Source organism: Pithys albifrons, chromosome 8 (assembly GCF_047495875.1).
Source record: "Pithys albifrons albifrons isolate INPA30051 chromosome 8, PitAlb_v1, whole genome shotgun sequence".
NCBI lineage: Eukaryota > Metazoa > Chordata > Aves > Passeriformes > Thamnophilidae > Pithys > Pithys albifrons.
Genome location: NC_092465.1, coordinates 9,453,829 through 9,516,278, shown reverse-complemented (window position 1 = coordinate 9,516,278; position 62,450 = coordinate 9,453,829). Strand labels below are relative to the sequence as shown.

Sequence of the window (62,450 nt, the reverse complement as noted above, 5' to 3'; positions counted from 1 at the left end):
TATTCAGGTTTAGATCCCAAGTGCGGCAGATTTCTTTTGTGAACCTACACAGACATGTGGCAGTGTCTCAGAATCCACCAGAGCCTAGGAGTCTGCTTCCAAGGAGGCTTGTTTGGAATTCTTGGATTTTCAGAGAAACATCATCTGTGTGACCAGTTGAGGTCACCACTGAGGACACATTCTCAGAACAGGATTATGGATGTCACTTGAAATCAGATCCATAATAGTAAAATTTTATTGATGAAAATACGTGGCAAGACATCTGTGATGTTACCTTTTCTGTCCAGCATGAACTAAAATAGATGGATTTAACATTTACTTCATCTACAGCTTTGTCTACAGCGCATAGTTACAAGTGCCAGCAGGCCTCAGACCTTTCACACAGAGTGGATGCTTCTGGCTCACAAAAGTCCATTAACTCACACCAGGCTTTTCTTCCACACCATGTAAGCTGTGGAGAATGGCTTGCAACCCTGCTGCCCTTGAAGGGAGGTGACCAACCATTCCTTCTGTCATTGCCTCTCCTTCTTCTGTGTCCCTGTGGTCTGCAATTGGCCCTTCTTGCTTAAGAAGAGATGGATGGAGGTGAGCACTTCAGGAGGGCTCTCCTCCTCCTTCCACCTGTTTTTCATTCCTTGACTCACTGGCTTTAAGCCGTAAGCAGTGACGTGACAGCTGAGTCACGGACGCACCACCTGGATGCTGTCAGCATCAATCTCTCTTATAAGGATCACAGAAGAACAAAATAGAGAAGACTGTTAGGGCTTCTCATTCGTCTTCCTGCCAGCAGGGCACCAAGCCCTGCAGTGCAGTCTCTGGCTTTGCCCAACCTCACTCTCAAAATCCCAAGCAATGGGTTTCCACTGCTCTTCCCCAGGAACCATTCTGTGATTCAATAAACATCATTTCCAAAGAGAGTGCTGCTTTTCTGTGGTTATTATTCAGCTTAACTTTAACTTGTATGAGCGAATAGCTCCTTACTAATATCTACACAAGAGTTTTTCCTTTTATTTTGTGGAGAAATTCTGCAAACTTGCAAAACTGAGGTTTACATGTTTTATTTGTGTTATATTTAACAGCTTTAAGAATGTCCCTGCTGCATGCATTGTTGTAGAGAGGAGATGAAAAAACCCAGAGATGCAGTCCTATGCCCTGAAGAGCTTACACTTTTCATTCAAGCAAGATACAGTGACTGAGAATGACAAGTAAAGAGAAGGCAGGACAAGAGTCATAAGAGAAAGGTCAAGATATTTCTAAATAAAACCTATTGTCATGCTTTTAATTTGATTTTATATTGGAGAGTCATCATAAATGGCTACATATTTTTGGGACAATTTCACTATGTTTTAATTAAACTTTTTTTTTAATCTCATAAGCCCATCTTACCTGCTTTGATTTGGTCATTATTTAAAGTTTCATTTTACAGAAATCTATGGTCATTCTTTCAGCTTAAAGAGGCTTTTGCAATAAGAAGTCACAGTTAGTCTGGTTCTTAATTCCTTGAGTATCCCAGAGGTACAGTAGCTTCTCTGGCTAACCCCTGCCACTGCAATGGGACTACTTCTCCTCGAACTTTATCTCCAGCTCTCTGTCTCTTCTCTGCAACACCCCAAATTGCTCTTACCCCAGAAATTGCATTCAATCCCCTTCATCTGGGGCTCTTTGTCTCTCTGAGCACAAAAAAGCAACTTGTCTCTGCACAGACCCTACATCTGCCTCTGCTCAGCAGAACAACTCCTCTCCACTGGGCACCAATAAACTGGAGTAAAGCCTCACAGAGCCAAACCTTATGCCCCACCTCCACCATATGCCTTCTCCAGCTTTTACACCCAGCTCACTGTGTGTTTCCTACACCCAATGGAGGTGTAAAGCCAATTCCTGACATCCTTAGCTTGGGTTTCCAATCCTCACATCTTCCTCCTCATGCTATGTGATTAGCAGAGGAGCACATTTAATAGGGCAAAGGTTTATCATGGTGACTCAGTGTTATTCCAACAGATGTCCATTGAATGCCATCTGTCCCACCTGTGGATTTGGCTATTATTTCTTACTAATTTTATTCTTGTCTTTACCTTAAGGGGACAAATTCTTTCTGGTACCTGACTGCAGGTTTAGCAAACTCCCAGAGGGAAGCCCAAATGCATTTCAAAAGCATTTTTAATGTGTGTCTTTCATCCTGGTGAAACCAGATGTCCCTGCACATCAATTCCCTGCAGCAATTTTTCCCTTCATGGACTAGAAATATTCAGCTTCATGGTTGGGTGTAGAAATTTTGCTAAACTAAGACAAGGGTTCTGCATAAATGGACTGACTTTAGTACTCTGACCTTTCAGCCTCTCTCTCACCTCTTCTGAAGGAAGTCATGAAGGCTTGAGAGTTGAGTCCTGCTGAGAATTTCAAAGGGTTTGGAAAGGAAGTGGGTGATTTTCATCTGGAGAACCTGCCAGGGGTTTGGTTTTGTACACACACACTTTGCTGAGCAACTTGGCCAAGTGCATACATATCGTACTCAGAAGACAAGGGGATGATCTCTTTCCTCTACTAGACCTCTAAATTCAGGTTACCATAAACGTGCTGATTTTTTTTTAATGGAGGCCTCCAGCTCAATTGAAAAAGCAGATGCTTGTTTGTATAGATAGTGCAGAGTTATTCCAGCAGTCACACCGGAAAAGCATTAGTTATCTGAGGAGACAAATCAAACAAGACAAATCTAGGGCCAACCTGTTTCTCCTCAAGCAGTTTGTAAACTCATACTGAGAAGCAGAGAATTAGGAAAGAAGAGTTGAATTTGCTCTCACTGTGATCCAAATTCAGGTGGTTAAAGGGAAGCACACTTGACCTCTTCATTTTAATTTACTGTTTTCAAGCAAGATGCCATTGAAACCTGATAGTTTGAGAGATGATGATGTTTGTAGCCTGTTTTCTTCTTAAGAACACTTTTGTTTCTCTTTAAAACTACTTTAGGTCCAACTGAAGACCTGCTCTGAGTGCAGGGAGCTCCCAAACAGCCATAAGTTCCTGATGTTTCCTCCACTAGCCCAGCTGCTGGGGTCAGGTATCAGCTGCTGTTCCCCTACAGTTCCAAACAGTTTCCTGGGCACATAAGCAGCTACATATGCTTGGACCAGTTATCTTCAGCATCAGCTTTAGTTATTTTCTGAGGGTGCTCTGTTCTCACAGAATTTATCTCCAGAGTGTGACCCTGCTCTGAGACAAAGCAAGGGCAAAAGTCCCACTGGGGCAAAAGTGGGAAGCAAGGTTCAGTTGCTCTGATTGATTTTTTTTCCAGGAAATACAGGCTGATTTCTCCTGAGTTTGGTGAACAGTACCTGTTTTGGGGATATGAAGGCATTTGGCTTTCATTGATCCTCTCCACACCTTTTGGTATTTCTCCAAATAGTGCTCTGAAGGCAGCTCTGGGGTTTGTGAACTGCTCTCTTGTAAACATCCAAACCTATTTGGCCAACCCCCTTGCACAGGGAGAGCCAGATTTTCTCTTCCCTGTACAGCAAGTGGGTATGGCAAAGTGCAAATAGCAGTGGTTCACAGTGATCGATACACACAATAAAGCCCATCCAATCACAGTGTCTGTTTGGATTGTATGCAATCTTCTCCTTGTGCAGGATCTCTAATAGATATTTTACCAGTACAGGGGGCTGATTCTGGATGTATGGACAGAATTTTATGTATTGTTACAGCAGCACAAGCAGCTGTGGGCTATTGCAACGCTGCCTTACAGACAGCCAGACAAGAACCAGCTCCTGTGCTTCTTTTATGTAATAAAATGCTTTTGCTGCTGTGCAGGACACCATGTACCCACTGGGTCCATCAAGTGGAGCTAAAATCAGCTTTGAGCTGTTAAGACAAGTCCTGATGGAAATCCCAGCTCAGGTCAAAAAGAAATGCACAGTAGTTGTGGGGAACGACAGCAGTTAATACAGTAAGACTAACAATTTCTAAACTTTTCCCTCCATTAAGCAAAAATAATCAGTATAATTATATTTTATATTTTGTGAATGGAAATAATATTATATGCATTCTGAACTTTAAAAGATTCAAATTTGCTTTCAGCAAGAAATGTGAACATTTTAGTGTAAGGACTATATGTATTATGTTTTACTAGCTGTTGTATACACAGAGTTCTGGATAGTTAATTCTGGCAATGAGAAATATCTTGTGATGTGATAAAGGCATTGGATGAGGGACTTCGGAGGATCACAGGATAATGTTATCCATAACTTCCATCCATCATGACAAAGGATAGCAAAACAAAACTACTCACTGGGATGGGTGAGGGTACTCATCCAAGGGTTTTGTGCCTTTACTCACAATAATCTTGATTTCAGCTTCTCAAAATTATTTTACCATGGCTCCAGAAATTCTTAAGCCATGGATTGCTGGAGATTGAGAGAAAAATACTAGGGAAGTATCAGCACAGACTTACTTTGATCTTGACATTTTTGCTAAATAAGGTGTCTGAGCTGGTATGGCTCTTACATTTTCAAATTAATGGCTAAATCCAAAAAAGGAGCCAATAAAATGAATTAAAGCAGAATTTAAACACCTAAATCTAGCACTGAAGTAAAAAGGTTCTCTTAGCTCTTGTCCAATCCTAGAGGCACCTAACTCAGGAGGTACCTACCTTCAACCTCCAAGAACCCCAAATGCATAACAGTCAACTTGCACGTGCCTAGAACCTCCACCTCCTCAGTGGGTCTGAGTCCTGATGGGTCCTGCCACGGCTATGAATTTGTTCGGGGGATGGTTCAGCTCTTGCTGGATGTGGAGCAAACTGCATGCTTCAGTTCATGAGCTCAGTTTGTGCTGAGGACGTGCAGCTGAGAAGGGGAAAAAAAAATAAACCTTCTGAGAGAAAAGAAAGGGAGACAGTGCAGAAGGGTCTTTAGTTCAACAGTTGGGATGGTTCTCCAGGAAGGGGAATTGTGTTTACCAGAGCTACTCACTTTTTCACACTGCATTTGTACCTAACCTTCCTGGCTGGAATTCACGAACAACTCTTGGAGGAAGATTGAAACTCCAGATCAGGCAGGTGCTCACACCACCAGACTAAAAATTATACTCACCTTTGGTCTTCCTCTTCTTATAGCTCAATGAATCTTTAATTCTTTTTATGCAAAGAGGAACAGATTCAGTATAAGGGCATGCAGGGCTCTCCTCCCTGCTCTCCCCATCTCTCCTGTGTATCTTGCGCCCTGGAAGATTTTGGTAGCCCCTCAAGGAACACAAGCTGGTATTTGTCAGATAGCAAATCAAGCTGAACTCTGATTTCCTCCTTGTCACTCTGCTGAAAACCTCCCTGTGAAATACAGATGGCCAGCCACAGCCTGGAGAAATGTCCGGTGTTTGCCTCCGGATGGACAGACTCTGCTCATGTCCTGTAAGGTGGCTCAGCCCTGAGGACAGATGTGGTTTGAAAGCTCATCCCTGAGCTCCTTCAGTCATTAGCTTATTTTCTTTGTGTCTCCTGGAAGGGGGCATAACCAGCCTGTGGAATTATTCTTCCTTCCTCTGCCCCTGTGAACACTTCACTATTTTTACAGCAGAATAAACCCTAGAGAACAGGCTGAATAAAATCACAACATCCCACACCTGGAAGACTGGAAAGATAACTTTAAAAATCTGCTTCAAATCTGGTAAACGGTGAAACACTGGAACAACCCTACAACATCCTAGGTTGGTGTCCTCCCCACTTCCTTGTATGTAAGCACCTGCAAGTGTCATGAGAGCCCCAATCCTGCAGATGCTCTGGAATGACTGTGGGAAACAAATCTGATGGAGAAAGTCATCTTTTGAAGTATATTAGCAACCTGAGGTGGGTTACTCTCCCTTAATGCAGAAATAAAGGAATGGAAAATAATGTGCCCCTGGAATTTTGGGGCTTCAGGGCAAAGTATCTGGGTCCTTGACTGTCTAAATTTGGGAACTGTGTCTGGCCTCTCAAGTACCTCCCTGAGCAGTCAGGTTCCTTAGTCCTGACACCACATCTGGAAACTGAATTTCAAATTCCACACAAGCTTTTATGTGCTTCGCCATTGCTTTGGCCAACAACAGTGATCACCAAAGCTCCTGCTCAGCCATCATCTAATGCCAAGGTCCAGACACCCTTTGTGTTTCACCAGGGATGCCCAACACTGTGGGTGCCCCTATCCCTCTCTGGGCACACTCAAGAGTCTTGCCAACCCTGAGCAGCCTGCAGTGAAGTGCCTAACTCTTAAGAAGGGCTCTAGCATTTGTCACCTCAATGAAGAAAGGTACCTACTTGCAAGACAGGCAGTACTTTCAACACTGCCTGATTAGCTGATTCGGTAACTCCTTGCTCCTTGTACTGCTGTGCTGCATCCCATTGCATATGGAAAGCAAGCTCCTAACAGCGTAGTAACAGCTTGTATCAAAATTGTAAACTGAGTGTTGTGAACTGAGTAGCTTTTTCCAACTATGCTCTTCCTAGTTAGTAGTATATGATCAGTAAGTGGTATCAGTTGCTTCAATGACCACAGTGCTACATCTTGGGGCACAAGACGCATTACATCAGTCAAGCAGTAATTCCAGGTCTCCAGGAATATAGATCCTACTGGAATTATACATTAAAGTCACACTGTGTTTACCTTAAAGCAATCTGATGAGGGATTAACTAGGTGATCAGTCCATCTCACCACACCACAGAGGACTGATTAAATTATTCCCAAACAAAACTGCTAGAATTTGACACCTAATCTAACTGCTGATATCTCTGTAATCTTCCCTGTCCGCTTGTTCAAATGCTCAACCCTCCTTATTAAGAACCGTGCCAATTTTGCCCTGCAGAAAGTTAGATTATATTTTTTGGTCATCTGTTGTTGCTGATCCATGGGAATAACAAATCTGCCCCATCACATGAAATTATTTTGGCTTTGTGGAAGGGGCTGGTGAGCCTCTATTTGGAATATAGTTCCCAGTACTGATCACCTCATAGAAGTGAGCCGGGGAAGTTGTAACAGAATCCAAATGATACAACTTAATTACTCAGCAAAGGGTTAGAAAAGCTACAGTGTGGCTGCTGCCTTTGGAAAACAGAAGATTAAAATGCCACTTCATGGGGGTTTGCAGAGCTCTGAGGGAATAGCTAAGATTCACATCCAGGGGGAGAGCCGAGCTAGAGACAAATACCAGAACAAAAGGAAATTAACAGAAGCTTAAGTAGGGATGATCAACAAAGCAGTGTAATTTATTTGGGAATTTATTTGTATTTATCACAGTTAATATATGGAAAATTATACTAAGGTTGGAATAGAATCAACTGCTAGAAATCATTTTACAAGGCTTTAGACAAGTGTGGGGGCTTAAAATAACTCTGCGGGATGCAACTCCTAATTCAATGGAGAGGAAAAGGACTTACATCTTCGTCACAATCTTGTCTCTTAAAACACTTAGCTCCATTGTGCCAAGTAACAGACCTGGTTCCTTTAATATGACTATCTATACAATTCTCAGGGAAAGGTTTTAATTTACAAGATTAATTTCTCTTTCAGTTTCAAATACATAGATGTGGGGAAAAATAATCAGAGAGACTTGGAAAGGCAGGGCTGAATCCTGATCTCAGCAGCAGCAGAGCAAAGCCGAATAACTCCAGGGGAAATGCTGGGTGCACGCAGGGATGTAACTGAGATGAGATCTGGTCCTGAAGTGAGATTTTCCTGCAGACAGGAAAATCTTGATGTCCCCTCCTTAAATTTCAAGGAAAGCTAACAAAAGAGTCCTAAATCCTTTCAGGGCATTTCTACAGTCCTTGGAAAAAGCCTGTATGTTTTCGTTTGCATATGATGCCTCCAGGCCATCAGCTCTAGCAGGCGTTGGATCAGACAGCGGGGCTCGCTCCCTTCGACCTGCAGCGCTGCCTGTTCTAAGAGCAAACAGACTGCCTTCAGCTCTGGCGAACCCGCTGGAAATTCACCTTTCTAACACACCAGGGGAGCGGGGGACACCGGAATGTTGCCCTGAGGCGATCTGTGTAATCACTGTAATGCTCCTTCCTTCCAGGACGGGTGCTTAACCCGCCGCTCGGAGACGCGTGGGTAAGATCCCAACTTTATCTCCAGGGGAGATCCCCGCAGGCACTTAACGATTCCAGAGCTCCCGCTGCGCTACCACCGTTTATTCGGAAAATCAAAGGCAATTAATCACAATTTTCTCGGGGGAAAAAACACTTGTTTTGGACCCGTCATTACTCAAGGAAACCTACAAAACTGTTCTGTAACCCAACCTGACCCCTGCTAAAGGTATTTCTTTCTAGGGCTCCCCGTCCACTTGGCCTGTCTTCGGGAAAGCGGGACGGGTGTAAGGGACTTTGGTTACACTTAAATAGGTTGAGGAGCAAGATGCATCCGCGATGTTGTTCCGCTGCTTTTTTGGCTGCCGATGCTGGACGAGGGGAGCCTGAGAAGCCTCCCGGGTAACCTGTTGCCTGCGCGGGGCTTTCCCCGACCCCCTCCCGCAGAGAGCGGTGCGGGTCGGCGGCGGCGGGCAGGGAGTTCATCCCGGCGGGAGCGGGGCTTTGGCCGCCGCCCGGGCAGTCGCGCAGGTGCCGTCCCGCCGCGGGCAGAGAGGGATGAAGGGACGCAGGGAAGAAGCCGTTTCAGGCGACAGGTGAAAGGGCCAATGCGATGCATTCCCGACCGTCCGGTTTCAGCGGGAGAGCAGTTTGGGCGGGACTCGCAGCGACTCCGCCGCTGACGGCGGGGTGGGCACGCTCCCTCCGCCTCTCCACAGTGTCAGTGGGGGGCCGGAGTGCCCGGGGACTTGCGGGACGCCCCGCCGTCTCTTCCCTCCCCTCCGCCCGCCCCTCCCGAGGGGCCGCGCTGCCACTGGCGCTCGGCGCTGCGGGCGGTCGGGCGGCCGCAGACGGGCGCATCACCGCGGACCGCAACGACGGCGGCGCCCCGGAGCCCCCCAGACGGCTCCGCCCCGGCCCCCCGCAGGTGGGTCCGCCCGCCCCGCCCCGCTTCGCCCGGCTCCGCGCCCCCCACGTCGGGGCGGCGACGGACGAGCCCGTCCCCCCCGCGGGGCCGAGGGGCAGAGCCGGCCGCCCGCTCGCCGCAGCGACGCCCCCCGCGCCCGCCCAGGCCCGCTGGGCGGACGGGGCGCCGCGACCCTCGGAGCGAGCGGGGCGGCTCTCGGCATGGCGGGTCTCCCGGCCGGCCGGCGGGCGGGCTGAGGCGGGGGCCGGGCGGGGAGGCGCCGGCGGCGGGGTCTCACCGCCTCTTCTTGCCGTCCCCCGCAGGGAGCGGCCGGCCCCCCGCGCCACCATTGCCTCGCACAGCAAGGAGGACCTGCTCGCTGCCGCCGCCCGGCTCTGGCAGCGGAGGAGGCGGCTGCTGGCCGCCGCCGGGCTCGCCCTGGCCATGGCCGTCGCGCTGCTGGTCGCCGTGCCCCTGCTGCTGCTGCAGGCGCCCGCCGACACCGGCGCCCACTACGAGATGATGGGCACCTGCCGCATGATCTGCGACCCGTACAGCGGCGGGCGGCCGCCCGGCCCCGGCAGCACCGCCGCCGTAGAGGCCCTGCAGGACCTGGGCGCCAACCCCCTGCCGCCCTTCGTCCAGGGACCCAAGGGAGAGCCGGGCCGGCCGGGCAAGCCGGGCCCCCGCGGGCCGCCCGGGGAGCCGGGGCCGCCGGGACCGCGGGGCCCGCCGGGGGAACGGGGCGACGCGGGGAAGCCGGGGCTGCCCGGGCTGGCGCTGGCGGGCGCGGGCGGCGGCGGGAGCGGCGGAGGGGCGGCGGCGGGCGCCGAGGCGGCGGGCGGGCTGAGCGCCGCCTTCAGCGGGCCGCGCATCGCCTTCTACGTGGGGCTGAAGAGCCCCCACGAGGGTTATGAGGTCCTCAAATTCGACGACGTGGTGACCAACCTGGGCAACCACTACGACCCGGCTAGCGGCAAGTTCACCTGCCAGGTGCGCGGCATCTACTTCTTCACCTACCACATTCTCATGCGCGGCGGCGACGGCACCAGCATGTGGGCCGACCTCTGCAAGAACGGCCAGGTGAGTTCTGCCGCTGCCCCGAGCCGGGGCCCCTTTCGTCCCGCTCCCGCCCCGGCCGCCGCTGGTGGTACCGGCCGCCGCCGCTCCCGGGAAAAGCGGCAGCTGGAGCATCCTCCGCGCCGTCGGGGCAGGGCTGCACCGCGGGAGCAGCTCTAGACCGCGACAGCTTCCAATTCCCTGTCTTGCAAACTTTCTTGCTGGGATGAAGAGAAGCAGAAGGGAGGAGAGGAGCGGGAGGGAGGACGTGAGTCTAGTGGAGAGACTGGGGAAGAGGTGCTTGAGGAACTGATGGAGGGATTGGAAAAGGGGTTCTCAGGGAACTGATGGGGGGGCTGGAAAAGGAGGGCTCGAGAGGCTGGTGGAGGAGCTTTGGAAGAGTGGCTCGGGGAGTTAATGGAGACATTGGGGAAGAGGGGCCAGGGGGCTGACGTGCCCAGCTGCTGTGTTGGCAGGTGCGGGCCAGTGCCATCGCCCAGGATGCAGACCAGAACTATGACTATGCCAGTAACAGCGTGGTGCTGCACCTGGACTCCGGGGACGAAGTGTATGTCAAGCTCGATGGAGGCAAAGCACACGGAGGCAACAACAATAAGTACAGCACTTTCTCTGGCTTTCTTTTATACCCTGATTAACACAGAACAAGCGACATGGCACAACTGGCTCTGCCACTGATGCATGTGGGGCTGTTTGGCATTTTCATACCCCATCATGCTGCTGTTCCTGCTGGTGTCCACTGTCTCCACAGGTCACTTTAGCTTCATCATCAGTTTGTGTACTTTTATTTTTACCCCTGTGGAAATGAAGTAGAAGTGAAACAAAGTGATCCCCTTCCTTACTCTCACACATTTCTTCTGACTGTCCTCTCTCCCTTTGTCAGCTTGAATGTTTTGTGTGTCACATGAGGGATTCAGCAGCTTGAAATTCTTTAGTGGTTCTTGGGATGTTTAAAAAAGCCCAGAGTTCAGACTGTGCCACACACAAAATTTGAACTGGTCACATGTTTTCATCAATAAGTATTAATTACGATGATGAATTTTCAGATCGACTATTCACGAAGTAGGACTGGATTGTAACTGTTCTTTCCTCTGCTGCTTTGTATGGGGTCAAGTGTAAACTTTTCTTTCTGTGCAATGCAATGCTTGTGTGAATGATGGTGTCATTAACGTCAGACCTGTTTCTGTCTGCAAAAGAATTTGGTCACTGGCCACAATCACCAAAATACCACATTAAATTATGTTTTTAGACAATGTCGTCTTGCCTTCTGTCTCTTCCAAAGGAGCGCTGTGGAGCTGCCTCAGGAGGGTGGGAGGTAAAGGAGGGGGTCATTTCAGTCCCTCAGGTTTGCAGCAAAATTTAAATTTTTTTTAAAGAGTTGGACACCTTGCCCAAGTCTTGATTATGACTCAATGGGACTGGGAAGAAGCATAGGGAGAGGGAATAAACCTTCCCCTTTGCACAGTTTTGTAAAAAGATAGCACACTGTCATCAAGAAGTGGGGATGTGGAGAAGATCTCCTGAACAGATTTACTGGGTTTGAACCTTATGCAGAGGTTAGCAAAGTACAGGAAAAGCAGTTTAATCAGTGATTATGGAAAGCTGTGTTTTTGTAACACGCTTGACAAATGTAAGAAGGCAGCATGGGAAAGAGTCTGTCTAAACCCTCACACTTGCAGTGTGTATATGGGTTAGAAACCACACCTGACTGTAGGTGGGTCTGCATAGTGCCTGAAATGGGCTAGGAGAGAAAGCTTTCTCAAGGCTGATGGATTCCAATCATTTAGAAAGGTTTTCTGCTGATGGTCCTCAGTAAACCCCAGCCACTCAGAATCTTTTTAAAAATGTGCAGATGTGTAACTAGTGCAAGGGGTCCTGAGCCTTTGGTGGAAGAAATGCATCTTTCATCATCATGCTAGCAGGTAACTCCCTTAATCTGGGTAAATTGGTGAAGCCAAAAGAGCTAAGTTTATTTACAAAAGCTCTTACTTACATTTAACTGTCTTGTCATTTTGTTTTTTCCTTCTGAAGGTCTTGCCTCCCTATGAGCTTTCTGTCCTTGACAGTGTTAGTGCAGTTTCACAAGTAAGAGAAATGGGAGCTGGACTGAAACTGCTTTGCCAAGGCTGGAGCTTTGCTCCTGCCCTGATGTTGCAGGAGGAAGGGGAACCCCGTCGGATGGACTTGGTCCAGCCCCACTTTGGGACAGCCCTATGATGACCAAGTTATTACAGTGACATCTGTCTCCTACCTAGTCCTTGGTGGGTGTTGTCTTCTCATTAGCTGGAAGAGGAGGGTCAAAGAAGGAAAGAGATTCCTCCATCCCATCCTCAAATGTCCCCCAGTTGAGGGAAACAGAGTTCATAACCAGGTACATGTGTTAGACACTTATCAATCTCTAATGTCTTGTTGATTTGTACTATTTAGAATACGATTAAAACTGGTGTCTGAGACCCAAATGAAGTATAATTGCTATGGATCCTCAATTCCCACTGGATCCGTAATCCTTTTTGACTATTCCTCCCCCCTCCTTCAATGAAATGGAGCTTAGACACAAAGCCCTTGGTTTAAATTTCAAAAAATTAAAATTGACATGCAGCAGCATTAGCAGGAGCCAGGAGGAATTCTAAGGAGGTGCCTGGGCTCTGCTTTATCCTTTGCATTAAGAAGCAATTTGTACTTCTAACAAAGACCCAACTGTTCCCCCTTGGCAAAAGGGCAATGAAGATGCCTTGCAAGGGAATTGCTGTTCACAATACTTAAACAAATTTGAATCTTAGATTTTTAAATCTGTATTCCCTAGTGGAGCCTGCTCCTCTCAATTCAAATGCAGGGCTGGTGGTGTGTGCCTGCCAAGGTGTCAGTAGCTAAGCGGATGATGGATTGATGAGGCAATGGGAAGACACAGGCTCACAGTGGCAGTTTGCCCCGACAGTGATCTATGTATCTGCACATTATCAATGTCATGAGGAGGCTTGAACCACCCTCGCTAGATGTCTCATTTTCCACTTATCTCTTATGTACTAATTATCAGCCTGGATTATTCCCCAGGATAGAAACAAAAAAAAAAGCTCATTGCCCCTCCACTGACAGTTTACACAATCGATAGAATGAACGTCTCCATCAGCTTCTCACAGGCTTTTTTTGTTTCCTCTCCTCATTGCAGGGTCTTCCGAGATTGCCTTTGTGGGGTATTGGTGGCTCTCATCCAGAATCTGCAGCAGTGGTACTTGGACAGGCTTCTCTGTCCCAGTCATCTTGGTAGTAGCTCAGTGTGTGGGTTGTGGGTTTTTTTCTGAAGTAACACAGAGAAAAGTAATTGGGAGATGAAAAACTTCAGTGCTCAGTGGTGCAGTTACCCAGAAAAGCAGAGGCAGTGCTGGAGATGGAGATGGTGGTGCCTGTGCTGTCAATGGCTGTGGGTGAGAGAAGGATCATTTACAGTACAGCAAGCAGCCTACAGTGGGCTTGTAGCCCTCTTGGGCTTCAGCTGAGTCTTCCCATGGGAATGGTCCATGGGTTCTACAGGTTTCATGTCACAAAGAGAAGGGGCTATCTGTAGGAGGGATACCCTGATCCCCTGGTTTAAATTGGAAGACGAGAAATAATGTGTACTTAGAGGCTGACTTCAGCCTTTTCTGGGACTCGCTTTCCTAAATGATACTGGCAGCTCAAATGGCTGTTAGCTGTATCTGCTCTGGAGGTCTGACCCATTGGAGATTTCATTTTACTTCATGAGTTAAGCAAATACTTTTTAGAATTGTGAGGGGATCGAGTGTGGTGTGAATAGGGAATCCCCCTTGAAAGGAGTGGAAGTTTGGAGTTTTAGACAAAAGGTGCTTCTCTTTTGTGCACAGCTGTGTCTTTGGGTTAAAATTAATAACGCCTAAGTTAAGATTTAAAAAAAAACCCTCAAATTCATGCAGTCAAAGTAATTTAGATACTGATCTTAGTGCTACCAGTGTGAAACCTTGACCCTTATCCTGTGCCTGGTCAGCACTGCTAGGGAAGGGAAAAGGGGGGAGTGAGGAAACAGTGAAGGACACAAAATACCATGGAGAGTGAAATAGGGATGCTGTTCAGAGCCCTGAGGGGGGTGCCAGTCACCCCTGGTCTGTGGTTGTTCCCTGGAGGAAGGTGTTCATTACTCTGCTCTCCTGCAAGTCAGTATTTGTGGCTGGGCACTTGTTTTCTTCTGTTTTGGCCTTCATTGGCTTTGGAAACTCCTGGCAAGTCTCTAGGGAGATGGGTGAGGAAATCCTTCTTTGGCTTAAGTGAAGCAAGTGAGCTGCTGGCACAAGTTTCTCCAGCCAGTGTACAGAGTTTTCTGAGGAACCTGTGCTGCAGGAGCACCTGGAGTCTGGTGTCCTATGCAAAGTTTGGTGTCTCTGTGTTTTCCAGAGTATCTGTTTGCAGATTTTCTCTTCGATGCTCATTCCCTTGCAAAGTAGTGTATGGGTTGGTGGGGCTCACAGGCCTGCAGCAGGACAGAGCAGCCCTGTGTCTGGGTTCTTCTAAAGTGAGCCCCTTTTGCTGTCAGTAAAGCAGAGTGCTACTTTTTTGCCTCATGGCTTTACACATGTGCATTGAACCATGCTTTGGTCTTTGTCTTGCTGCTTTTGAAACTCAGGCTGGACAATTTTCTTGGTGATTTAACGCTTGTTTATCTTTTTGCTTGACTTCTCCAAAGTCTTATGGTGCCCGGATGGCTTTTATTTGTGAACTCACAAAGTAGGGAACATGGGTTTTGGTGAATACTCCTGTGTCCTTTTTGTGTTTATGCCACAGACTAATTATATGAAGGGGTCTGTGACACAGAAATGGAAAATGGCATATAAATCTATTTTAAATCTGTTTGTGTTAAATACCTTTTTTTTGCTAACATTGTATTTTTATTTCCTTATTGTGATTGGACTGAACTCTAGGAAAAAATCCTGGTAAAATCCCATGTCTTACTATTGTCTCTGGGATAAAGGAGCCTGTCAGAGTAAAATAAAGACTAACTGAATCCTCACTGACTTTGACACTGCAAGGTGGTTTGGTCTTTTTTACTGTGAACATCTACATCATGCAGAGACTTGGAAGATTAATTACAGACAAGAGAGGTAAACTGTTACCATGTGGACACCCTGGTACTACATATGGGTAAAAGCCTGCTCTCAGCTGGTATCACATGTAACGGCAGAAAGAAGTTCGGGTTGTTTATAAACTGAAGGTAATATGCAAATAGGGGCCCATTTCACTAGACCAAGCCCATGCCAGTTCAGAAGTAAATCCCTTGGTCACATAGCAGGTGCCACAGCAGCAGTGGAGGAGACACCTCACTTCACTTGCCCTTGAATGAGCTTCATTTTTGAAGACTGCCGAGAAATTAAGGCAGGGGTTCCTGATTCCTCTAAGTTTAGGACTAGTTTGTTACTTGCCTTCATTGTAAGTTACAAAGAGGCCAGTAAAGGGCAAGGCTCATTCCCTGGGATAGCCTGGGGTACAGGGGCATTGCCCCCTGGGTAGGTGAGAAGCTGAGGCTAAGGTATGATTTGGTGTCCTAGGCTAGAACATACACTGGAATTCCCTTTCTTTCCCCCTGCCTTTTGGGCTGAAGCCCTGAGAGCTGGTGGTTTCAGGCCACAACCTGAAATGTGACAAGCCACTATTGTGTCCTGGCCACCACACAGAGTGCTTGGCAGGATCTCAAGGTTTTGCAGAGCATAATTCAGAGGGAGCTGTGAGTGATGACCCTCTTTCCTTGCAGAGGAAGCCACAAATGCCCATCTTCCTTGGGTCCTTGCAATTATAAAATAGCCTGGATTAACCACTAAGCTATGTGGCACAGCTCTATATTCTACTAAATGGGAGTAGATTTTTGTCACAGGGGGCTGATGGCATATCCCTCACTGTGCATTTGCTTCTGTTTTAGATTTTTTTTTAGCATGAACTAGGGTAGAAACAGAAAAGGCCTGTTTGATCTCTTGTGTTCTGCTGCCCTATTAATGCAGGATTATTTCCTCCAGTGCTCTGTGAGCACGGTGACACAGAGAGCATGGCTTGCCTGCAGCCTTTCACTGTGCTTCTCCCAGCGAGGGCACATTCACATGATCCTGGCTCTTCATTTGCTTGCAGCTGCCAGATCATGTCCAGAAAAACAAACAAAAAAAAAGTATCCAGCCCCAGTCTTAAATGCAGCTGAAATGTTTTCTTGCTGACATTTCTCTTTGTCAACAAATTGCTTATCACCTAAGTGTTGTGATGTGATCCCCATCCCAAGGAGGAGAGATCTGCTGTTGAAAATTGTGGGGAGGATGCCCAGGAGAATAACTTCTTTGAAGATGTGAGCACAGGCTTTATGAACATTGATTCTTTGTAAGCTATTAGCTTTAAGATGCAATTTTGGTGGGATGATAATGCAGAAAATGTTTTAAATCCTTGGGGAGGAAGCTGCTTTTCAGGTAGTGTCTTGCTCTTCCCCCATTATTGTAATGCTGTTCCTGAAACTTTGCATCAGTCATGGTGTGCTGCAGCATGTGAATGCACGAGGTGATGGAGAGCAGATCCAGGTGGATCTCTCTGTTTTGTTTTGGCATACAGTTGAATTCTTGACATTTGCTTCCTGTTCTGGCATCTTATTTTTCATGGAGTTGTGCTTCTTGAGAGCTTGGAGCCCAAGGGCCAAAGTTTGCTTCCAGGTACACTTTTCTAATTCTTCTTGAACTTAGGTTTTCCCAGTATCCATGGAGTCAGAATCAATCCTTAAGTACCTTACGTGTCCCTTAGATTGCCAGTGTGGTACTGTGGGGATGTATGGTAATGATTCTCAGTTTTTCTACCCTAGAGGTAATTTTTTTTGTCCTGCCCAGTAAGTGTCATTCTGTAAATCCTTTGCAGAGGAAACACCATGGGCATCTGTAGAGAGGGTAGGGCAGCTCCTTTTGCCAGCATCTAGAAACCTGCCTGGGAAAGAGAGGTGGCAAGTGTTTTTGAAGCTCAACTCCTCCAAGCTCCTGCTGAGTGCATCACTGAACTGAGAGAGCTTGGATAGTAAACCAGCATGCCCCCTCAAAAGGCAAGTATCCTTTAGGAGTAACACTGTTGCTATGAATCAATTTGTGTGCGAATGAAGCCTGAATGCTATTAGAACTGAAACACTAATTAAGCCAATAAATTCCTTTGTCTTTTTGGGTGTGTTTGCAATTAATATGCAAAATCCCATTGATTCCTGCAACTCCATAATTCACGATGCAGTGTTATTACATATTGACAGCTTACCCTGTGAAGCCTCCAAAAGACACTGCTGTGCATAGTAAGAATGCTGCTGTGATCCCAGTTAAACTGTTACAGACTGGGTGAGTCATGACACTCCACGAGGTTCTACAAAAAACTTGGCTGTCAACAGGGGGTAGTAGGAAGACCACACAGAAATGTGTCTCTTTTGAGCTTATGCTGTGTCTCAATGGCTATTTGCACTTTATATTGCTGTCAATATTGTGGTGGAAAAAAGGAAAGATGTTTCAGCTGATCCTAAAATAAAGGCTCAAACTGATGTAATTAGAAACAGATTGTAAAGGAAATATGTATTTGGATCAAAGCAAGACAGTTCATTAAAGCAGCCTTAGCTTTTATTTTGCATCTGATTTGGCAATCTAAATAACCTTTCCCAGAAGTTTGTTCAAAGCTATGAGAAGGAAGATGTGACAGAAAGGTTGCTGAGAGGTGTAACACATTTCTCTTCCAGGGGAACATTGTTTTGGCAACCTCAGACAGGACAGGAATCCTTGGCTGCTGAATCCTGCAGGGACTCTGCCTAAAATTGCCTTTTGCCACATCAAAATGAATTCTGCTCAAATATTTTTCAATATCCTTCCCTGAGGCAGCAAAATCAGGGGGACATTGTAAGGAATAATTAGGTCTTAAGTATCAAAATACTTAATTGAGAAGGCTGCCTATATGAGACTTTGTTGCCTGTTTTTTCTTACATTTGGACTCCTTAGCTTCCCCAGGTCTGTAACAGCTCTGCTCTCAAGGTGGAAGGACTCAAGAAAAGGCATGGAGTTGGTAGACTAGATGTCCTTTATGGGGTGGGTCTGATCCCTGTCAAAGCTGGTGAGCAGATGCTCCGTGGCTTTAGTGAATTGGGAAAAGGTTAGGCTTAATCTTAGGTTGGATTTTGTGGTGGTGATATTTTATGTTAACTGTTTTCAGTTCTCAGAAGTTACTCGACTTGGTCTTGGCATAATCAATAATCCTGTTGATATGTAACATCTTTGAAACCTGTGGAGCAAAGCATAGAATGGATGTGCTTTTACTTCAGAACAGCACAAATCAAGTATGTAGTTGTTGAATTAATTTGTGGTTGTTGTTTTCCAATAACTGCAATTCAGATTTCCTCTTCCTGTTCCCACTGTCATCCTTCCAGAGGAAAAAAGTAAACTGCAGAAGTAAAACTGAAGCAGTTGTAGATGCCTTTGATCCCCATGTATGCAGAGGCTCTATGACAGTTTTAGAGAATGGAAGATGAACAACATACAAGTTGCTATCTCTGATTTCATAGATAGCATCTTTGATTTCAGACACAATGATAAAGCAGAATTCTTGATAGCTTGTCCTAGCTAATTTTCTTCTGAGTTAGTGCAGTAACTACCTACTTAACCACAAGCTGTCCTTTTTCTTTTCTATTAGTGGACTAATAGGACTGCCAACTCTTACTTACTAGATGGATCTTAAATGGGAAGCAGTTTTTTTCATGGAAGCAAGATGCTTGGGGAATTAATTTATGCCAGCTTGTAGCCACCAGAAACCTCTGTATTCCAGCAGACTTTAAACTGATAAATGGAGCTTGCTTCTTATACTAGATTTCTCAGACTACTGACTGTAAGCAATAGAAAAGCAAACTTGTCAAGGTAGACAGGGATTTTTTGAGATGTCTGTAACTGTTTATCACCTGGTTCGCTCCTGGAAATCTCCATGAGAAATATGAGAGCCTAGATTGCTTGAGAAGGTCAGACGAGGTAAATATAACAATCCCCTCTGGCCTGAAAAATCCACTAATTGTGCTGTCAAATGGAAATATGGACAATGGCAGAGCTGTCTTTTTAAAAATTTGTCATAGCTCTCACTAACTGGTGATGGGAGGGTGTAGAGTGGGAGGAGTAAGGCTGGTAGTTCACAGATGCTTTTGGGGGAAGACTGAACAATCACCTCTATCTGCAACCGAGGTCAGTTTCTGTCCTCAGACTGTTCAAAACTCACCCTATTTACAAGGCAAAACCACAAGTCTTATACAGCAATACAGGTGGCAGAATGGCCTGGTGATTTCCCATGTGCTTCCCTGGGGTTTTCTCTGTGCATAGCATTTCCTTGGGCAGGCATCAGAGTTGGCATCCGGTAATGCAAAGAAAACTGCAGATTTTATAGATGGGAATCTGTCTTCTTCCTTTCTCTTTTTTATTCCTAATAAATAAAATTATCTGCAATTGTAACAAATTACATTCAAAACAGCTGTGGAATATTACAAATATTGATCATATGACTTAGATGAATACAGTGATTTCAAAGTGTTTTGGGTAATGTACCATCAGACTAGTTACGGATGATGCGTTGGCAGGAGGAGCAGTGTTGTATGGGACAGTGCCAGAGTGTGTCCTGTGCTCTGCTCTGTGCAGTTCCATTGTTAGTGCTGGGACTCATGAAGTATAAGACCTGTCTGTTAAATCTACAGATTGCATACACGCAGAGAAGAGGATTAAATTCAAAATGACTTTGACAAATCAGAGGAAAGAGATGTAAAAAAACCAGTAGAGAATTGAAGAGGTGCAAGTTACTCTCCCTGGAGGCAGTCCATGGCATGGACATACACAGGGAAGTCAGAGTAGCAGGGGGGATGGTTGGGAGCTGTAACCAGGGAGTTTCTCGGAGAGGATATGGAGGGCCACTGGCAAAGTGTGAGGTGACAATGCATGCTGTGGAGAAGGCTAAGTACATGTATTGAAAAGTGCACCTATTGAGATGTGCAAGCTGGAGCAAAGCCCCCAGTGGATGTGAAGTAATCCCATTCTTCTGGGCCTCTGGGAAGACCTCACCTGGACCGGTCCACCTGTGGGTTCCATACAACCAGAAAGCTGTGCAAAGACTGGGAGTGGTCCAGAAGGCAACCATATTTCCTGTCTAGCAATCTGGAAAACCCAACCTAAAAGGAAAAAGGGATGGATTGGGCTGCTCAGCCTGAAGAAACAGGTATAGGGGTCACAAGACCATGGCACTTAAGGACAAGATAGGAAGGAAAATATGTTACTGAGATGACTTTGGATAGGAAAGGGCCTTGAGATGTTGTAGCAAGATAGAACAGAAAGAGAAGTTTTTGGATGGTAAGGCATGGGAGCAGGTTGCCTGTGAGTCTCTGGCACATAAGGACTCTGAAAGCACATTAAACAGCTATCAGACTTGGCTGTAACATAGCTGTGTTGGGATGGGGAGCTGAGCCAGATGACTCCTTGAGACCATATGTGCTATTGATTTTCCATCACCTTTACTTTCACCGTATATCTGCAGAGATATGTACACCCATCTGCTTGCCTGTAATAGAGTCCTCTAAAAATGAAGTTTGTTGTGTTTCTGAGCCACTGGTGGTGTTCTGTCCGCAAACCAGAATGACTGCATCTCTCTTAGGTAGTAGCTGTGTGTGAGTGATGTGTAGGTTTATCTCAAAGCTCTGTGTCCCTGGATCACTGTCACTTATTTTCCCTGTTCCTATAGCCCCTTTGTCCAGCAGCTCTGGCTTTGAGAGGACTTCCTGAGGTGTCCCTTTCGAGTTCTAGTGCACTTCCAGGTGTGTCAATTCTATATGTGGAAAGTAAAGTGCTCATTGAAAGAAAGTTCTGAAATGTAAAAGGAAAGGGGACACCATGGCATAGTCTGGGTATCCTGCTTGTGGAGTTTTTTGTTTTTCCCTCCTATCAGCTGAAATCATAGAATGGTAAAATAATACTTCTTTTCAAAAGAAAAAGAAAATCCCATTGTAAAAATGTTCATGCTTTTCAAGTCTCAGCTTGTGTTTGCTTCTGTTTCATTTGCAATAGTTTGACTATCCTTGTTTCCATCCTGGGCCAGAGTTGCTGTATTTGAGCCTTCACAGGACACAGTTTACAGTGGCAGTGCTGACTCACACTTCATTAGGAGTCACAAACAGTGGCTCCTGCGATGCATCAGCCACTGCCAGGACTCGCGTTCCTCGAAGCTGAGCCAGGCAGAGCCCAGGGCCTCACATGGCTGAGCCCATCCAAGGGGGATATAGGGTTATCAACCACTGCTGGCTTGTCATTCAGCTGAGCTGGCATCACCGGCCTCACACAATGGGGCAGCGATGGGATGTGTGACAGTGACTGAAATGAGATCATTGGGAAGTGAAATCAGATTCAATTGCATTAGAAATTCATGTCAGATAAAGCCAGTGCAGTACTATACATCTGCTTAATATATTTATTACATATCCCTCTGAGATTGACTCTGGGCTTAAATTAAAAAAAAAGTTTGTTTTTTCTCTTCTCGGTTCCTCATCTGGTAGTTTTGTAATATTTGGCTTTTCCCTGCTGTTTGATTGAATTTGCAAACTTACTGATTGTGTCAATAAAGTGATCAACAGGAAGACAGAGTCAGACTTGGCACAGGGAAATAGCATAGCAGATTTTTCTGCTTCTCCTGCACACCTCAGATCTGGTGTCACTTGCAGTGACCAACAGCAGGCTGGACTGACCTGCAGGCAGCTAGTCCGTACAGCCCAATAGCAATACTGAATTAAAATTTGGCATTAGCAGTGTAGCTTGGATAATACTTCAAGGCTGATTGACTTGCCCATATGCTGGCAGAGTACAAGTGTAAAAGCAGTCTCTGGCTGTGCCTGCCTTTTCTGTCCACTGGAATGTTTCTCCTCCAGCCTCCTCTGGAAGCCTCTCTCTAGGATGTTGTCTCATGCCTTGCTCTAGGCTGACAGGGACTGCATTTATTTTGGTGATAACAGTGTGTAGAGCCATAGAGCTATTTGTAACTCATGGACCTATTTGGACTTTATTCAAAAGCTGTCGGAACACAGTCCTGAGTAACATGCTTTAGGGGATCCTGCTTGAGCATGGAAGTTGGACTGGATGACCTCCAGTGATCTCTTCAACCTTAACTATTCTGTGATTCTGTGACTTTCCACCTCCAAAACTGAAATAGAACGTGACACATATGTGTCTCTAGAAAGACAAATCACCCCTTGTTTGGCTAGGTCACTCATCTCACCCCCTCCATCATATATTTTTTTCTCTGTGCTCTGATGGCCATAAAAATGTGTCTGGAGCTGGCGAGCCCAACTTCCTGCCATCAACCTGGCCACGAGCTAACTGCTGCATTCGCATGCTCCTTTGTCTCCATCCCAGGCTGTTTGGCCTCTGCTCACACCAGGCAGAGATGATTTTGTGTTTGCTGCCTGCATGGCTACTGTTGTGGCCACAGTCCAGGGTTAACATACAGAAACTGTAGAACCTGTAGAACACTATCAGTATATTTTGGGCAGCAGAACTGAGCTTCTGACTCTCAGAAAAAGGTGAGTTATACCTCTGGGAACCTTGGAGAGTGTATGTGCCTTTGGCATACTTTCCTACCTGCTCCCATCTTCCTGAAACCCGACTCAGACTTTCTGAGACTGATGTGTGGCTTTGTATTGCTTCCTCCATAAGTTCATCTACTTTTCAGACTACAGCTGGTGTCCACACCACCGTCCTGCATTGGTGACTTCCCCAGATATCTGCTGTGTACTACAGTTCATCTTTTCTCTCCATTTGAGCCACTATCCCATCACTTCCTTTAGCTGCATCCCTCTTTTGGTACAGTGGGACATGGCTGCTACCTCAGGGCTTCCCCAGCTTCCTCATGCTCTCCTTCTTCAGCTCCCCTGGACAGAAGGGGATCTCTAAACATGGACCCAGAGAGCAACATAAGTTACTTTCCTGTATGTTTGGGGACCCCCTTACTGCAGCCCATGCCTTCGTGCAAGCGGCCAAGCCCTGCCTTTAAAAGTACTACAATGCCTATAAAAAGAACATGACTGGACCAGGGAACTGAAAGTATCTTCAGCCCCAAATAACCACACTGCAAATTTGCATTTTTTGGTGCAGTCTGTGCCATCTGGGAGCAGCTGCAGGGGTAGGATCTCCATGGGACTATTTTGTTTTAGGCTGGGCAGACAGTGGGAGTCCCTGTAGCCAGAGGATGAGGAGGTGAGGCTGTGCTTCAGGGTGGGTGAAACCCTGGCAGAACTCCCACCTGCTTCAAAAGTGGTCTGTGTGGTCTGTTTATCAAAATGATTTTAATGTAAATCAATATTAGCCTTTTCCACATTGGCTATAGCAAGGAGACAGAGAAAAGGGAATGGTTTGACATGGTTCTTTTAGCCTTCTGATTCTCAAATTTTGGTGCAGAACGAGGAAATTTTTCTAATAGCAATCCTTAGGGTAAAGCCTTTTTAAAATATTCTCTGTAGGATTTTAGCCAACTAAACTAGCCAGAAAAAGTCCCACCCCTATATTTAGCACTTACACCTTATAAAGGATGTCTCTCGGATGTAATTTCATCCCTAATCTCACCCCAAAATTAGAGAGATAACAAACCCATCAAGATTGAGGCAAATCAGGATGATCTGGAGAAATTAGAACAGTGGGGTCTGTGAACTGCAAAAAATTGCAGACCAAGGCAAATAATGCTCTGTGCGTGAGGAGCACTGAAGAGCATGAAAGGGGAAGAAGAGTGCATGAAGCATTACCTGCTGATGAAGACACCTACAAGGCTTTCTTGTGTAGTGGTTTGTGCACACACTGACCAGGCTCAATGGTTTTACCCCCATCCATTGTTTCAGAGGAAATCTGCTTCTGCCTCTGCCAAAGGTTTGTGGACAAAAACTTCAGAAGGGATAATGTACAGTCAGAGTGAGAACAAAGAGTGTTATATTATATTCTACCTTTTGTCCTACCTACACCTGAATGTTAATTTTTGCTTTCTCTTCAAGGGAAGCTAATAAATTTAGATTACCTCTCCATCACCAGAGTAGCTGGTAAAGTGGCAGTATAAAATACACAGAATAAACAATGCTAAGCAATGTATTATTCTACAGACTTCAGGGTAAGGAAGAGACACTGTAAATACCCATTACGTACATTCCTATGTAATCCTAGGGGTGCAGTACAGGAGAGGGCACAGAGGCTTGGGGTTCACCCAGGCACTTTATAAAATGAGATGCAGCAGCAGTGTGTGCTAGAGCTAAGCCATGATTAAACACCCTGAGGTAGTTTAAATGAGATGTGCACATTTAGAAGATAGTTTTTAGTGGTTTATGTCATCATCTGACTACCCGAGAAAACAAACAGCTGTGGCATGTCCTAAAAAATGAATACAGAGGGAGAACAAAGTAACTTCACAAATTAATTCTTGGTCCTGCTCTAGTGAGGAGGGCAGAGGGACTGCCAGTGTTTGCAGAATCCAGCGAAGGCTTGGTAGGGGTGGGTGGGTATAACTGGTTTTCTTCATGGTATAATACTGAGTTCCTGCCTAACACTTCCACTTTCCAGCACTGTCATTTGCACAATGAGCATGGAGGGTGCCTTGGCTGTGGGTCCAGAGGTGCTTGCACAAGGATGTGACCATGTTTCAAGCCGATGCTTTCCTCTGTCCTACCTTGTCCTGGCGAGCGTAACTCACCCTTTGCTCTCTTTCCATCAGGGCAAGGTGACAAAAGGCAGTGGTCCTGAGAACCTTCACTCACTGCCATGTTCCTCTCCTGATGAAGGGTTGGCTCTTGGCAAAGAGCAGCTAGACAAAACCTGAAACATTTAGCTGCTGTCAATGTCATGGCAAGGATGCTGGAGCTGATGGCTGAGGTGTAATTGCCTGATGGATGTCAGGGCATGGCCTGTGATTGTGAGCGACTGAACCAGGGTGATCTAGAAAACAACTGCCCCATCTGCTGGGAGTTCTGCGCTCATGACAGGAGCTATTGAATTTAGAAGGCAAATGTGTTGAACCTCCAGGAAGGTGGTTTCCTCAAGGCCTGGGCCACTGCAGCCCTTTAGAGCCAGATTGTTCGAACTTTTACAGCAATGAAAGGATTTGCAAATGGTTACCATCCATCAAATGTGATGAGGAAACTTCCAGCTGAAGGGGCAGCTGCCCTCCTGCCCATCCTGTCAAAGCTGTTACATTGCTCCAGCTGAATCATGGGTAACTCCATGAGCATTTCCAAGGTGAGTGTCTGATTGGAATTGTATGCAAGGCTCTAGAATTCAATATCAAGCCAAAAGTTCAGCTCCAGCACTACCTGGGGCAATAGACTTTGGTCTATTATCTTTGCTCATTATTTTTACATCCTTGAAGAAACACGCAAGTGTTTTCCTCAGCTCTTCTGCAGAGCTGCTGCAATAGAAACCTGCAAAACAAGAGACACCCCCTGATGTCACCTGGCCTCTTGTTCTGCAGGTTTCTATTGCAGGGACTCTGCAGAAGATAGGCTAGGGAAAATGTAGAGTGTGTCCAGCAGTCAGCTGCTTGATGTGGCAGCAGTACCCTTGGTGCTGGGGGAGCATTGTCCTTGCCTGCGGAGACAGGAGGGAAAAAAGCCTCTGCTCCCGATGGCGGTGTTGGAGATGCCGGCTGGAGTTAGGACTGGTTTGATGGCTCCTGACGGTAGCAGGAGGGGAGCCTGGAGGTGGTTTAACTGTGCCTTTGCCATCACTATGGTGGTTTCTGTGTGTTCCCAGTCGTGTTGTGAATTAAGGGACACTGCATTAAGATGCCAGGTGGGGTGGGCTGGTGAGCTTATTGCATCCCAGCCCTGTGACTGCAGGGGATGTGCCTCCCTGCCTTGGAGCTTTGCTTCAATATTTACATAACACATTGATACATGGTTGAAAAGCTTCAGCTGGAACGAGCAAGACCAAACACTGCTCTGGGGATGTCACCATGTCCTTTTTTAGAGACAGTATGGGGGTCTGGCTGTTGGACACAGCAATCTTTTATAAGCACAGTGGTTTGAAGGGAAGGTGAGTCTGTAGCAATGGGTGAGTTTTTACATGGGATGGATGTGGGAGACATGGAAGGGAAGGGAAAGGGGTGCTCAGATCTGTGGTACTAGAGTGAAACATGAAGCCAAGACCCAGCTTGACAAGCTTTGTTAGAGGTGTCCCTAGGAAAACAAAGGCCAGTTCGGGATAGAAAGTGAATGGGTTTTGGATCTACCAAGCAGTTTTTGGAGATACAACAGTGCACCCTGACTGGGAACAGCCCTGTCCTGCCTCAGAGGATTATCCAAGGGAACCCTCAGATCCACCTTGCAAAAACTCCTTGGGCAAATGCTTGGCCGCAACGTAATCATTGCCATGATTATTCCAGACTGAGAAAGCTTGATTTTCCTAGGCATTACACAGACAGACAAGTAAAGGGTGGTGTCAGCCAAAAGCTTCCAAAAACTGTTATGGATATTTTCATGGTGCTGTGGACTTGTTTTCCAGCTTTCGCTGAAAAATAGTTTGGGGTGCATATATATGCACATGTGTTGAGCTTAGTGTCTCTTTAGGGAGGGAAAGGTACTAGAGCATCACTTTGCTATTCATTTCTAAAGACAGGATGTACAAACAATATCAATATTTATTACACAGCTCTGTTTGTCCCAGGATTGTAACAAAGAAAGTGACTTAGATTGTCGTATTTGTCCTCTTTGCAGTGTCCTATTTCTCTTTTGGGGTTGTGGGTCTTAATGCCTATATTATTTCCCTTTTCTGAAAAGAACTGTACCCAGAATATCTTAAAAAGAGAAAGTGGCACTTAGTTGATGGTTGCCTCAGTGGTTATATCATTTCTGCTTTTAAGAGCCCTGCTTTGTGATAGACAGCAGCACTCACAACCCAGGCTTACAACAGAAGCTTTCTTGTCAGATTTTGCTCTTCCACTCTTCCTTTCTTCCCCTCAGCTGCTTTAGATAAACAGGGAAATTTTAAGTTCAATGAGATAAATTTAGTAAATTTCCTAAATCTCCACTGATTTTGTTCTCTTCAGTTTAAACCTGATTTCAAGTGACATCAAGAAGAAGAAAAATATCCCAAAATCCCCAAAGCCCACTTATAGCATCGTGAAAGTGCCTATCCAGCAGTTTCCACAGCAGTAGCTTTGCTGAAGGCTGATTTCTGTGCCCCTTACTGATGAGCCCATGGTGGGTGCAGAGGGCGATTTCTAGGCATCTCCTGAACTATGGAGGTGAGAATAAAGGTGTTTGCTCTTTATTAAAGATGCAAAAAGTCAGTCACGTGCACAGGGACACTCTGCTTGTTGCATCCTTACACAAGACAGAAACACACTGTAAGGCACAGTGCTGCTGCCTCTGAAAGCTCAGGACTGTTACCAGCTGCTCCCTTTAAATTAATTTTCCCAAAGTCAGTCACAACACAAGCAGAGCAATGATCCTGGTGACATTTCCCGAACAATTAGCACCGGGAGCGAGTGGCACCAGAGGACTCACACCATGTTTTGTGCTGCATGTCTCCAGTATAAATAGCCTGGCTGGAGGATTTTTTTGCCCAAAATGATGATGAGAGGGTGATTTTATGTTAATTCAATGTGTCAGTTGTATTTGAAACCAGGGACATCAGAACTTTCTGCTCTGCCTTCATCAGGAGCACTAGACTGATTAAAGTGAGGGGACATGTGAGGGTTGTTCATAGGTGGCTGGTGGGCATGAAAGCTCGTGGTGTGGGCAGTGTAGGGCAGGTAGCTCCTATGTACTTCACAAACTGCTGGCTGTGACACTGTGCATGAGGAAAGGCCATGCTCGGCATGCTGGGACACAGCCAGGATAAGGAATTTTCCTTTGGAACCATGAGGGCAGTCACCTTCTGATCAGGTACCAAATGTGACCACAGAGACGTCCCATCAGGAAAGGTCCAGGATGACCTACCAGCCTGGCAGCTTGAAAGGGCTCAGTGACAGCCTAACTCCGGGCTGTAACTGCTGACAAACCCAGCTCCTGCCTGTGGTTTGCTGGGCTTGATCCCCAGGTGCTTTGCAGAGCAGGTTGGCAGCTACAGTGACCTGCTGCAGGTCCTAGAGGAGTTGCTTCTGCGAGAGGACACTTGGCCAGCACAAATCTCATGCCTGCACTGCCTTCCACAGGCAGAAGTCTGTGGAAAGGATATTAAGCCCTTGGGATGAAAAATGCTACTTACAGTGCCAGGAGTTTGCTGAGTCCTTGGCAGTGGTATGGTCCTTGCTATGTAAGGATTAGCACCCAGCTGAGATGACTCAGACTAAAACTCCTTCAGAAACTCCCTTAATGGAGGGTTTTCTTCTCCTTCCCCTTCTGGGTTTTGGCCAGCTGTGGGCCAGTGAGAGAGGAGAAAGGGAATAAACCAGGGGGAACACCACCATGCCCAAGACAACATGCTGACCATTAACTTCAGAGAGGGCACTGAGAAGTGTCAGAAGTTGAATAGGCAGAGAGCCACAGTGGTTTGTGTTAATTAGCTAGTGAGCAGTCTCTTAGAGAGACTCAGACTTACAGAACCCTCAGCCTTCACTACATAGAAAGACCAGTTGCATTGTTGAGCTCAAGAACCCTAAGTGGTGGTAGCATGTGAAGTACTAGGGAAAAGATCCCAAAGACTGACAGACTGATAGCAAAGGCTGGTGGAAAGGCAGCCCTTACCTGCTTACAAGGCCCTTGGGGTTTTGTCTTGAGTAGTTCTGTTGGGGAGAACATGTTTGAATGTGGAAATTGTCTGTGGTGTGTTAGAGCTCGACTCTTTTCTTCAACAGGGGCTCCTGGTTTGTGCTTTTAAGGCATCTGGTCCCTCCAGCTCATCTTTTCAACTTTAATAAGAGATGTGCATGTGCTACCCCTTCCCCCCAATACGTTACATTTTCAGATCAATTTTAAAAGTAACCTCTTTAATATTGAATTATTCCTGATCTCTACTGTCACTTCTAGCTGATTAGTTTAAGGACTGTGCTTGGTTTGTTTAATAACCTCTCAACACTAAACAAACAATCTCGAAAAGGGAACAATTTGCAAAACAGAAGGAAAACAAATAACCTACAAGGGCATCCTCTTCAAAATAGAAAGACTGATTACATTAAAATGGCAAAATAATTCTGGACATTAAAAGAATGTATATAGATATTGGCTTATCTATATTCAAGAAAGATTTGAAAACACTGCAAAGTTAAAGTTTTGATTAGCAATACAGTTAAATCTCTCAATTAGAATTCCTGAAGCATATTAAATGGTATTTAGTTTCTAACTCAATGCATCATTTTCTGTTAAATAATTGATCGTGGTGCAGAGATTGTGTTTGTGTAGTTTAAGAAAGCGATTAGACCAAGGAACATTTGGTAGGAAAGTTGCATCAATAACTCCAGCACTACTCCTGTGTGTTGTGGGGGTGCTCTCATAGCAAGGCTGACCACTGAGGTGGGCAAGTGTTGGGGCTGAAGTGATGTGGGACAATGAAAGCTGTGTTGGACCATAAGGAACTCTTCTGGAACAGAGCGAGGAGAGCCTGATGCCTTCAGAGATCCAAACTGCCCAGCAAGGAAGTGCAGATGGGAGGAGGGAAAGCCCCTCACCCCAAAACTACATTGATTAAGTGAACAGAGCAGAGGAGAAAAGGCTGAGATGCTGAAGATCCTAGTAAGGAGCTGTAGGAGTCCTGGCAAAGGCCATGTGGAATGAGGTTAGCCTGGAGGAGGACAAAACCATCAGGCTTTGACACCTCTGTGACCAGTGTCTGAACCTCAGTGCTGTTATTTTTCTACATGACATTAATTTGCACTCTCTCCACCTGATGTCTGCAGTAGAATATGTTGGTGTTAAACATCTCTGTTTTCACAGCACAAAAGAGTCCATTTTCAGATGTGTGCACTTAAATAGTATTCTAAGTGCTTATTTCAGCCTGTCCCTCAACCATGTTGGAACTAGGGAGGGTTTAACCTTCCTTTGTGGCTCTGCCATCACTAGCACAATGTAATTACAGCCACGTGTAAGGTTCTGGTGGAATTCCCACTTTTTTGAGACTAAAACCAATGTTTTTGTTGTGCCTTTTATGTGGACAGGTCTCCTTGGAAACTTGCTGCCTAGGTGAGCTAAGCTGTCTTCTGGGCTGCCCAGACACCACCCAGTTCTTCAGGGCTTCACTCCATTTTATGAGGTATTTAGGCTGATTGAATGGCACAACACAAAAGCCCATAATGTCTAACCACCAAGATTTTGCGTAGCTTCTCCCCCTGTTCAAGTTTTTAATTTTGATTTGCTTATATTCTTTAATGGGATGCAATTACAGTTTCAGTGTAGTAGATAGGAGGCTTTATATTTGTACTGCTTTGTAGTAAAGACATAATTACTGTGTTTATGAATCAAATCCCTTTATGTATCATAAATACTTATTAAAACAGCCACTGGCAATTTTACCTCAACATGTTTCTTCATGAAGTAGGATTTATTGCCTATATAAAAATGCCAGTCTTCCCTGGATCTCCCTCCCCTACAATTGCTTGGCTTGCAGAATCCCTGTGCCTGGTTCAGAGTGGTTCAGAAGGTGAGACATTTTATAAAGCACTTAAATAGCTGTGTGCGTGCGTATACAGCTCATGTGCCCTGAAGACACCTTCATGATTACTGTTTGTACTCCACTGATACCTCTCCTCTGTCTGTTGCTCAGAGTGCTGTGAGCAGACAGCAGTAGATGTCATCTTCATCTCGGCCAAGTTTAGGGCTGAATTGTCTGTATCCTCTGCTGTACCATCTCAGCCACAGTAGAGCTGTTTGCCCAGTGCATTCTGTGCACTGTGCAGGGACAAGTGGATGAATCCTCCAGTGGGACGGTCTCCCTAAGTCTTTAAACTCTTCAATTTTGTGCATAAACATAGGTTTCATGCAACTGAAGAAAGGTTCCCTTCAACTACAATTATTTTTCAAATGCAAGTGTTATTTCACATTTTCTTCTTCTTATCCTCGAACTGATTGTGATGAGTGTCTGCTTCATCTTTAGGGGGACAACAAGGCTGGGGCACCACACAGGGTAGAGATCTGGGAAAGACTTGAATGTGGCAAGTTGTTTGACACTTCAGAGGCTGCTACCAGAGGAGGATTTGATTCATGGACTATTGAAACAGTAGGAAAGATTGCTTTGATTTCTGTAGACAAAAGGTTCAGAGTCCCAAAAAGTTTAAAAGGAAGGTTGGCAAGGCAAAATCCTGCAAAGTGGTGCCAGGAAGTTTGTGCCAGATTAAACTGATTTCTCTCTCCTTGGCTAAGCTAACAAACACCCTCAACGCAAGGGCAGTAAATCTCCTCCCTGGAAATGTACTCTTGAGAAAATACTTTAGAAAAAGTCCTTAGTGAAACTTAAAAAAAATTGTTTCTCAACAGTTGAACAAGTAAGGTTGATAGGGAATTCATTTACAGGAAGACAACAGCAAGCAAGGAGCTTAATAAACACTTTTCTCAAAGGTAAGTCTTGGGACAGATTTTCTTTAACGACATTTCCTTAATGACCTCAAAAGCCAAAATTTTATTTACAGCATTAGTCACTGAGACATTCAGGAGATCTGGTTGGTGGAGAGCAGAATCACAGCTTTTTTTTTTCCTTGCCTTCCCCCCCCCCCCCCCCCCCGCCAAGAATCAGCAGAAATGGAATGAAATGTGAGAAGTGCAAAGTCCTGCGTTTGGGCACTCGAGACAGTGCTGGGAACTTGTGGTACACACTGGGGGCTGTGAGCTAGTGAGGACAGCCACCCCACTGCTCCAGTTATCCAACAGTCAACTGCAACCTAAGGATGGGATGGACTTTCCCCAGACACAGGAAAGTGACATCTCATTAGCAGCACACAAGGTCTATGCAAGTCCTTGCCTGGAATACTTCTTATTTGGGTCACACATCCTCAAGAAAGATGATTTTGTCCTGGAATGGTTACAGAGAAAGACTGATAGAAGCAGAGCAGAGGGGAGAGTTTATCCTGCAGAGGAGGCTGGGAGTGCTTGGTGAGCAGGGACAGGAGTGCTTGTCTTTGGGTGCTCTCTCTGACAAACTCTGTTTGAGTTAGAGGACAATGCTGGGTAAGAAAAAAAGATGGATATAACATCGCATAACTATAACCATGAAGAAAGCGGGAGGGTGGGCTGGGGTGGGGTGGTGTGTCTAAATTTTCTACCTACCAGCAAAAAAGCTGGGTCAGTTCCTGAGAGGACATGAGGAAGGGCACAAAGACCTCCTGGCTTAACAACAGTGCATGTAACTCAGACACATCTAATAGCAACAGACAGTAATCCTGGGTATCCCTTTGGTCATCAGGTCACTCTTAATGAGCCCCTTCATTCTCAGTCTTTCATGAGACAACACATGCAATTTAGGTGCACTGTGAAGGTCCTAACATGCCAGCCCTAGTTTATCCAATGGCTGTTACTCCTTTTTCATCAACAAGGAATAATGGCACAATGAGGTCTTACAGTTGGATCATTAATTAGAAGACTTTTCACCTTTCAATTAACAGAAGGAAAACAAATGCCTCCTGGATCCTTTTGCTGCAGTCCCGGGGGAAGGGGAAGGCAATCACCCCACACAGGCAGGACAACAGGGGAGTTTCATGCAGCAATGCAAGTTGCCGACTCCGGAGCTGATTGATTGGTCCAAGAAGCTCGTGTAACCTGATATCTATCTTCAAGAGTAATCAGGTGCGATAAATTAAAAAGAAGAAGGCAAGCTTTTTAGTAAGAGAAGACTGGTGCCTGATAAACAGATAATTACACAAAGCAAAGCTGTCATGACAATAAATGTTTTAGCAAGGAGTGGCCTCATGGTGTGGGAAGCACAGAAGAGTTTAAACCTCACCATTGTCCAGGAGTAAGGGGACTGAAGGCAGATTTGCCACATAGTAAATGGTGCTGGCATTTGTCACAGGAGATATGCAGAGTCTCTGGACACTGCTTCAGCAAGCCTTGGTGCAGCCAGTGGGTGGTTGTTCTTCAGGCACTTGGTCTGCAGTTTGGTTTTTCAAAGAATCATGGAATGGTTTGGGTGCAAAGGGACCTTAAAGATTGTCTTGTTCCAACCCTCTGCAATGGGCAGAGATGCCGCCCACTAGATAATATTGCCATGGGCACCATCCAACTTGGCCTTGAACAGTTCCAGGGGTGGGGCATCCAAAACTTCTCTGGGCAACCTATTCCCCTAACACAGCACCTCACACTGAAGAATGTCTTCCTAACACGTGAACTAAATCTACCCTCTTTTAGTTTAAAATCATTCCCCTGTGACCTATCACTATTTGCCCATGTTAAAAGTTGCTCTCATTCTTTCTAACAGCCCCCTTTAGGTACTGGAAGGTGCTCTAACATCTCTCTGGAGCGTTCTCTTTTCCAGACTCAACAACTGCAAGTCTTTCAGCCTGTTTCTGTAGGAGAGGTGCTATCTAGCCCTCTGTGCATCTTCACGGTCTCCTCTGGTCTCCCTCCAACATTTTCACGTCTTTCTCGTGCTCAGGATCCTAGACCTGGATGCAGTACTCCAGGTGAATTTATCGTGGGTCCTGGCAAACTGGAGTCATCAGATGGACCCACCCCAGGGCAGCTGAAAGGGGGAAATATTGGTTCCCCCTACCCTGGGGGAGCTGTTGGGACTCCATGCTTCACCCCGTGCTCTTCCTCAGCAATCTGAGGAAGCACCAGGAGCCTCAGTGGGCATCTCTTTGACCATATTTGCTTCGGGGAAATGCAAATCAGGGGCGGCAGAGACTGCTGGAGCTGGAGGGCGAGCGAGCAGCCTGGCACGTTTCCGTGGCAGCAACCGCGTGTGGAGCTGTGCTCTCCCGCGGGGGAGACCCGCCACGCAGGACCCCGGGGTGGAGGAGCCTCCGCCGTGCTCTTTGCTCCAGCCGTGGGGCCCCGAGGGGGTGCCAGGAGGTGCCAAGAGCCGTCCCCGGCCGAGCTGTCCGCTCCCCTCTTCTCTCCACAGGGTGGCAATGCTGCCTTCGGCTGCGCATCCCGGCCCGCCGCCGCTCGCAGCCGCCCGCGGAGCCGCCGGCGCCCCGGCCAGGGGTCCCTGAGCACCCAGCGCTGCCGAGGACGACCTGCGGGGACAGGAATGGGGCGCGAGGTGCTGCTGGCCGGACCTGGCCCCTCCGGCTTGGCACCTTTTCAGCATCATGGGGTGTTCCTGCCTGTCTCTGCCCTTTGGGGTGGCCTCTGGCCCTGTCCCTGTCCATGCTCCCCTCTCGCAGTGCCTGTCTTCCCGGGGTACCACCAGCACACGCCGACACGATGGGAAATCTCCATGACTGGGATGTCTCTGGGACGATTCAGGATCTGTGCAAAATCCCCATCATACAGTTGGCAGGCAGCAAGCTACTGGTGTTTAACTGGGCTTTGTAAATACGTGTGTGGTGCTAATTCCAGGGCCTCTCCTGCAGAAGCTGCTGAGTGCGAACAGGAGCTGCTGAATACCAGACACTAAAGAGATAAACATTAAAGTTGTGATATAGAGGCAAGCACTGGAAAGACAGGTGCTAAGGAGAAGAAAAGCTCAGGGAGAGAGTTGAAATTAAGTCCTCTGAAGCAGTTGAAACCATTTGTTTATTACAAACCACATATCTACACATAAGAGGATGATGTGGCCAAGGACAAGCTCACACCACTCCCATGGCTGAAGGGTAAGTTGTAGGACAGGCAGAAGCCCTTTGTATGCTGAAGAGCTGAATTTTACCCTGATCAACCATCTGGGGCCCATGCAAGTGAGAGGAGCTGGGACCCCCCAGAGCTCCCATCCTCAGGACTTGGGAGCCGCTGCACCCCAGAAAGGCATCCTCCAGGGTATCCCTTTTTATAACTGAATATTTACAATATTTTAGCCCAGGCAGCAGAGGCAGGTGTTGTATTTTAAGGCACGCAGGAGGCTGAGTAAGTTGTGTGTATAATTGTTCTCAGGACTGAAGTAATAATTTAACCCCATCTCTATTTCGGCCATGACAGGAGAGTCCAAACATGTCCTCTAACGATGTCATGTGTCAGAATTTCTTAATGATGTTTCTCCTCTGATTTTTGTTTAATTTGTCCCCTTTCCTTCTGAAGATTACTCTCTTTTTATATCCCTCTGAATAAAGAACACGTAGTTAGGGGGAAGAAAAGATTGCCATTGAAGAACTAAGAAAAGCACTGGATTAATTCTCTGCCTGCAGCTAAACTGAGAGTTCATCTCCTAATAGGCCATTTCAAAGCAGTTAGATTTACTCTTTTAGACTAACCATACTGTCTGAACAATATTTTATGCCTGTGTTAAAATATAATAGGCTAGAGAGACAACTCAAATGTCAAGAGTAGATAGTGCTGTCGAAGTAATTTGTCTTGGGTAATAGACAGAGTGACATGACTTTGAAACATTCTGAGAAAGAAATCATTCCACATTTGAATGGATTGTTTCTTTCCCCTTAAAAAAGCAAAGACTGTATTATTTAAATCATGTCTATCAGGAAGTCTTTATTTTCTGTGAAAATAACATTGGTATTGCCAGTGGTGGGGGCATGGCACAATGGGACTTTGCAGTGTTTGACAGGGGAATTAGGCAGTGCCAGCACGGTGCTCACAGAGCATCCTCAGACCACCCATCATGGCACCTTGGGTACTCAAGTTTGGGAATGGATTAAAAATTAAACCCAGTGTGCAGGAAAGCAGCAACAGTGCAACTAATTTCAGGAGAGGTGCTTTTCAGTCAAGGTGTTTCAAGGTCTCCTAAGGAGTGTGACACAACAGTTGTGCTTCTCCAGTATTGACCATTTAGATAAAAAAATGCGAAGTTGCAGAGGTAATGTTTGTCACAATCCTCCCCATGGCAAAATGTTATTGTAACTGTTTATAGTTTTTTAAAGCTTTTATCAACTTCCTCATAGACAGTCAGCAAATACAAGTATACTTAAGGGATATGGGCAACCTGTTATCTAGTTTTGTCATTTGTCCAAATATTCTGGAAGAAAGGCATAACTTAGTTCTTTGCTAAGAAAGTCTATGTGAGGACTTAGAAAAACTCAGAAAAGTCTTAAGAGAATTCATTGTCTTGTGTTAAAAAGATAAAAAGGAAGTTGGTAAGGTCTTATTTTGCAGAATACAGAATAAGTAAGATTTTTAGTGTTTATTTAGTCCCTTCACACCACTGTGCTGGGTAAAAGAATGGTTGAGAAAGGAGCCAAGAATATTCATGTTCCTTTTAAAGTCTGTTTCCACTGCAGATATAAATGTCACCATCTAGCATACCTCATAATCGCCTAGTATGGCATCTTCCCTAGTGCTGCATTGTGGTGTCCTGGGCTCATGCTGAGCTCTCTCGAGGCTAGGGGTGTTCTGCTGTGGCACAGGTAGGGTCAGAGTATTATCTATGCATGGGGATGGAGATTAGTCCTCCCCCAGGCTCAGAGTCTGGAACCATCTCAGTCATGCCATTGATGGGGACCTTGTTTAAAGGCACAGAAAGGCCTATAAGTCATGACAAAATAAGCATGTGATGTGTGCAAAACACATATTATTTCACCTGGAAAAGAGACATCTCATTTGGAAATGGATCCATACAAACCCAGTGTTGAAACGCTACAAGAAAAGCATTCATTGTTTTGACTCTGTCTGATGACAGCATGGTGTTTGGATGGGGAACAGCTTCCCCAGGCATAAGGGCGCTCTGCGGGACTGAGCCCCAATGCATTGATGCCTACCCCTTAGCAAACTGTCTGCAAAACTATCCAACACTAACAGCATATTTTATTCCCCACCTCCCACATGTAGGTATAAATGACCACCAAAACCCATGGGGCTTCATTTGAAGGTTTCCCAGGAACTTTCAATAGGAATGTAGATAGCCAATGCTGACATTCTTGTTTTATGGATAAGTACACTGAAGCATAGAGAGACAACTGCCTTGCTGGAATTAGAGGCAGTTTTGGGAATAGTGTATAGGTGTAGCTAGGGAGTCTCCTGTTTCAGTGACAGAACTGATACTTGTGGGCAAAATGTCCGTTTTCCGTTGCTGCCCTACTGCCACTTGCAGCCATTTCTATTCAAGACATGTTATTAGCAAATCTTGTGGGGACCCCCTTGAGATTTTTGGCTGATAACTGAAAGATACTCCTTTATGTTCATAATGATAAAACAAAGCATCAAGTCATTCGAGTTGATTTTACCCCAGACACTTCCTGAATTATTACTCTCTTGCAGCTGTCATGGGCTTGAAGCTTTCAAAAGCCCATTTTGTTTCTGCTCGTAGCTCTTTCATCGTCAAAGACTGGTACCATACCCCTGGGTTTGCTTGTGCAGCTCAAAGACAAGTGAGCGATGCAGATCCTCAAAGTTAAACAAAAAATCCTCATGGTTAATGAACTTGTCTAATTTTATGCAGAAAATGCTACCATCTTTCCTTTTAAAACTCACTCCAAATTCCAGGTTGATACCAGTGGGGATAGTTTCAAAAACACCTCATACTTGGATGCAACTCCCTTTGACTTTCAGCCAGACCTATACACTCTTACACACTTTTGGGGGGAGGGGGGTAGAGATTTTCAGCTGTCAGAGGCTTTTAGGCAGCATCACAAACCCACCTGGCTTCTCTTCAGCACGGCCACCAGCCAGGAAAAATCAATGCCTCTCTACTTAGCTGTGTAAATCCAATTTACTGTAATTACCCATGTAAGAAAACGATATGGCTCTACTTTAAGGCTCTCCAAAGTTGCTTTATGATTTTCCTGTAGTATTTTATCCATGTTCTGGTATTTTTTCCCCCACATCTTGAGCAGTGAGTGAGTATGAAAATAAAAAAACCCAAACAAGCCATATATAAAAAGACAAATAATGCCCCTAAAATGATTGAATTCCTATGTAGGTGAGTGGGTAGAAATGCTCTTGCCTACTCTGAAATCAAGTTGACCTAAATTATACAGTATAGATTATTGCATTTAGAATAATAATGGTGTGCTAGATGTAGTGGAGTGATTTTAAACCAAGGACGTACAGCCTTTGCTGGGATCCAGACAGGTTTCTTAATCTGATTTATGATGCAAAATTTAGGTCAGGTGGATTGATTCCTAATAGAGATATAATGAATCAAAATTTCTAGAATGGCTTTATTTTGCACAGAGGTGTCAACGAGCTGTACTTCTCTATTTGTGCACCTGGCATGTAATGATTCTCTTGCAAAAATCATAATCCATCAAGTCCTCCATTCAAGAATATCAATCAGTGCCAGGAACAAGACTATTTTAGCCAGGAGTTCTCAGTCATTTTGTTTTCCTCTTCACGAACACATAAGGCGCTGTGATATTTAAATTGTGCTTTGACATGTAATCATTAAATGTTTGAAAACATCTCATTCAGTTTTTGTTGCTTCATCCATTTGCTTACACTGGCTTCTTGTTTCACCATTGTTCCTGGGGTTTTTACCATATGATGCCCATATTGTTGCTTTTAACAGCTGGAGACAGAGTAATCTCAGTTTTCTGAAAAGACATTTGATTTTATTATCAGAAGACTCAAATTAAAGCTAATGAATGACAGTTCCTGCTTTAATGGAAATTAAAACAAACAAACCCAGACCTTTCTCTTAACATACTTCCCTTTCATATAACAAGGCAACATCAAGATGATCAGTATAAAACTTGTGATGTAGTCATGCATGTAGATCTGTGAGAGCTTCCTGCTAAAATTTATGTCCTACATGTTTTCCTGTGTTACGCTTTCTTTCTTTTTGCCAGGGTGAAAGCAAAGTTGCATGACTGGGCCACCATAACTCCCAGCCTTCTGACAGGCTCATCTGTTGAGTAGCTTTATGGCTACATGTGAGGAACTGACACAGGCATTTGAACTGGAAATACAACAAGTTCTGTACACTCAACAGCAGTTCTGGGTGTGACAGGCAGGGCTGGGTGTGACGCAGTATAGCTGTATTATAAGTAGATGTACAAGCATGGCATTATTTATTATGGCTGGAATTAATTATTACAAACAATAACTGTGACTTCTTTCTATTCTTGCTGAAACATTGTGCAAATGTCTAAACCAAGACAACAGCCTGGTGCAACAAGGAGCTATGGAGTTACGTATGGAGAAGCAATGCCTTCCCTAAAGGGTAGGGCTAATTATTCATTAATTTGGTCATTGAGTTATGAAAATCAATTTAAAAGAGGTTTAAGATTCAGACCTCTATAAAATAAGTGGAGTTAATGTCTGAAAATAGCATTAATACTCACTGTGCTCCTGACAGTGTTATAAAAATTCACTAAAGGTATAGCAAAGGTTTGACTAGTTTTAGCCAAAATTCAGTGCAGTGGTGTGATCAGTAATGTCCTGCTTCAGCCTCCACAGGCTACTACCATCAGCCTCTGCCCTGAACCATACTCTGGCATTACACAGATGATCGGGGACTAAGTGAGGGCTGGAGGCAATCTTCATATATTTTTTTCCCTGTGTGACAAAATTGTTGCAGAGTGATTAGAGACCCCGGCATATAGGAGATCCCCATCTCCATTTCCCTGTGTGGGAAGTGCATAGAAATGCAGCTTTTTCCTCTGTACCCTCACATTTATACAGGTTGAAAACAATGGCCTGCCATATTAAGTGCTATTTGCTGCACTGGATGAAGGTAGCTATTGGGTGGCTTGTGGAATGTTTGTATCTTTATGGCAAACCCCCACAACACACACAAATCCAATGGCCCAGCCTTGTGAACACGCTCCCCTCCAGCACATGGCAGGCTGAGATGCTGCTTGCCTCCAGCCTTCCTGCAGATCATCAGATGTTTTCCCCCTCCTCTCTTGCAATTCTGGTGTGTAACTGAGAAAATTATGCCTCATTTTTTCCTTGGTGTAAATTGATGCAGCTGACTTGGAGTCAGCGGGGCTGTGCCAGATTGTACTGGCCACAAGGTTGGCTGGGAGCCAGTGCTTGGCACAAACTTGCTGAAAGCTGTGTACAAACAAGGCTTGTCACTATGTATGTTATTGCCCTTTTGTTTGGGGTATAAATATGTCCCATATATGCCGGCAAGCCTCTCATTTACTATTTCAATGGAGAATCCTGTAAAACAGCTGTCATGCTGTCTCCTGTCAAATCAGCTACAGATGCATGTTTCGTTCCCCATAATAAACAGGTATGAAATTGTCTTTATGTGCTGTGCCAGCCCTTGTCACCAGGAATGCAAACTAGGGAAGCTTGGAAAAAAATCACCCAGAAAGCTGGTGCTCTGATGGAACACCATGAAAGTTACTTAGACCTCTTCAAAGAGACTTACAAGCAGAACATTTTGGGGCATGAAGTAATGAACTAATGGTAATGTGTGTAGAAAAACTCCTTGCTTGTCCATAAGATCACCTTCCTACACTAATTGCAGGTACATGGTTGCAAAGCGTCCCTTGTCCTGGATGGGGACAGAGTAGGACACTGGGGAACTCTCCTTCCTGCATCCATCAAGATGGACACATGCTTTGAGAATAACCGTCTGTGAAAGAAGGTAAGGTAAGAATGTTCCACTCTACAGTGCAAGGAAAGGAGATGGGCAGAATTTCAGGAGCATAATGCCTTTTATGACTCCTGGACCCATTACATACCTGGTTATTGCCAGGAGTTACTACTAATTTTGACTATTTTTGTCACTGGGTGACTTTGGGTGAGAGCAGGCCACCAGACCTCCTGCTCTGAGGCACTTCAAGTATGTCTGTATTCAAGAGACCCAAAATGTCTTGGAATGCTCTGCCCACCCTGTGTTCACTGCAGGCCAGCATCAGTTTGAGAAGGCCTGAGCAAGCATGGGTTGTGTGTCTGAGTGCCCTGCTTTCACCTCATCTAAGTTTGATAAAAAAACCCAACACGATACATGTCAAAAGCCACTCAAGCACAGACTTGCTCGTATACTCAGCACTACCCACAGGAGAGTCAGTCTTCAATATGCGTGGGAAATTAAGCTTAGTTTATATTTTTGGACCCTTTTGCCTCTGTGTTTAACTCCCACCTTGTACACTAAATGTTTTATGGCACACCTTCTCTTTTTGATGAAGTGATTATTTCCCAGTGGGTGACATTGGTCCTTCACATGAATTAAGTGTCAGATTGTGAAAATTTCCCTAGCACAAATGGAGATAATGAAGCAGATTTGCAGAGGTTAGGATCTGGCCCATACATTTTATTCACATTTTCTTAGACTGTGTCTCTGAGGTGGATAATCATGAAGCTGACAGCATCAAATAAATTGCCTATTAGCTATTAGTATCTTGCTTTATACAATAACAGTCAAGTCTGCTTACATCTGACAGCAGTGTGCAAAGGTTTGGGAAATTTGGGGTATTCATCAGAGATAATTTTTTGCATGGACTCAGTAGCTCATAAAGAAGTAGTTGGGGTCACACACTGACAGTAGGGATGAGGAGCCTTTCAAGACAAGACTTGAATGCTGATGTAGTTCTCCATATGGAGCATGAAAACAGCAATGTGTTATGGCTTGGAGACTCTCTGCAGCTGATGAATTACCTGTCTCCTCCCCACTTCAGCAATGTGCTGTCAAAATCATAAAACTCCTATGAAATTCTGTTTGCACCTGAGCCAAGGGTGTTGAAACTCTGTGATGTACTACCAGGGCCATTGGTCATGTAGCAATTAGTGAAGTGCTCCTGGGCACGGCATGCCGCACGCAAATCAGACCTCTCAGACAGGGTTTTAAACAGGGATACTGGAAACAGAAGTGTAACAAGAAATCAGAGCAAGAAGGTGCATTCTGAAGAGTATTTCAAGGATTTGTTTCAGGAAACTATATGTTTAAAGAGGTTTCACTGAGGACTAAAATGTCGCTGTGAAGCACATAATCACAAGATGGTTTGAGCTGTGGAAAGGGACATAAAGGTCTATCTAGTTCCAACCTACATGCTATGGGCAGGGACACTTTCCACTAGACCATGTTGTTCAAAGTCTCATCCAAACTGGTCTTGAACACTTTCAGGGACAGGCATCCAGAACTTCTCAAAGCAACCTGTGCCAGGGCTTCATCACCCTCACAGCAAATAATTTCTTCCTAATATCTAATTTAAATCTGCTTCTTTCAGTTTAAGGCCATTCACTCTTGTCCTATCATTACAGACCCTTATACCCAGTTGCTCTGCAGCTCTCTTGTAGCCACTTAAGGTACTAGAAGGCTGCTCTAAGATCTCCCCAGAGCCTTCTCTTCTCCAGTCTGAACAAAATCAAATTAAATGTATTTAATTGCTGATCCCAGGGTATTTCTCATTGCTTTGCTTTTGCCTGGAGAATGCTGTGGGTCTGAGGACTTCAGAGAGGGAGTGGGAATGCTCTCACCTGACACATGGCCAAGCTGTTGTGTGGGGCTCCTGCCTTTTTCTAAAGAATGCAGTGGAACAAAGCCCCATAGCACAGCTGTTGATGCAGCAGTTGGACTTAAAATGATGTTCTGAATACGTAAAATGCCAAGTGGTGATAGCATGTCTCTGAAGGGAACATGATTGCCTCAACTGTAGTAGTGTGCCTGAGCTTATTGGACTGGTTCTAAGATTTAATCTGTCTGTAAGTCTCAAGCTCAGAGTCTTTTTATAACTTTCCCTGAGATTCTTTCCCTTTCTCTGAAATATTGTAATGGGTGAGCTAAGGTCCAAGTAGGTCAGCTGAACTATCTAAGCTGGGCTGAGTGCTCAGCATTCCTGCAGCCCTTGCTCCTCTCCCTCCTGAGCCCCACTGGCAGAGCAGATCCACCTGCTCCTCAAAACTCTTTGCTGAGGAAGGACAGAGCTCCCAGAGGACCAGTGGTAAAGGGGTGAAGACACACCAAGCTATGAGCATTCCTTCTGGACCATGCTTGTTGTCTTTCCATATTTATGTCAGAGCTCCACACAGTTTTGTCCTTGGACCTCTTCTCTTTTCCCTTTATTTCTGTTCAGATTTTCTCATCTGCAGATTTCAGTTCAGCAAATGTTGGTGACTCATAGACCAATGTTGCTCTCCCAAATCACAGTTGTAACTTGTGTTTTTGACATATCCTAGTGGATATCTGGTTGCCACCTCAAGCCCTTTTCAATGCAGGCTATGCCTATATCCTACATGCTATCCCTGTACAACTTCTACAGGCTACCACCTATCCATCCTCCTTCCAGTGTTACATCTTTTCTCCAGTTTTCTCTACACCCACCTCTTCTCCTTGCCTGACTTATGCAACTTGATCAACTTGTGGGGTGCCATCACAGAGTTCCCTCTTTGGGTTCCGTGGCCATCTCTTCCCCTTTGTAAATTTCCAATTTCCTTCATGTTCTTCAGTAGTTGCTTCTTTAGATAGTTCCACTCCAAAATAATTGCTTCATTGTGATCCAAGGTCATTGAAGCATTAACATTGGAAAAGACCTCCAAGATGATCAAGTCCAATCATTAACCTTATGCTTCCAGGTACACCACTCAGTTGTGGGTTCTTAAGCCCTTGCTTTTGCCCTGATTGTGTGTAGCTGTCTCTAGTCTTGAGCTGGATACCTCTTTTCAACCAATGCTTGCTCAGGATCTGGCATGGGAGGCTTCTCATTTCTGAGCTAAAACCAATACATCAAACTAGAGCTTTGATTACAAATGTAAGAATAACCCTCCTCTGCCCTAAGAGTTGGTCTGCCTGTTTCCCAGAGGTGGAAAGGGGGAGAAATAATCCTTATTTATGCAATTTGGAGAGCGTGAGTGCAGGAGAGGAACTGGTGTGCACCAGTATGGCCCTCATGACAGCTGCCAGGTTTGTTCTCAGGCTAGGGAAGCTCCACCAGGGCAGGTCTATACTTGCATATCACCCCTCAGAGTGAACAGAGGGGATTTAATCCCTCACCGGCTGGGCTGAGAAAATAAGAGAAATTCAAGGAAAAAATGAGAGGGCAAAACAGCTTCGAAAATATGTTTTGAAAATCTGCAAGAGTTTGATGCTCATTTAAGAGTATATTCATTTTGTGCAGACTACTAGGACAGGATAATTAGCTAATTAGCTAAAGATAATGTCTAAGTCTTTTTTTCATCTTTATGCCAATTTTGTTTTTAAACTCCCTCCCCTCTAGCCAAAAATCCAGCTGTTTCTCAAAATCATCTTGTGATTAATCTTGGTCCTCACTGTAATCAAGCACAAAAATCCCCTTCATTACACTGTGGCCAAGGTTTCTGCTAAGAGGATTTCGGTCAATGTTTTTTCAAATTGCACGTTTAAATAAACATGAGCTTTAACATAAAAAACAAATTGGGCAAAAAGTAATCCTATTTAAAATATTATTTCTGTAGATGTACCATTTACAAAATCTTTTGTGGAAGAATCATTCTTGATTTAAAAAAAAATTCTCTGCATTTAAACAAAAGAGCCTGGAGAGAAATTGGAATTATATTGTAAATGTTTTATATAAAAGCAAAGAATTGCCCTCACCAAATGCTTCTAAACTTAAACAAGACAAGCTTGAAATTCAGCACAAAAATAGGTTTTTGGTCCTGTTTGTTTTGACTTTCTTTCTGGTTGATTTATTACCCTTGGCACCCTGCGGCACTGTCTGAGCAGTCTTTCATTACTCTGCTCTTTTCTTTCGGACATGATGAAACTTTCTGGCTCCTTTCTGTCCTCCCAGTGATGATGAACATGGAGCAGGAACCCAGCTCTTCCCAGCCAAAGCTCCCCAGCTCTGCTGCCAAACGCCCACCTTCAGTGCTTGTGTTTGCTCTTGTCTTGCTTCTGCCAGCAATTTGGATTGCACTGGTGCATACCTGGGAGGATGGGAGACAGCTAGGAGGGGGAAAAATAATGAAAGGCAATTAATTAAGTCAATCAATCAATTAAAAATTAATCCATGGTCAAAATCTTTACTCATGTTTAAACACTAATTTAAAAAACAAAACAAAACAGAGTGATTTTAGCTGCAGTGGCCACTGAAGCATGGAGATGTTTGGGTACTGGGGCAGCCAGTCAGATGAACAGCAGGGCAGCAGGGTGGAACTTAACCTGCTTTTAAACATGTATTTAATATATGTATTTAATACACCCCAGTTTGTGTTTTAAACCTTCATTTTGCACCTCTCATCCAGGAATTGCTAACTCAGAGTTCAAGGTATTTACTAGTCTGTCATGTCATTTTGAAACACCCAACTCTATGCCTTTTTTTTAAGTCCACCTTTACGGTGATTGGTTTGTCCTGCCTTGTCAGGTTGAGGCTGCTGGAGCAGGCACCAAGGTGATCTGCTGCAAGAGCAGAGGTATGCCAGTGCAGTACAGGCTGTGTTTGTCAAAGCATTGGGACTGGCCACTGGAAAGGGAATGGCTGGAGGTGGCATCACCTGCTGCTGGTTATTACACACATGTAAAATTAGAATTACACTCTCAGATATATTTGTGTGTGCACACCTGTGGTATCTGGATGGATTCTTCATAAGACTCACCACAGGTTGTGAAATCTGTGACCTCTTCCAGTTTTTCCTTTGTGGCAACCTAGTTTTGCCAGTGGCTCAATACAGTCAATTCTCCCATTAATGAGGCTGTAATTAGGCAGAGCTAATTTGGGAAATGTTGAAATGTTGGGAAATGTTTTTTACAGTCTATCAAAGATACTAAGATATTCTGCATTGCTACATTCTGCAGTGACATAAAAAGGGGAGGTTACAAAATTGGTTTAATTTTCATTTTTGGGGTGTTTTTTTTAAGATTTTTTTGTGACTATATCACCTTAGACACCACAAAATGACAATACCACGCTGTCTGTGCATGCCATAGAACACCGTGAGCAAGGTAGAGGCTGACACTGGACAACTGTCTGGAGAGAAGATTCTTCATCAAAACCCTCATCATAGATTTTAGATTTAGCAGCTAATCCAAACAGCCTGAAATGTGAGCTCAGTAGACCTCACAGGTTCAGAGACAACCGATTATAAAACTCTCTTCCAGATGAAAATTCCCCCTGTACATGTTTTCTGGAGGCAGGATGGTGTCTAATATTATTTTGGAATGCTTTGTTTTGGCAATATGAGGTCTCATTTCTACTCGTCAGCAGAATTATACAGCCAACACTTGAATGTGTAAATTACAGGATATAAATTAAATGAGTATTGTGAAGTTTAAAGGCATATATTGGCTATTGCATCACCTAATAATAAGATCTTGCTACCTACTGAGTGATCCAGATAACTGAGTCCACACAAAGGCAGTGTTTTTATAGCCTGTGTACAGGACATGTAGTGATCCAACCAACACTTTTTCTCATCCAGACCAGTGTCAGTGAAATTGTGTGAGTGCATGTGACTTGAAAAAATTAAAATGTTCATGTGAAACCAGCAAACTAGTAACTACAATTCCACCTTCATGCTTGTGCTAAATCTAGTGAAGCCAACAGCATTATTCACCTATCAGGAGAGATACAGAGAAGGGTAAGGGATGACCCAGGGCAGGCAAGGGTTTCCATATGACAAACACAAAACAAACTGGGACTTTTCCCCTTGGAAAATAAATGACTGTGAGGGAGGTGAGCTAGAAATTGTGATATTTTGAAGGTGATGGATGGAGTGACCAGGGCATTATTCACCATGTTGTTGAACACAAGTACAAAGGCCACCGGTATTCACTGGTGAGCAGCAGGTTCAAAGGAAACACACAAAAAATGCTTCCTAATGCTTCCTCACCTGACAACTAATTATATAGAGCCCCTCTGGCCACTTCCATGGAAACCTTTGTGTCTCAAGTGGTCAGCCAAGTATTTTTTTTGTTGTTTTCAGAGTGAATCAAAAGAGCTGCTCTGTAACAGAAAGGGTGCTGGGTAGACAAGAACGCGTCACATAATGGGTACTTTAAAATATTTAATCCACCAAAATCTTCATCTTCTCACTGTCCCTCTTAATAATTTGTTAGTGCAAAAGGATAGAGGGCAGCAACACCTGGAACCTTCAGTGTGTCACTTGCCAGTCTGGAGCAATCAGTCAACTGCTTAATAAGCAAAACACTTGAAACCTTTAGAAGTATTTTTCTTTGTTGTTATGAAAAGGTGACACACGCATCTAAGCAGCACTGACTTGCATTGTGCTGCTTTATATGAATGCACATAACCACCTGCGACCTGCCAGCCCCTCATTTGTCAATGGGGAGCAATCATTCAGCCACTTAACAATTGCCAGGAGAAATGCTGTGAAGCTTTCCAACTGGAAATTAAAGCACAGTGTTTTGGTGAGTGATTGTAATTCCCTGACAAAGCATCCTAGAGCCTTAAAAATAGCTGTGTATTTTTGTATATATCTGTAAACAGTTGACAGTTGATTTCTCCCATTTCTAAGTAGGCTGGGTAAATTGTTTAATTAATGGTCATTAGGGATTTAGAAGACAAATGAGTCATTCATTAGCCTGGTGTCCAAACTAATGAGCAATAAATGCTTATGAAAGACATGATTTATTTAGTATTTAGAATCTGTGTCAGTATGTGGTACCTGATGAAGATTCTAAGCAATAGAGCTGACCTATGCCTTGCAGCCTGCTCTGTGGGACCACACAGGTGCCAAGTTTGGGGAGCTCCTGGGAAGTCAGCCTTCCTATGACTAATAAGGGTTAGCTTAGACAGCCAAGGCCAAGTTTTCTCCTAATGTTAGGTGCTTCGCTAGGGCCTGAGTCCAGGTGGATAACTCCTTCCTATGTGGGATTACTTATCTGAGATCTTCAATACACATATGGCATCACTGTGAGCTGCATGTTCTTATCTCAAAGCCATTTTTGGACTGTCCAGACAAGCAATCCAACAGCTGAGGAGGAGAGCCCGACTGTGCTGCTGCCCCCATTACCATTCAGTTTTGTCTATGATCTTTCAAGAAGGCTTTATACACACCCAACCTTTCTTTCCCACAGTTGAGAGCTAGAGTTGTAATAGTCCAGAACAAAGCTAATATGCCAAAACATCAGAAGTAATGAAAAAAGAAAATCACAAAAGGCGCATTAGTTACAGCTGGTCATGAGAAAAATTTACTCTGCATCCTTTTTAAGCAAGCTAGGACAGACAAACTGGGTGGCTGCTTCACATATGACAGAGATAGGCAGTTGTAATACTAGCAGGTACTTAAGGCAGGTAAAAAGGGGGTTGTGGGTGACCCTGGTCACCAGTCCAGGCTTATAAAACCTGCTGGTGCCAGGCAGAGGGTGGCTCTTGCTGTAGCAGAGGAGAATTTGTCGTGAGGGAGGAGGACATGTAATGGCTGCTTATTTTGGAAAAGAAGCTCCTGACTTACCTGGTGTGTGTCTGTGGTTACAAATGCAATCTTGTGGAGTTGCCCTCTGAGCCAGCTCCCTGGTTCAGGTTCCTCTGGTCCCAGGAATCTCTTCCAACCCTGACTCTCAGCCCCTTTTCTCCTCACAGATTTCATTGCAGTTTATGTTGGACTATTGGAGAAGAGAGCCCTTTGGAATAGCACAGATCAGCCCTTTCAAGCAGGTCCTTCGAGCTTTCAGTGAGTCGTGTGAGGGATTGTTGACTTTTTGAAGGACAAATATCTCCTCTAGAAATGTGATTTCCAGCTGAGTAGACAGCAGGTCCAGGACTCTGCAGGGATCCCCACTTGTGGCTCTGCACACGGTGGGCTGAGGGTTTGACTTGAGTGAGATCAGCACTTGATGGCCTAGTCCTGGGAACCCCATCAAAGAGAAAGGACAGGTGCACAGAGCAGACACAATACTTTGTTTTCTTTCTCCTAACAGACCTTACAGAGGTCTCCACACAGACCTCTGATCCTGTTGCTGGAATATTCATGGTAGATTATTCAACCCCTGCTGCAAGCAGAAAGCAGGAAATGTTTTCCAGGCAGAGAATTGGCATGTTTTTTAATCACAGGTAGTCCATTTGTGCTGTTTCTATATTGGGCTAGAGCTACATTACTAAATGTTTCAGATCACAAGAATTAAAGAAGTTGGTAGAAATGGACATTTTGTGGACCAGACAGTTCAACTCCTTTTTTTTTTAAAAGGATCATCAAACCCCATGGTGTCTGGTGAGGTAGGAGTCTGTGCATCTGCCACGTGAACCTTCCACTGCTATCCTTCAAAGTTCAGGAAGTGTGGTGTGTAATTAAGACATCTTTAAAAGATAGATGTCACTGAAATGAGCTGAAGGAGACAACTGAAAAATCTGAAAATTCATCGAAAATAAAAGGAACTCTCTAGATGTGTGATTTTTGGTACAGGGATCCTCTGGGACACAACTCATTACTGCAGAGACCAGAGGCAAGACCAAGGTGAGTTCATTTTGCTCCTAAATGAGCCCCACCTTGCTCCTGCCAAGAAAGGGGAGTCCTCAGGAATATGGTGCACATCACCAGTGCTGCCCAGGGCTGGGGAAGAAGACAGGAAAGCACATTGCCTCATCTTTGTAGCACTCGCACACCTGCAAAAGGTTTGAAACTGTTGCCAGCAGAAACAAGGTGGCCAGATGACACCTGTCTCACCTCCATGAGGCTGCCTGCAGTCCCTGAGCAGGGCCTGGGGGATCTGATGCCAGCAGGGACTCGTGGTGCTTCTTATTTGCCCTGCTTTGCTTTTACCCAAATTTTAGGGTCTCATGGGGAATCATTGAAGGAGCCAAAGGTTCTTCTGGCTTGACCATGTCAAATCTCAACATCCAGAGACTCAGATCATTGGGTGATAAATGGCAAAGCAAGGCATGCATGTGATGGAGAGACTTGTCCCTGCAAGAGATACTTGTTCCTGCAGGTATCCCTTAACTGGCCAGACGAGCTGTGCTGGGGACTCTGAGCTGGCCCTTCCCACTCCAGAGATATTGAGTTAATTTTGTCTGTCATGGTGGAGCAGCACAGATCTCATCTGGCAGCAAACAACTACATGCTTAAATAAGATAACCAATTTGTGCCTTCGTGAAACATCAGCACAGCTCAATTTATGTCATTTAAGAAAGGCATTTATTGTTTCCTTGCATAAGCAGTAGCAGCAGAAGTAATGCATTCTTCCTTGCTGTGATTTGAAGGAGGTTGTAGTCCTTTTTAATGTGTGACCTTCAAGCTCTACAGAAAACTTACAAATGAAAAGCTTCTGTGAGTAATCCTATTTGTAGTCAATATAGCTGCATTTTGCAGAAGTTGAGTATAAGTTTCTCACCTCAGAATAGCAGGTAATAAACTAAGGGTGGGTTTTTTAACTTTTAATAAATGGATTATTTGGCTTTCAGAAATTCTCCCTTAATCCTAGACTCTGAATTACACTATAGCAAGAAATGTTTTTAATTTAATTGAAGAGTGGCTCTTAAAGACTTGGCTCTGGCCATGGTGGGTGCCTTTTGTCACAAAGCCAGTCCTTGGTGATGTTGCCTACCTGTGGGGTTATGTGGGAGGTGGAAACCCAGTGTGCAGCATGGTCTGGAACACCTGTGTCCTTTGCAAATGCTTCTCATTAATTTAGTGATGAATGAGAAAGTCAGGGGAGTAGGGGCATTTTTCATGTCTTCCTGCTGTCTCAGTCGATTCTCCCTGTAAGAAAATCTCTTTCTTGGCAGCATGTAGAAGTTAATAAAAAATAAGCGTCAGAAAAGTAAGTTTTTTGGCAGGGGCTGAAGCTACTCAGTCTGGGCAGGTGACCTCCAAGGGGTTCACCAGGATGTTCCCCCCTCACAGCCTGGGGTGAGAACTCACACAAGGCTACTGAGGTGGTCAGCCTGGATAATTAAAGAGGTGTCCAGGTCTCTTGGTGATTAAAGAGGCTTTGTGCATGTGCCTTCCAGAGCACTGATTTCAAACTTTGCTTCTCTCTGTACAGAAGAGTTTGCTGATTTCTTGCTTTTTCATTAATTTTTTTTTAATATGGATAGGGAGGGATGAGATAACTGGTGGAAAAAGTGTGAGGGACTGTGAACTGACCTGGTCTGTTCAGTCTGCAATAGGAGAGTGCAAAAAGTCTTTATTTCCTATAGCAAACATGAACTGCAACTTTAACATTGGCACATGCAAAGCAGCTGGGGTAGGTAAATGAATCCTGGCAGGGGAATGGGTCTCCTTGATGAGTGCAGCCGGGCACTCCCATGAAAACTGGGTCTGTGATGGCTGAGTTAATGAGCTTTGGAGAGCTGCAATTTATTCATGTGTTGAGTATGACTGTACATCCATCCGGGGGAGAGGCTGTCTGTGTTGTGCCCACACTGGGGTTGAGGGAGGCTCCTGCAGGGACATGACTCATCACTCACAGAGTTTACTAAATCTTAGTGTCAGTCAAGTAGTGGTTGCAGCCTGCAGAGTTGCCTGTAAAGGGATGCAGCAAATTCAGCCTTCCCTCCATTTTGGAGAGGTGAGGCTTCAGTTGCAAGGAAATAACTTGTTTCCCATTAAACCACAGATCTAAATAATGTTCATCCTTATCTTTACCTGTATATATTAGGAATACTCTTCATCTCTCGTCTGATCACTGGACCAGTTCACTCTGGTGCATAGTTACAAAATGTGAGCAAATCCCAAGCCCTTAGCAGAAAATGGAAGTGCTGAGATGGCTTGAGCCAATGTTGCCTCATTTCTGTTCAACATTTACAGTTAGGCTGCAAAACATTTGGAGGAACAATTTTCAGGGTGCTTTCTGGGGGCTACGGAGCACAGCAAACAAAATGCATTTCTGTAACATGGCCCAGAGAGAGATCTCTGTATACTGCATATTTCTTGGGCCAGGATTGACTTCAGAGTCCTTTAACACTTGATCTAGTTCAGTTTTTAGGAGGTGGGAGGACAGGACATAGGCCAAGTCTATGCTGGGTTACTGTTCTTTGATGGGCAAGATGTGTTATTTGATCTATTCTTAAACCCAACCAAATATCCCAAGGAATCAAAACAAACTTGCAAAATGCTGCCCATCAGCAGTGGCTGAGCCCTGGTGAGCTCAGGGCATGCTGTACTGGTCTCCCTGCCCCCCTTACCCCTAAAAAAAGTGATTTGAGTATTTTAGATGCTTTCAGAATGATAGGTTTGATTAAAATTGCATTGCAGTTGGGATTGTTTCATCTGTCCTATAACAGTCAGGTCAATCTTGAGGTGAAAATCATCTCTCCAGAGTGCAAAGCCATCCATCCCATTTTGAAATGGGAGGTTAGGAAGAAAATTAACAACTTGATGGTTCAGTGCATTGAAATCTTTTAACAGCTTAAATTTACACAAACAATTGTTTTAATAATCCTATAGTTGAAGGTACAAACCACTACATACAAATTTTTGGAATTATCAGGACAAAAAAACCCCTTCATTGCCCAAAAATTAGTTTTCCTAAAGCTGCCTAAATACCGTCAGCCAACAAACAAACAAATATTCTTCCTTCTAGGCAAGGACAATAAGATGCCTCAAACATTTTAATTAAAACTTTAAATCAAAGTAGTTTTCAAATTTGCAGAGGGTCTTTATTTATGAAAAATTAGTGTCAAGAGAAAATGCAGATTTTGGAGGATGAGAAAAATCATGGCGATTTGGAAAGAGATCTTTCAAGTTTCAGAAGTGGTCACTTTCTAATAAACACCAGTTAAAGAGACATAGAAAAAAAATCAAGGCCTGCCAAGGCAAATACAACTTCAAGGCTTTGCCCTTGCTTTCTGAAGGCTTTTCCCACATGCTCTGGCTTTTGCGGAAGCTGCTTTCGTGGGTTTTGGTCAGCCTGAAAAACAGTTTTTGGAGGAAGTTCAGGCTTAGGTGCTTATATTTCCACCATGACTCCAGGGTCACCTCCATCCTTGAAATGGGGTCTCCTGGGACCTGTGGGGTCCTGGCTATGGGTGAGTTTGGGCCCTCATGCTGCGATTTTTTTTTTAGAAAGATTCGTGTTAAAGCCAGTTTCCCTGCTTATAGCATCTGTAAACTGTGGGCACCCAGGCTTCCACCTGCCTCAGATAGGTGAATAGGCTTTAATTTTTCTTGTATCTCACAGTGTTGCCAAATTAATTGTTCCATGGATGGGCAAGAAGTAATAAAAGCAGCACTTTCAGATGATGACTTGAGATCATGTTCATGTTTCAAGAAGAACCTCCTGGCAATAAGGATATTTTCACCTGTGTCAAAAGTGTCCAGGGACAGTTGCAAAACTTGAGGCAAATCTTCCCTCTTATTTGGGATGAAATAACTCAAATTCTGTCTGTGAGATGAGCGGGGTACTTGGGATGCTGAGAGCATGTGAATACCCTGCATTGCAGGTGCCATGGTACCAGGAGGATGCTACTGCTAAATAAATATGTTGCCTTTTAATGAAACAAATTATTTGTGTCTTTATGCTGGGTTTCTCTAACACGCCTGCAGTGAAATTGGTCATATGGCTCCCAAGGCAAGGAAAGCATGTCAGAAAGTCCCAACCTTTTGGGCAGTAGGATTTGGCCATCAGAGTTTGGAAACAGGCTCTTTGGAGGCAGTGACAAGGCTCATTAATGTTAATGGTACTGGGTCAGCATGTCCTGGGGCACTCTCCCACTGAGGGCAGTAGCAGTGCTTGCACTTCTTAGTGGAGGTTCAGATCTTCTCTATGTCAGGATGTCAGGCCAGAATCAGGCTCATGTTTGGTCAAAGTTTAGCCAAAATATTCTTAGTACAGGGAAAATTTAAGTAAAAATAAATGTAATCATCTCCTACTTAAAACTTGCAGAAGGAAAAAAATCTGGTCAATATTAATCAATGGGTACGTGTTAATTAATGTCTTGTTTCTCAAGCCAAACACCATCAAGCTGGTAAACCACTTTTAACCTCACTTCCAGGTAAATTATGTTTAGTTGCCCTTTTATCTGCTGTGCTTTGTATATAAATGAGCAGCAGCTCCCAGTAGACTCCATCGAAAGGTTAGCAGCCACGCACAGCATCCGGGATGAACGCTTGGGATCCTCTCCACACAGACAAGTGCGGCAGCAAAGAACACTTGGGTTTGATTAATTGGGACAAATTTTACTTTGATGGGAGTCCAGAAGGGACAGTGGCAAAAGTAGTTGTTAATCACTGTGGCTGGAGCTCTGTGTTGTGTACTCCAGTGTGGGAAATATTGTTATGATATCAATATGCATCTCTGGGATAGATGATGCGTAATCCGTGTGATGTTTAAAGATATGTAGGAGAGAGTGGGAGAGTAACAAGGGGCCAGACCCTCATTTACAATCTTTTCAGGCTGTGGATTGTCAAAATATCTCAGAAGGATTTTGGCAGCTCTGTCATTTCCCCTCCCCTGGTGCTCAGCTCTTATTTAATTATTAATGCACGTGGCTCGGGGTTGTCTTGGCAGGTGGAAGAAAAGTCTCTGTTGAAAGTGATGGGAGTAGACTTGAAAATTTCAGTTGCATGGTCGTCGTGTAGGACCTTTTAGAATAGTATGAGAGGATAAAATGTCACGAAAAGCCAGATCCAAAGTCTGCCAAAGTTGGTGAGGTATTTCCATCAGTTCAGCTGGCTTCAGGCTGATTCCCAGGAGCACTGATAACAAAGGGGATTGGAGAGAGATGGAAGCAATCCCAGCCAGGTGCCACCTCTGTGGATCATGCTCATTGCCTAACATTGCCCTACTCATTGCAGATTTGGCTGGTTAATGAGGCTTCAGGCTTCTGCCCCCACCTTTTTGGGGAACTCACTGATCCCCATGTCTGCCTCAGCAATGCCACAGAGCCCTTCCCAAGTGGCAGCCGCCAGCCAAAGCTGGAGGCTTCTTGTGCTGCAGTAATGCTTCTTGGGCTGTGATTTTTAGTGACATCTTAGTGCTAGCAGGAGCAACAATATATGGATTTACACCAGCCGAAGAATGTGTCTTCCTTCAGTGAGGGAATGGGAAAGACTTTTTCCAGAAGAAGATATGTTTGTCTTCAGAAGTGCCAGCAAATTCTTATTAGTGTAGACAAGATCTGGGGGGAGGTTCCCTCCCTGGATGACATTTTTGGCAGTTCTCTGAATATTTTCCCCTTCTGCAATAAACATGGCCTTGGAGATGTTTTGACCATCGGTATTTTAAACAGAAATCTCCCTCACTGAGATTGATGCACTTTGAAAAGCTTCTCATCTGTAAAATATTTTTCCCTTTAATTTTCAAAGCAAAACTACTGAGGTAATTAAGCTCCCCATTTAGATTTTCTAAGTGTTTTTTTGTGCACTTTCCATTTTATCTCAGCCTCAGCAGAAGGTGCTGGACTCCAACAAATAAAGCAGAATGAGCTTGTTAGGTGTGTTTCTGTATTGGGCAGTGGATTTATCAGAAGAAGCAGTTTGTGCTTCTAAGTATAACAGAGATGCATCTGCAGCATTTAGCAGCACCATGTAAATGTTCTCACACGATGGCAATTGAGCAGTAACAGAGAGGGAGCAGACTCCAAGGGACATTCCCCCAAAATGGTATATTTGTGGCCTATTAGTTTTCTCACTTTCCAACCTTTTTTTCCACTGGTGTGACAAGGCAAAAAAAAAGGCAACTTAGAACACTGCAAAATTTCTTGCTCTTCCCTTAATTTAAAAAAAAAAATCCTCATTTTATTTACATCTGTATTCAGTAAAACATATTGCCAGTTTTCCAGTATTCCCTGCCAGTCTGTTAATAATCCCTTTTCTTATGTTTCCCTGATGACAGATGGTCACCATTGAAAAAATTTCTAGAAAGTAGATGGGATGCTCAGAAGTCATTACTGACAGGGTGGGTACAGGGACATCAGGGTTAAATCCTTGTTAGTGTGTCACAGACAAACACTGGGCTGATTGGGCTGAACTTCTCCTTTTGGCCACTTTTGCCTGGGGTAGATAAGGCTGCTTTCCTCACTGTCAGGACCTCTACATTGTTATGGATTGGGTTTATATGATATCTGAACTCGGTGAAATGTTTACCACTTACTATCCCTAAAAATGGCAGCATTTTTGCTTTTAGTTTTGGCAAGAAAACAGAGAAAAATGAATTTTGGCTCAATCTCAGTATTTTTTTTCAATGTTTTTTAGCTTGAAAAAAGAGCATCTTACTTCTTCAGCTTTCAGACCTGCTGTGCCAAGACTTTTTAGACTTGATATGAGCTTTCTTTTTTTCTCAAATTTGACTTCATTGTGGTTAAAAATACTTCTGAAAACCGAAGTGTAATTTCTGACCCATAACTCATTGAGTATATCCCCTTGGTTTCATAATGTGTGATTTTGATGCTCTGTTGGAGGTTCTCTACATTTCTACTCTTTCTCATGGAGTAAGTTTTGATTTTCTTTTTCTCTGTCCATTTTGAAAGTTAGATGTTCCCCTCATCTTTGAATTTCTCTGCTTTTCCATCCAGGTACTGGTCATATCGCCTACCAGGTACCTCTCTCAGCTACCCTCAAAGAGACAGATGAGATGGCGCAGAACCAGTATTTACATACTTGACTTATTCCAGTTTACCTGAAATGCTGCTGGCAGCACAAACACTCTCCTGCTGTGTCAAACATCCTACATACAAAGGAAGAAAGGTATGTGAGCTCCCTTCAGCTATATACACTTAATCTGTGCTTTTAATGGAGAAGAACTTTGCATTCTTTGATTTACAGTTATTTTTCCCTTGACAGTTACTGATAGCCTGCAATAACTTGGGTGGTCCTCTCTCAGACTCCTCATTCTTCTTGATTTTAGTGAGAATCATAGTGGTGAATTTTGCTGAAAACGGCTTGATAAGGGATTTTACATGTTCACCTCATTCTGGAAAAATAACTGTGGGTGTAAACCGTTTTGACCTCAACAGCTGAGTTTATTTACAGCAGCTGAGGAACTGACTGAGTCAGTACAAACCTGACAGTGATCTCTTTGTTTCTCTGCTGTGATCCAAATATCTTCTGCCTTAACCAACCTTAAAGGCCTGCTCTCTACTCCATACCTCAATGTGTCGGCTGGGCTAACTTAGCATTAGCCGTTTGTCATGTAAGACAGACAAAGTTGGATTTTTTTTAACTTCAACAAGATTTTTGTTGATTAGCAGTATCAGTGTCTTCAAGTAGTGACAGCTACCAGCACCCAATTTGAAAAAAGACTGAATATTTGGAAACTAAATGTCAGAAATATGAATAGAGCATACATGCAGGTCTGAAAACAGAGATTAAGAGTTAAAACTTTTGAAACAGTACAGGAGTTTGCCTTCTTAATGTGAAAATGATGGCTATCACCTGGTTGTAAATTCTTATCAGGTGAACATCTTGGAACAATTTGCAGCTAAAGAGCAGAAGATGTCCAAATGAATAGGAGAGGAAACCCCCTAAAGATAGGGAAAGGGATACACAAATACCTCATTACATAGGGAAGGGATCATAAATACTTCATTAATAGCCTTACCTGTGATACTCGATGTTAGTCAGGGAATAAGCCCTTCTACACTGGAGCAGGAGTTTTGCTTCTCCAAATGTGGGTGTTAGAATGTACAAAAGATATAAAGGTATTAGAGAGCATCCACAGGAGAGATACGAATATGGGGAAGGGCCTGGAGGGGAAGCTGTATGAGGAGCGGCTGAGGGCACCTGGTGTGTTCAGCTGAAGAAGAGGAGACCGACGGGAGACCTCATTGCTGTTACAGCTTCCTTGTGAGGGGAAGAGGAGGGACAGGCACTGGCCTCTTCTCTGTGGTGACGAGTGAAAGAACAAGAGTGAATGGCATGAAACTGTGTCAGAGGGGTTTAGGTTGAATATTAGGAAAAGGCTTTTTGCCCAGAGGGTGGCTGAGCATTGGAACAGCCTCCCTAAGGAAGTGGTCATGGCACCAAGCCTGCCAGAGATCAAGAAGCATTTGGACAATATCCTGGGGCACATGGTGTGATCCTTGGGGATGGTCCTGTGCAGGGACAGAAGATGGACTTCGATGAGCCCTCTGGGTCTCTTCCAGCTCAGGATACACTATGATTCTATGAAACGTGTCTTTTTAAAGTAATTTGGATGAAAACTCTACACATCTTGATTCTATGAATATGCTTCAACAGAACTTCAGCAGGTTTCCTAACTTTGCATTTCTGTTGCCATGTTCTGGGTCAAAACCCATTTCATCACTAGGGACATTGACAATAAATGAAGAAAGCAGGATCCTTGAATGCTTGATGGCACAGGGACTAAGGACGGTTTGGGACTGCATCCATCATAATGAGGTAAACAGCAATAATTAGGGTTAAACTGCAGAAGCATCAAGGTGGAAGAATGCTGGAACTAGAAGTGTTGATGAAGCGCTGTTCACAGCAGTTTTATAGCACCTTTGTGCCATGAGATTGAAAATTGCCATGCTTTCTACTAATCAGTGCAGCACAATTTAAAATGCCCTGTTTAAATAACCATTTTGGGAGAGTCCCTACTGTTTTATGCACTAGAAAATTTCAGAAGTCAGGATTCACAGCCTTGGGCATATTTTTGCTGGCTGCCCAGGCCATTGAGAAGGACTTGCTGTTCCTGATGTGCAAAACCCTGGAAGCTGGATCTCTTGTCTTTCTGCTGGGCAGCAAGTGTGACCCATCCCCCAAGCCCAAGAGCAGACTCATCAGGAGCTAAGAAGTGTTGGACAGAGCTGGACAAAATAAAAATTTATCAAAAAAGGGCTGAATTTTTAACAGAAACAAACCCATGTAGCTATCCAGATGTCAACAGAGCAATATTGATTTATACCAGCTGCAGATGTGACCTAGGTCACAACTCTCTGTTTCATCTCCCATGCTGGGTGATGCTTGGAGGCCTTTTGCTGAAGTCTCCTCACCCAGGAACCCCTCACTAAGCTGGGCCCCACATGTTTACTGAAGACTGAACATTTTACCCTCACATCCTCAGTGCGCTGAGCCTGTCCCACAGGGTCACAGCCCGTCACACCCGGGCAGGTCACGACTGACATGCTGGTCTGTAATGGGAAGTGACACTGTGCATCTGGGAGCAACAACAGGAAATGTTGAAAAAGTGACTTGTTTTTACTCATCTCCCACTCCATGATATGAAGACTCACAGTAGGCCAGAGCACTGTGGCTACAGCAGCCCTTGGAAAAAAGCGATGCATCTCTCCCATTTTCTTCCCTCTCCGTGACAGCTTGTGCTGGGAGACTCAGGCTACTAAAGCAAATACACTGGAAGTTTGGGACTTTCCCACTCTTAATCTTGCAGTTTTGGAGTATAAACACAGGAGAAGCAAAGGGTGCTTCCTCTTCTTCTTTCTCCATAACCACAGACAGATCAATTTATAGTCTTGTGAAGCTCTTTCAGTCTGGTTAAAATAACTGGATTTTCAGAGACAGGGTATTTCCCTTCCCTCCAGCATTGCTATGGAAGTCTGTCCCTGCTTGTTACTGGAGAAATTTTATAGCCCTACAAGTTGAGTCAACAGTCTTTACCCATGTGTGGAAAAAAACACCCTTGTTCTTTTAGCCCTGAGATCCCCATCTCTCAGCCCTGGGTAATTTGGATTAGCTGTTACTCATGCAAACAGTGCCACTTTAGTTTAGTTTGATTTCACTTCCACCCAGAAAAGAGTTTGAGGGCCTCAGAAGTGTGCTGAGAGCCTTCTACTCCCAACAAACTCCTCCCGTAGCTACTCTGTAAAGTCAAGCATCTCCTTTAAAATCACTGTGACTGCACAATCAGAGCAACTGCAGAATCCCAGTGCTCATGGGAGCTACAGCTACTGTGACAAAAACCTTCCAGAAATTCCCTTCCAGATGCTGAACAAGAGTGAAACTATCAAGGTCACCTTCAGTTTCATCTTGGCATGTACTGTGCATTCCTCTTTACACTCTGGCAAGGGCATTAGCATCCCTTTATAGGTGTGCTGCTTGCTTGAAATAGTAAGTAACTCTTCCAAAACCTGGTTGTGGACTTGTCTCTGTCAGGTGAAGTTAACTGTGTTATGGAAAACTTATTTTCTCTCTTAAGCCTTGTCTGAGTCAACTTCAGACAACAACACTTGGTGGCTCAAGGACCTCAGCTGGTTCCTGGTGTCCTAGAACAGGTTAGGATTTGAGCTACTGGGAGAGATCCAACAGGTTAATTAACATGGCAAGAATGTTATTTTCCAGGAATATGGTGCCCTCTCTGCTTTCTGAAATCTTTAAACAAAGTTAAGGCCCATTCCTAGAAAACAAGCTGTAGTTTCAAAATGACATAGGAATTCCTGGGTGAGTTCTTCAGCCCTGCATCATGCAGAAGGTCAGACAGGATTATTATAAGGGTCCCGCTGGCCTCAACACCTGTGAAAGTTTGCTTCAGTTCCTTTGAATAGCTAGTCAGCTTAGTAGGAGGTGACTTATTTTTTTTCCTGTTGGCATGTTATCAGAAGAGATCAAACTAATTGTGTGTTTATCTGGAATTACAGTTATGATTCTGCTCTAATAAGGCAGTAATTCATATCTTGAGTGATTTATGGCCTAAGCCTGAAAGCCCTCTGAATCCTTTGGCTCCATTGGGATTTCTTAAGGCAAGGTCATTGTAGAATTGTGCTCCCTCATGCTGCTGATACCTTGATGGTGTGGAACCAGCACCTTCACAATGCCACTTATTAGTATTTATACAAAACATCACAAGCAGACCCAGAATAAATGCAATTTGTGTAAGGCATTCTGATTCACCTACTTATTTAACAGCTCCCAAAGTCCTCTCCTGCCTTCCCCTGCTGTGATACCTAGATGACTTGGGAGAAATTTTAGGAAACAATTCTTCTTCACTCTGGAACTTGTGCTGTTAAAATTCATTTAGCTTCAACAAAGGAGAGTAACGAGCTTTTATAGTCCCTGTGAAGTAGTTTTAACCTGGGACTCAAAAGACAAAGAGTGCTGTTGAATAGCAATATTTATTTAGCATTTTAGCATTTAAATCTTTTCCTATTTGGATGTGTCTTTCCTTTTGAACTGGAAGCATAAGTTCCTCTATTTGCCTGCAAACCTCTTTTTTTTTTCTTTTTTTTCATCTTGCACTGAATCCCCAGAAAATCCTCAAATATTCTTGCAAATCTCAAAGATACTAAGGCGTTAGCCCCCCCTTCCTCCCCATTTAGACCTTTGAAGGCTGGTGTGACTAGAATGATTTTGGAGTTATAGCTCAGAGTCTGAATAAAAAATGAAGGGAAGAATTTTGCAATACCGTAGCCAGTACAATAACTAATTACTTATAGATTTTAGGTCACATTTGAAAAAGAAAAATACTGAAATAAATGGATAATCATTTGGAGCTACCACTAACAGTTTGTTTAAGTACTTTGGGTTAAATTCGGCTCTGTGTTACAGCAGAGCAGCTGCCTGCACCAGTGCATGCTCCAGCTTCACCAGTGAGAACGAAACTGGCCCCTTTGCAGCTTTGTAGCTTGGGCTTGTGAACTGCTCTGGATGGCTGGTTGGGCCTTCGCTGGACCATGCCGGTGGGAAGAGAGTTAACCAAGAAAAACATGACCAGTGCTGACACCAAGTGAGACAGAAAAAAAATATCTGAGGGGTTTGAGACCAGATACTGCCTTTGACCATGATATTTAGCAGAAAAAGTAAGAAATGTGCTGGCAGATTTATGGTGATGTGATCTAAAACACCAGAAGACTTCAGAAGAGAGGGATGAAAATATAATTAGTGACCTGTATATGATGTGATGAGTTTAATAGTTAGATACAACCAGCATGTGTGTTAATACTGTTTCCTGTCTGCAATATGAGCAGAAAAGTAATTCTTTATTGCATCTTTTAATATGATGCCTTTAATGTATTTATTGCCTTTTTTACTTTTGCAACTGGAATTGTCAATAATTTTGTTAAGGAGAGCTGTGTTATGAATGCATCAGGCATAAACTTCAGACTTTGGAAACCTGGAGAACTGACTTTTATTTAGTAAATGTTTTGCTCTTCAACATGTCTGTGTGCCTGGGTGGGGCTTTGAATTGTGTATGACTTCCATTGAAGATACAAGAATTGCATTCAGCATCTCACCAAACTCCAGGAACAACCTACAGCCTTCTCTGTTGTGTCATTTTCCTGTGGTTTGACAGTAATGTTGATATTGAGACACAAAAATGATGAGATAAACTGATATTTATTAACACTCATTCTCAGCAGGATCCTCCATGAGCTAAAACTTTGATGCTGGGAAATTGGCACCTCACTGCAGAACTGAGTTTTCTGGATCCAACTGTCCATGGAAGAGTTGTTGGCTGGGAAAAGAGCAGCCTGGGTGCCTGCCTGTGCAGTGGGCTGAGAAGGGTGACACACATCTCCTCCCCTCCTGAGAGACATGAGTCAAAAAATCTCACTTCAGTTGCTTCCTTGTGGATTTTGGTAAATCTTTCCAGCCACAGCATGTCTCTCATAGTGTCTGGCTGTTCCCCATTCTCTTACAGCTGAAATAAGGCCCAGTTTTCTCCCCAAAAGGAGAAAAGTTTCAGCTTGATGCCAGACAGCCCCTATGAAATGTTCATCTTCTTGGAAAAGTAGTGCTGGGTTTGTTGCAAAGAATGTTTT

The 62,450-nt window shown here is 44.5% G+C and overlaps 1 protein-coding gene across 1 annotated transcript; it reads left to right on the top strand.

The window, feature by feature from the left end:
* Positions 1 to 8,787: 8,787 nt before the first annotated feature.
* On the top strand, positions 8,788 to 11,284 carry C1QL2 (complement C1q like 2). Its single transcript, XM_071562218.1, has 3 exons — positions 8,788 to 8,975; positions 9,278 to 10,037; positions 10,490 to 11,284. Exons 2-3 carry the CDS (start codon positions 9,399 to 9,401, stop codon positions 10,667 to 10,669), a joined length of 819 nt encoding a protein of 272 aa, XP_071418319.1. The 5' UTR covers positions 8,788 to 8,975; positions 9,278 to 9,398; the 3' UTR covers positions 10,670 to 11,284.
* The last annotated feature ends 51,166 nt before the right edge of the window (positions 11,285 to 62,450 follow it).

Coding starts and splice junctions, on each gene's coding strand:
- C1QL2 (XM_071562218.1), top strand. CDS start 9,399: ATGGCCGTCGCGCTGCTGGTCGCCGTGCCCCTGCTGCTGCTGCAGGCG. Junction 10,038..10,489: donor ACCTCTGCAAGAACGGCCAG/GTGAGTTCTGCC, acceptor CTGTGTTGGCAG/GTGCGGGCCAGTGCCATCGC.